Genomic DNA, 72,089 nt, shown 5'->3' on the forward strand with positions numbered 1-72,089 from the left:
AATGCTTTGGTTGAGTTTTGGAGACTTTAGGGTATGCTACTGCTACTGGAGTAGTAACTACATATCGGCTCAGGGGGTGCGGCAATCGGTCAGGTGGGGCCTCAATATTTTATTTATTTCTTCACACGGTCGCCACCCAGTCTATTATATATCGTGCTTCCTCTTGCCTATGCTCATGAACATTTAGCACTGTAGGGGGGCTCCCTTTTAAATAAGTGTTTGGTTCTCTGACACTGTTGTTGAAAACATCTCATGATGGTTGTCAAGGGGGGCCCAACTTGTAGCTTTGGACACCAAGGGGGGCCAAGTCCACCCCTGCACCCACACTCGTTACGCTCCTGACGACTGCTTCTGAAATCACATGTTGGGCTTACACTGAATTTCAATCCAAAAGGTTTCATTGGTGGAATCCTTGATCATGTTTGGAATATTGGCCTTGGCGCATGACGGACTACTCGCTATAACGTGAGTCTAGCGACTGATGGACTACTCACTATCACATGAATATAGCGCGTGATGGAACTCACTACAACATGAGTCTAGGAAGTGACAGACCACTCGCTATAGCGCGAGTCAAACAACGAGTGATGGACTGCGCGCTGTAAAACGAGTCTATCTTGTGCCAGACTACTCGCTATAACGTGAGTCGAGCAAAATGACGGACTAGTTTTATGTGCGGTGTGGGTGTTGGCAATGTTATTCAGTGATGCTGGGAGCTGGCACTGTAGTACTTGCACTGTACTACTGTAGCACTGGTACTATAGTACTGTAGTACTAATTCTGTATTAGTGTAGTACTGGTACCGTAGTGCTGGCACTGTAGTACTGGAGTACCGGTACTATTGTACTAATGTGGAGGCTGCTCGCCTCTGTCTCCATCGTCCCCTCCGTATCATTACCCCCTTGCTGTCTGGTGGGGTCCGGACTTTCGTCCCCCATCTGCTCCCTATCCTGTACCCCCGTGAGTGCTGCGGATCGTGTGTGCATGCTCCCCCCTGCGCGGATGTTGGCCGCGGAGCGCAAGTTGCCGCCGCCGTGCGCGCGAGATAAACAGCACAACAATGCGCACAGCGGTTTCACACACGCGAGCGGGGCACACGCCGACACAACGACTCGTCCCCTCCCGCACTCGCCCAATCGTACAGAGACCACGGCCTTTACGCATACAACGACCACACACCCGCGAATGCAGCGCACGCTAATACCACGTGCAAAAATACCCAACAACACGGTTTTATTACTACGCTCCAGATTTTATTAGCGCTGGTTAACCAACCGAGCCACCTGTGTGTGTGTGCGGGCCAGCAAGGCGCTTCTAACCCACACTCTGGTGGCGTACAGGCCTATTCTATGCTGCGCTCTCTGTTAAACTGCTTTCCTCTCGTCCTTACCCCGAACTAACCCTTCTCCACGGATCCTACTCTCCGCTCTGAGGTGTGGTAAGGCGCGTAATACGATACCGTCTGTAGTCCTTGGTGGCCTTGCGGCGCTCAGATCGTCCTGCAGACAATCTAGCGGCTCGCCCGATCACTCCTTCGTCGCTCCCTCCGTGTCCCAAAAAACTCCAGAAGAAAAGAGACTTCCCTACTCCCCCTGCGTTTTTTTTTAAACTATCCACATCAAAGGCTAGGCGCCCCCGTCCCAACCGCCTTGGTCTCTCGACCAATCCTGAGCCTAGGATTTTTCGCCCTTTTTTGATCCCGCCGCCTTTTGACCTTTCGACCAATCAGTAGCCCCGGGTCCATCGCTCTCCGCCAACGCTGCTTTCCCTTTGGTCCTGATCCCAGCTATCCGCCTTGCTGACCCGTGTTTGTATGCGTTTCTAACTGCGGGGCTCTCTGAGCTCGCCGTGGTCGTGCGATCTCAAATCCGCCCACGGCGCCGCAGTGTTACTTGGCCTGGGAAGGGTACTGTCAAATTCCCTGGCCCTGAGAAAACGTGGGGTAACCCCCCGAGGGGGCCCTCGGGTAAAAACTCAGGGTAGGTGACCCGACCACGAGGCCCTACGTGGGTGCGGGTGCGTGCTTATGTGGGGGGGGGTGATGGGGGAAAGTGCGGCGGTGGAAGCCGGGCGGCTCCCTGGCTCGGCCGAGCGGCCCCGTCGCTGTGGCACCACATAGCCCCCCGGGGTGCCAGTCCCCGTCCCGGGTTGACTGGAGCACCTCGCCTGGGTTGCCCCCATGAGGTATCGCCGCGGGGTCCGCGGGATTCGCCCGGCCCTTGTGGCTGGCCTCGGGGGTGGCGGCTCCGTCTCCTGGGGCTCCGGCAGTGATCTCCTCCTCCATTCCAACGGCTCCCCCCGGCCTCTGGCACCTGCGGGCTGGGGAACAAACTCAGAGGCGGTGGGGTTTAAGGGTCGCCGTCCTCGTCGCCCCCGGCCCCGCCCGGGGCCCCTCGGAGCCCGGGGCTCCGTGGGGCCCATATACTGCGCGAGGCCCCCGGGCACGGGGGGTGGGGGGACCCCGGGGTTTCGGGGTACTTGGACGGCGGGGCTCCCCCCCTCAGGGGCTGCTCGCCACGGCTTCAGTCGGCGGATGTTGACCACCATCTCCCGGCCCCTCTCTCCTCCCTGAATCAGCACCGTCCATGGTGAGATCTGCCGTCTCACAATCCAGGGTCCTCGCCAGTAGGTGGTCAGCTTCCCCACCTGTCCGGCACCGACGCGGGCAGTGTACAGCCACACCTCGGAGCCCGCAGTGTAGAAGGGGGGCTCCATACGGGGTCGGGCGCCCTGCTCTTGCCGCTGGTGCGCGGCCTCTCCGTGCAGGTAGGCTCGGCCCCTGGCCCCTCGCAGGGTCTCCAGCAAGTGCTCCACGGGGTGGCTCCCTTCCTCCCGTTGCGGCGGAGGGACACCGAACAGCAGATCTGCGGGCAGGCGAGACTCGCGACCAAACATCATTAGGAACGGGGTCTGTCCTGTAGATGTGTGAACGGCGGTGGTGTAGGCGAACAGGGCATAGCGGAGGTGTTCGTCCCAGTCCTGTTGATTCGCGGCCGCCATGCGTTTAAGCTTCCCGGCCAGAGTCTGGTTCATCCTCTCTACCATCCCGTTCGCCTGGGGGTGATACGCCGTGGTTCGGTCCTTCTGGATCCCGAACTCTCGGCACAGCGCCTGGAATAGTTCGGCCTCGAATTCACTACCCTGGTCGGTAATGACTCGTTTGGGGATCCCACACTTAAGTACGTAGTTTTCCACGAAGGCCCGGGCCACTACGAGGGCTGTTTTATCCGGGATAGCCACCGCCACGGGGTAGCGGGTGAAGTACTCCACCGCTACGAGAATATATCGGTTGCCCCGGTGGGATCGCGGAAAGGGCCCCTGCAGGTCGATTCCGACCAACTGATTCGTCCGACTGACTCGGAACGGCCTCAGGGGTACCTGGTACCTCGCCGGCTTATGCCCACACTGCTGACAGGCCCGGCAGCCCTGCACCCAGGCGGCCACATATTGCGCCAATTTAGGCCAGAGATACTGGCGACGCAGAGTATCCCGGGTGCGCCGTTCCCCATCATGGCCCCCGAGCGGGTGGTCGTGTACCAGTCGTAGTAGTTGGGGTCGCACATGGGCGGGAACGCAGATGCGCCCCGGCTGCCCAGCGTCGGCCAGTTCCCTCACCACCCCGTTTTCTACACACAACCGGGCATACAAACCGCTCCAGGACCCTGGTAGTGCATCCTTCTTCTCTCGCAGTGCCGCCTCCACCGCCGCCAGATCCGGATCCCGCTGCTGGGTTTGTCGCAGCTGCTCGTCGTCCAAGCCCGGGAAGGCGCAGCCGACATCCTCTTGGATCCGCCCGGTTGGGGTGGGATGATCCGTCTGTCCCCGGGCTCCTTCTGCAGGGGTTCCTGCGGCGCACACCGCACTCTCTCTCGGGGGTTTAGTTTCCGCGCGCTCCTTGGGTTCTGCTGCCTGGCGGCAGCGTCCCCCCGTGAAGCACGGGCAGGCGTCTCCCTCCCACGTCTCAGCGCGCACCGCAGGCCGTCTTGACAAGGCGTCCGCGTTCGCGTGTGTCCGCCCCACTCGGTACTCGATCTGCAGGTTGTACTCCTGCAGCTGCGCCAGCCATCGAGCCATCTGCCCCCGCGGTTCCTTGAATGTAAGGAGGAACTGCAGTGCATAATGATCGGTGCGCACACGACATCTCCTGCTGTACAAGTACGGTCGGAACTGTTTACACGCGAAAATCACGGCATACAGTTCCTGACGGGTTACGCAATAGTTCAGCTCGGCCCCGCTCAGGGTCCGACTGGCGTACGCGATGACCCGCTCCGTCCCACCCTGCACTTGCGACAGCACCGCGCCCAGCCCACTGCTGCAGGCGTCAGTGTCCAAAATAAAATCGGTGGTGAAATCTGGGAAAGCCAAGGTGGGGGTGTGGGTGAGGTGGTCTTTGAGTGTGGTGAAAGCCGTCTGGCAGGCCTCCGACCACTGATAGGGGTTCTTAGGGGAGGTGAGTTGGGTGAGGGGGCGTGCAATCTCACTGAATCCCTTTACAAATCGACGGTAATAAGTGGCGAGTCCCAAGAATGACCTGATCTCCGTCAGGTTCCTCGGTCGCGGCCAATCCACTACGGCACGCACCTTCTCGGGATCGGTGCTCACCCCTGCCTCGCTGACTCGGTGTCCGAGGTACCCCACCTCGCGCTGCGCAATGTAACACTTACGCGGCTTGAGCTTGAGATGGGCTGCACGCAGTCGCTGGAATACTTCCCGCAGCCTGGACCAGTGTTCGGACAGCGACCTACTGAACACTATTACGTCGTCCAGGTAAATCAGGCACTGTTCCCACTGCAAGCCCCGCATCACCAACTCCATCAACCGCTGGAACGTCGCGGGCGCGTTAGCGAGTCCGAACGGCAACACTCGAAACTCAAACAGGCCCATCGGGGTGGTGAATGCTGTTTTTGGCCGATCCTCCTCCGTCATCTCCACCTGCCAGTAACCGGACGCCAGATCGAGGGTGGAAAAATACCGCGCTCCTGCGAGACTGTCGAAGGTGTCGTCGATGCGTGGGATGGGAAAAGCGTCGCCGAGGGTGACTGCGTTCAATTTTCGGTAATCAACGCAGAACCGAGTCGATCCGTCCTTTTTCGTTACCAGTACCACCGGGGCAGACCAAGGGCTGGCGGAGGGCTGGATTATGTTATCGCATAGCATATCCGTGACTGCCTCTTTGATCTGGGTCCGTTCAGGCACGACCACTCGGTATGCGGGGAGTTTGATGGGTCGGGCTGCATCTGTGTCAATTTGGTGCTTGACCAGGTCGGTACGGCCCACGTCCGAATCGTGCTCACTGAACACGTCGGCGTACTCCCGCAATAACCCGCGCAGCTGATCGGCCTCCCCCTTTGGTAGGGCTGCCCAAGGCACATGTAACGCATCCTGCAGTGGAACAATCTCGGCTCGGGGGGTCGGGCCAACCCGCCAGGCCAGATCCTGGCTGTCCTCGGGGCGGCCAGGGTCTTCCGCCCAGAGTGCGAACACCGAGTCGTTCGAGTGGCGAGCGTGCAGGGGGTGTACGGTGGCTACCGGTGTGCGTCGTCGTATCATTGCCGGGGTACTGTGTGGGTTAAACACACGTATAAACAGCCGGCCCCCATCTGTGTTTACCAGTGTGGCTGACCCTACCACCCCGTATCGCGATGCCAACTCCGGGTGAGGAGTCAGCATTACCTCGCCCGATGGTCGGTGGGTTGGGTCGGTGGAGAGGGTTGCCACTGGCACCAGCATCTCGGCGAGAGGCCCGATGGTGACGGCCGACACCAGCGTAGCGGCCACGGGTGTGAAGCGTGGGCGATTCGGCTCCTGTCGTAGGAACGGAATCCGCTCCCCGCTGCACTCCACCGTAGCGCATCGTTGCCGGGGCTGTACGTTAAGTCCCAACTTTTCCAGGAGGTCCGTTCCTGCAATGCACTCGTGGCACAACACACTCGAAACGTAGAATTCCTGTGTGCACACCTGGTTTCCTAGACGGACCTCGAGGGAGACCTTCCCCAGCAACCCCATCCCGGCTCCGCTTGCCGTGTGCAGCGCGCGATCCGGGGCCTGCAGGCAGCCCACGTCCACCCCGAGCATGCTGCAGTGCGCGGCGCTCATGAGAGAGGCCACGGCGCCCGTGTCCAGCAGGATCCGGGTGCGCTGCCCATTCACCTGGCCTTCCACCAGCGACGTGGCTCCCGTTATCCCTGCCACCAGCTCCCGCAGCCAATCGCCCGAGGTCCCCGCGCCCTTGGGTGTTGTCGTTGTAACCTGTTTATGGATCACTCGCTCGCCATTATTACCGTGTTTTTGCATCGGGACCGCTTCGAATGCACCCCCAGATGGTCCACTCTCTAGGGGGCGTTGGGGTTTAACCCCGGCGCGTTTCTAGCGCGGGCGATCTGCGGACAGTCTCTCACGAGATGCCCTCGCCGGTCACACAGGTAACACGCACGGGGGGCCGTCCCGTAGGAGCCCCCCCGTCCGTTCCCTATCCCCCCTCCGGCACGCCGCTGCCCCGACTCTGCCTCTAGTCGAGCCACTCTCCCAGTTAATCCTCCTACCTCGGCCTGGACCGTCTCTACCATTGTCTCCAGCGCAGTCATGTGTGCCTGTACTTGGGTTACCTTGTTGTCTACTTGGGTTACCCTGTCACCTACTTGGGTTACCCTGTCGCCTACCTGGGTTACCTTGTTGTCTATCTGGGTTACCTGGCCGGAGACATCCTTTATACCCGTTTGTATACCGGCAAACCCATCCCGGGGTTGTCTCGCGGGACACTGGAGGCTCTCTTTCCCGGCCCCTTACCGTCCTCGCGAGCTCCTGTTCCTCCTCCTCGTCTTCCGAGAGCAGGCTCGCAATGGCGCGCTCTCGTCCCAGCCCCCGGAGCTGCGCGCGTTCGCTGTGAATTCTTTCACACTTACGTGCGCGCTCGACAAGGGCGTTAAAGGGAAGACGTGGGCAGCTCATGTCTGGCTGCCACCACGCCGTGCGAGACAGGTACCGCTGGATTTTCTCGGCGGCCAGTTCCTCAATAACATCAGTTGCGTACCCCGGGCGTGCGATCTTTGTTAACTCGCGCACATCCTCGGCGTAATCACGAAGATCTTCGCCAGGTTGGCGACGGCGCGCCTCTAAGGCCGATTTTGCTTCCTCCTCGTCACGCGTGCCAAAACGCTGATCGAGTCGGTGCATCAGCTCCTCTAGCTGTGTCTGTGCGCTCGCGGGTAATGCTTCTACAAAATCGGCTGCCCGCCCATCAAGATTCATATTAAGTTGACGTACTGCCTGCGCGTCCGTCCATCCATTAATTTCCTTGGCCCCTAAGAGATTGCGGGCAAATGCCTTCCACGAAGGGGCCCCCCGGCCGGTAAATATTAGTCTTATTTTAGCGTGAGGTAACGCGGGGGTCCATCCCACTTCTGACACCAATTTGTGGAGGCTGCTCGCCTCTGTCTCCATCGTCCCCTCCGTATCATTACCCCCTTGCTGTCTGGTGGGGTCCGGACTTTCGTCCCCCATCTGCTCCCTATCCTGTACCCCCGTGAGTGCTGTGGATCGTGTGTGCATGCTCCCCCCTGCGCGGATGTTGGCCGCGGAGCGCAAGTTGCCGCCGCCGTGCGCGCGAGATAAACAGCACAACAATGCGCACAGCGGTTTCACACACGCGAGCGGGGCACACGCTGACACAATGACTCGTCCCCTCCCGCACTCTCCCACTCGTACAGAGACCACGGCCTTTACGCATACAACGACCACACACCCGCGAATGCAGCGCACGCTAATACCACGTGCAAAAAACCCAACAACACGGTTTTATTACTACGCTCGAGATTTTATTAGCGCTGTTTAACCAACCGAGCCACCTGTGTGTGTGTGCGGGCCAGCAAGGCGCTTCTAACCCACACTCTGGTGGCGTACAGCCCTATTCTATGCTGCGCTCTCTGTTAAACTGCTTTCCTCTCGTCCTTACCCCGAACTAACCCTTCTCCACGGATCCTACTCTCCGCTCTGAGGTGTGGTAAGGCGCGTAATACGATACCGTCTGTAGTCCTTGGTGACCTTGCGGCGCTCAGATCGTCCTGCAGACAATCTAGCGGCTCGCCCGATCACTCCTTCGTCGCTCCCTCCGTGTCCCAAAAAACTCCAGAAAAAAAGAGACTTCCCTACTCCCCCTGCGTTTTTTTAAACTATCCACATCAAAGGCTAGGCGCCCCCGTCCCAACCGCCTTGGTCTCTCGACCAATCCTGAGCCTAGGATTTTTCGCCCTTTTTTGATCCCGCCGCCTTTTGACCTTTCGACCAATCAGTAGGCCCGGGTCCATCGCTCTCCGCCAACGCTGCTTTCCCTTTGGTCCTGATCCCAGCTATCCGCCTTGCTGACCCGTGTTTGTGTTTGTATGCGTTTCTAACTGCGGGGCTCTCTGAGCTCGCTGTGGTCGTGCGATCTCAAATCCGCCCACGGCGCTGTAGTGTTACTTGGCCTGGGAAGGGTCCTGTCAAATTCCCTGGCCCTGAGAAACCGTGGGGTAACCCCCCGAGGGGGCCCTCGGGTAAAAACTCAGGGTAGGTGACCCAACCACGAGGCCCTACGTGGGTGCGGGTGCGTGCTTATGTGGGGGGGGTGATGGGGGAAAGTGCGGTGGTGGAAGCCGGGCGGCTCCCTGGCTCGGCAGAGCGGCCCCGTCGCTGTGGCACCACACTAATACTGTAGTAGTTTCGTGCTGGTACTGTAGTACTGGTTCTGTATACTGGTTCTGTAGTACTGTGGTAGTGGTCCTGTCGCAGTGATGTGCGTCATGATAGGCGCCGTGCCTTCCTCTTCCTCCTCCTCACCCTGTGTTGCGGCATCTTTTGTGTGCGTAGCGTCATCTCCCTTATCTCTTTGACTTGCCATATATCTCTCTCTAGCACGCTTTATATTCAAATAAAATTGTTCCACATAAAATAGTTACGTATATACTATGTCAAGATAACACGTTCACAAAGAACATGTAAAACAGTGCACTGTACTGAAAACTAATAGGTTTTACCCTTTCGAGCATTTAAACAGGTGTTAAGATTTAACACGTAGACTTTCGCCTATGAGGTGTTAAAATGTTCAAACACCAAATAGATACCTTTTGGAATCAAGACTGCATTAGCCATGCACAGTACTTGCAAACATGCTCTGATAATATACGAATTGTCTTTGAAACAACACCAGAGACAGCCTTCTTAACTGTCAAATAAAAAACAATATTAAAGTTACGGAACGGCACCGCCACCTTCACCGTTATTCCTTCTGGGAAAATGACTCACCCCGCTTAACGATAGTAACTGGTTCCACGAAACCGGTCGTTAAGTGATTTGGCCATTAAACAAATATAGCAAAATACAAGTTCATTCTTAATTCGTTTCGATAGCATCAAAAGTTACTCCTTTTCACCTAAAATATTTTACTTTATAATATTTAAACAATGGATATTAATATAAAGATACTAACATTTTAAACACATAATGTAAAAATAAACATGGTTAACTAATTATTAATATTTACTGTACCTACAACAGCACGTCGTTAAATTTCTGACAATTGTAAATGGTGTGGGTTTATTCTCCAACACACAACCAGTTTTCTGAAAATGAAAATAATTGACACGTTTTTTATTCACGTGACAAACCTTACTAATTGGCTGTGTCAGGTGGAGGTGGATTTACGACACATTTACGCACTCTTACCCAAAAACAACTTTATTATGAACCACGTAATTTGTCTTTTTTTTACTTTGTCAGCTCTGTGTAATTGCTGCATACCTTATTAATAGTGATAGTGTTTCGATGGTGGCTGAAGATGATTGTGTCCTATGTTGGAAGGGTGTTTTATTTTAACTACGTTCAAATCTGTTAAATATTTTGTGTGCATGTACAAAATTGTTTTTTATTCAGCCGAAATGTATGAAAACCGTGGTCTCTAAGTGTCATTACAGTCGGATGCTCCCCAACCTTGGACGAGAACTCAACAAATGATTACCTAAAGATTTCTTCAGATCTCAAGACGATGCATCGCACTCCTGACCAACAGCCTCTCCCCATTCATTTGGAGAGATTTAATCACAGGGACCAAGTCTTGGGCTCTGAGGCCCTCTCGTTAAAAAGCGATTACTGGGAGGTGGAAGTGAAGAGGTCTTGTGCGTACCGTATCGGTGTCATGTGGGGGCCGTTGGCCCCCGGGGTCTCTCCCTCACGCATCCCCTATTCCGTTTGCGTTGCCGCACCGCCCTATTACCCACTAGGGTTTCGCCGGCATTCAAACGCGACGCCCCTACTGTTACAGCTTCGCGCAGCGCTCCCACGCTGCGAGCATACGTGCGCACAGCATCATCAATCAAACGCCATACTCCCCCTCTTTACACCGCTACGTACGTGTGTGGGGGATGCGCCTCAACCGCGGTGGCCGAATGCCCCTCGCCGCAACCATACCATCTTAAGGCCGGTCGCAGCGCCGCGGTGCAACGTAGCGTCGGGGGAGGTCGTCCAATTCCCTGGTCGCCGGAAACCGTGAAAGTCAATCCCGATAAGGGCTTCTCGGATAAAACCAGTCGATCAGGTGATCTCCCCTTCCAGCTCTATGGGTGGGGGAAAGTGCGTGCGGGTGTGTTCATGTGAGGTGAGGTGAGGGGGACGTGGGGTCGGCTCCGTCGCTTGGTGGTGGCGAGGTCGCAGATGGAGCGCCTGCTGAACGGCTTCGTGGCGGCGGCATCACAGTCACATACCAGAGCATCCCGAGGAAAGGGGATGGGAACCAATGTCAGCTGGGACATGGCTCTGGTTCTTGGTGTTTAATTAAATCAAAAGACAGATACTATTCGCTGCATGATAGTTTACTCTCCCCATTAGTGGTGTGTGATTCACCGCAGAGAGTTGGGATTCTGATAGAGTACAAGAATAGGATGTTATCGTTCTATGCTGCTGAAACGATGGTGCTTTTATGCAGTTTTTATGCCAAATTTTATGAACGTCTGAAGCCCTGTCTATAGGCGATGGATCGCTAACGATTCAGCAACTCAAATTTTTTTATCGGAATCTTTAATTTGACTGGAGGAATCCAATGAGCTATGGAGCTCGTTTTTTTTACTAATGTTCAGTAGGGTACAACAATAATAGTTTCATTAAGTGGATTTGCCTAGCATTCTTTCTAAATTTCATGAAAAATCACTTACATTTTCTATTTTGTAGGTTTGTGTCATGGTTGTTGTGGCACATTAGGAATGGATCACTCTTTTAATTATATCCTTGTGCAGCAATGGAGTAAAGTGTGGTTCTGTGAAAGTCCTGATGTGCTGTGCAGTGCATCAATGCATGTGTGTACAGCAGCATGTGATGATTGAGTTGGGCCTGTAGGTGGCTGGCAGGGTTAATGAATAACCACACGTGTAAAACCAGCCACATGGTTAAAGGCGACTCGGAAGAATTGCTGCGTGTAACACGTCCTGTTGCATTTTACAGGTAAAGGACCCAAAGGTTGTTTTTGATCGTTATATAAATGTTCTAGACTTGTTCTAGACTTGTTTTAGACTTTAAGCTTGGCTTTGAATTGTTCGTTTGTGATATATGCAATTAGAGGCGTTTTAGCACTGTGTATTGTAAAGGGATGACGCACTGTAATTAGTTACTGTCATTGTAATTCTCTAACTCTAATACTGCTTAGTCTATAACCATGCCCATGTATCCAGAGTATGACTACTTGCAATGCTATTGAGCATAGAACACATGTAAAGTAGTAAGCTGTACAATGGTGATATACAGTATGTATACTGTACACATACAGTACATATAATGGGTGTAAGATACCGATATAAGTGGATGGTATAGATATACAGCTTAGGATTAAAGTAATATTCGAATAGTGATGTGCAAATGTGATTGTCAAAGACAAAGATGGTTTATCAGTAGTAGAATTGGGTTTAAGAGAAATGGTTAATGAATAACCGCACGTGTAAACCAGCCACATAGTTAATGTCGACTCGGAAGAATTGCTGCGTGTAACGCGTGCTGTTGCATTTTACAGAGTGACGGTGCTGTTCTTCACAAGATTAATATTAACCACAATAAATGTGCTTACCCTCGATTTGGAGCACCTGCCCACGTCCTTCATTTCGAGTGTGCAACATTGTATTCAAGACAAGAAATAGCAGAAGAGTGAAGTCTTTTTATAACATAATTTCTTTGAGATACCATTTAGCTGGATTAAAACATGTTTCAGCTGGTTCGTAAAGGTAGGTATTTAAAAATAAGTAGAAAAAGGAATTTGGATTTTAAAACGAAATTAGCCTATCTACAAGATCTCACCATTATAATAAATATTGACCTCTTTAAGAGAAAAAAGTTTAAAAGAAAAAAAGTATATTCCAAATCCAGACGTTGTTTATGTATCTACAAATTCAGAGTTTCACTAAATAATAGGTAGAATATTGTGGACAAACAGCACAGTATAATAGGTTTCTCAGTCTGCTTGTCCTGGTGAGGGTCGCAGCGGCAGCATGTTGATTTGGGCGATCCAGACCTCCCTTTAATTGGCGACAGACTCTAGCTCCTTCTGGGGAATTCCCAGGCGTTCCCATGCCAGCTGAGCGACATAGTCCCGCTAGCGTGTCCTGGGCCGGCCCCAGGATTTTCGCCCAGTGGGATGTGCCCGGTAGAGATCCAGGGGAAGTCTACCCGGGGACATATTTTCCAGGTGCCCGAACCACCTCAACTCGCTCCTCTCGATTCGGAGGAGCAGCGGGTTGACTCTGAGCCTCCCCCGGATTACCGAACTCCTCATCAAATCACGGAGAGTGAGCCCGGTAACCCTGCGGATAAACCTCATATGATGGAGTAAAATAAATTTACAGGTACTGCTCTACTATCGAATGGGTTATGTTCCAGAGGTCTGTTCGTAAGTCGATTTGTTCGTAAGTCCAACTTTAAGCCTGTCGATTCCAAACATGTTGAACGGCATGTACACTAAACACGGGGTATGGCTTTAAAATGTGATTAATCCTCTATTGATGTAGATGCTGCTGGATCTGCATGTTCTGCAGATGTAAATGCCACCACCGCTATCTATTATGCAGCAGTTAAACTTATGACTCTCGATCCAAACAGGCAACTGGACTTATGGAAAGGTTTGTTCGTATCTCTGAAAGTTCGTAAGTGGTACTACCATGGCTGCGGAGAATTGTCATTGTGAAGTGGGCCACTGAGTCCCACCGAGCAGGGCTGAGTTGCAGGCTCTGCGCAACCTCCAAGGAGGGCCACTGCGAGGTTGGCCGCCTGACAACTCGAGATCAGGGCAGAAAGGCAGAGCGAAGCGCTGGTCAAGGGTCACCAGCATCGTGAGGAGGGCTACCCTGGTGTCGCTCCCTTGGTGACTTGAGCATTGGTGGGTGTCCTAGACAATAGTTGGAGGTTGGAGAGCAATGTTAAGATATGCAAGGGCCCTGAACAACTCCCTCGCACCTAGGGCAACACTCTCTCATCTTCACACTAACATTTTCTCACCCCCATATACACACTCGGACTATCTTAGACTGCAGTGGTTCTCAACTAACGCATGGCGGGGGGGGGGGGGGGGTACATGGCAATATCCCAGGGGATACGTGAGGTCATTTATAAATGTGTTTAAATTGTATCATACATGAGTCATAAAACTTCAACTATACACTATTATACATACTACACTACACTTCTATACAATACACAATACACACGACTATGCACTACACTATACACTACACCTCTATACACTACGCTTCTAAACACCACTTCTAAACACTACACCTCTAAACACCACTATACACTACACTACACTATACACTACTATACACGACTATCCACTACACCGTGGTTCTCAACCGGGGTACGCGGACACCTGGGGAGTACGTGGCAATATCCCAGGGGAGGTACATGATCAGGTGATTTATAAATGTGGGAATTTTTCTTTATCCTATATGAGATTCATTGGTGGATAATCGCATTGTATGAATTTGTCTATAACTATCTACAGCATTTGTATCCATATGGTATAACATAGAACGATCGAAAATACTTTTATAAACTAGTTGATGGTATATAATGTGGTTTACAAGAGCAACCAGCAAGCACGAACAATTGCGTCATTCTATGCGGAGCATTCGTTTAATTTTTGTATTCGCTTGCAGTTATTAGCAGCTAGTTAGGATACACCTCACAAAATGGACAATTCGTTAACATATTGATGTTCATTACAGACACTCCTTGATATACGCGATAGATGCGTTCATAGAAAAACATATATCAAAATCGCGAATGTCAAAAGCAATTTTCCCATAAGAAATTATGGTAAAGGAGGGGTTTCGGAGATGTCACTCGCAGACATAATCGCTTATATTATCCTGGCATATATCGGTAGACCTATTGCCAGCAACGCTCCACTTTTATATCTCCCTCTTGGTCCTTAATTCTTCACCAACTGTTCTCATGCTACAGTCCCCTCTCATTCATTATCCCTTCACCACCTGTGCCCCTTCCTCTCCGGATGTTAGACATCTGGCCACCTGTGTTCTTAATTATCCCTACACAACCTGTTCTCTTTCTAATTTCTCTCAGCACCTATTCTTTAGTAGCTCTGTGTAACGTGTCTTTCTCCATTAGTCCCCTAAACATTGTACCTACTCTGGCATTGCGTTGTGGACAAAGGGAAGAGCACGCCAGTGTACACACACGGTGAGATGCAGTACAGTGTCACACACTAGTTATCCGAGGATTGCTTTTATTCATAACATTCATTTCTCAGGAAAGGGTGGTAACTCTGTTGAAACAAAATTCAACCAGAAGGAGGAGGGGGGTGGAGGGTATAAAAGCAGCCAACAAAATGTTTAGAACTGCCGATTTTAGACCGAACCCCCCCCCCTCACTATTCGGTCACTCGTCACACACGAAGAGCCGGGTCACACGAGAAACCCTTCGCAAAGTGTCAACTTCGAACTTTGCCCCAAGCCACTCTTGTCACCTGGGTCCGTGGGGTTCCGCGCAAGCACCGAACTTCGCACTACTTTTTTTGTAGGGGCAAAAAGTGTCGTGGCTGCACAGCGGGGTTAATGAATGGTCAATAATATAGCTTTTTTGTTTGGGGTAAGATCGCATGAATATACATGTCGTTAAACCCGCCACCACAGCCAATTAGTAAAGTTTGTCACGTAAACAGAACATACCAATTAGTTTCTAGTACAGCATACAATTCGAGTACGACGTTTCGCCAGTAATTACAACTAGATTTGAAGCTTTTGTGACTGCAGGAATCCATACTCTCTGATTCTTTCGGTAAAGCCACGTATTTTATTTTCTGCCTACGTGGCTTTACCGGAAGAACCAAAGAGTTTGGATTCCTACAGTCACAAAAGCTTCAAATCAAGAGTGAACCGCCTTTACAGGGAGGGTTTTCACACAACTGTTAGAGCGTTTAACAGACTACGAGACAAGAAGGCTCACATGATCGAGTCTCTCACCTTTCTGAAGAGATGCCGCGACAACAAGGTAATACCGAGAAACTCATATAACCTCTTGTTCGTAGCAGCTTTCTCACCATTTTCGCCTGATGAAAGACGCTCGTGTTGCGTTGCAAACGTCGTGATTTATTTTATTCTATTTTTTACCTACGTGGCTTTACCGAAAGAACCATAAAGTACGGATTCCTGCAGTCACAAAAGCTTCAAATCAAGATTGAACCGCCTCTATGGGGAGTTTCTCGGCCTCGCTGTGCGCTGCGTTGCACCGGTAGTCGAGTAGATAACCTTGCGTTCAATAAACCCTCGGAGCCAGAATGAACGTCCGACTCCAATCGTCATTTATTGATTTTAACAAGAGAAAACTGGTGAGAAAACAGATACAGCATCTGTTATAACCCGGAAACACCAACACAATGAACACCACAGCATCAGAACATTGTCTTAGATAACAATAGATCCTGGACGGACCAGGCCCCTACATTACCACTGAACAACTACACAAGAGCACGAGCGGGTGCGTTGCATGAAGGCACATCGTGTATTCATCCCACTGCACCCCAAATGTACAGCATTACACATAACACTAAACTGTGGATGAGATACTTCATCATCTTTGCTCTCAAGATCGCAACATAGCCACCTGGGCACAAGTCTGACTTGACCTACTAAATCACAAGTAACATCCACAATAAGGAAAGTTGCAGGCTTCGTTGCTAACTAGGCCTCGTATTTACCACAACAACTTAACGGCACCATAAAGGCATTTACATCACTATAACGGTCATTCCAACATTACAACAGCATTGCCAATATTATAAGAATATAAACAAACTTACAGACAATGCTTCTCAAAGTCCCACGATGGACAACTGCGTCTGGCTTCACTGAGACGCGATGTGTGCCGCCATCTTGACTTATCTGTGTAATGGCCAACGCCCACGAGGTTCTGTGGAAATCTAAAATCGTAACTTCCTGGTCACGTGACCAAAATTAGCATCAAACACAGGAAATTCCTGTGTACATACGCCCCCCGCCCATCTGCCGTGCGGCAAAACTCCTGCCGTGAGACAGAACAGGGAGGGTTTTCACACATCTGTTAGAGCGTTTAACAGACTATTAGACAAGAAGGCTCACATGATGGAGTCTCTCACCTTTCTGAAGAGATGCTGCGAAAACAAGGTAATACTGACAAACTTATATAACCCCTTGTTCGTAGCAGCTTTCTCGCCATTTTTGCCTGATGGTGGATGCTTGTGTTGCGTTTGAAACGCCATTATTTATTGAGAGGAGTGAGAGTGCTGGAGTCTTGAGAGTATTGAGGAGTGCTGGAATATTGAGTGCTGGAGTATTGAGACTCCTGGACTATTGGGAGTATTGACAGTGCTGGAGTATTGAGAGTATTGGGATTGCTGGAGTATTGAGAGCATGTGTCGCGGCCACTGGTCCCCGAAGTCCCTCCCTGCTCCGTGCCTATGGCAGGGGCTCCGCCGTGCGCCGACCCCTCGCTGCTCCGCGAGCAGCTGCTGCCGTCGCTGGGCTCATCGCCCGACGGCTCCCCTCCCTGGTCCATCCCTCCGCGAGCTCGTGTGAGAGGCATAGCTCGTCGCACGCTCTCGTTCACCTGCAAACGCTGCGTTGTCTCTCCACGGATCACGCGCTATTAAACGGGGGTCAGGGGTCGGAGGGCGAACGACGCTGCCCTCACACTGCGCGAGTCCCTGCGGCGACAGACGGAGCGGGGACCTGCGGACGCACCGACCCCTTCCCCCACACTACGAGCGCACACACCTGCACACACGCGACACCCACTCGTGCGCCGCTCTACGCAGCGCTCACTCACGTGGCGAACCCCTGTGTACACACACGCACCCACACGTTCACACTGCTCGACAAGATCACGCGAGGCCACGCTTCGCTATTAATGATTTATTATTTGCTGCATGCGAATTGATGTTAAATCAGTTTGAGTCGACGAGGCTGGCCTATTCTACCACCCCTGAATCTATTCTCTATTTATCGGCTATGATCCTACTTTTATCTCTTTACTCACCGTTAAGTGTCCACGGCGGTCCGCTGATCCTTGTGCTAACAGCGTACCTCGGTGCGTCGCACGGACGTCCAGGTCGCTGGCTGGAGCTGCGTCTGGTCGCCTGGCACTGGAGTAAGAGAGCCCGATCTCTCCTTTGCCCCCATTTTTATCCTCCCTACATCAAAGGGATGCGGCTCCGCGCCGGATGGCGGCCCTCAGCTTTTCCTTAACAATGGGCTCGCGTCCTCTAGCACGCGCCCCGCGGTTCCGGGCGCCTGTGATATGCTAATCAATGTGCGGCGTTGCGCGGCGTAAATTCTAATTAATCCCTTTCCCTCCCTAACAATGGTGCCTGCGCGCTCAAGCGTAATTATCCCAACCATCGGTGACTATGCGCAAGAGCCCCTGCGGTCCCGCTACTCATGCTGTCCCGTCCCTCCCCTGCTTGCCCCGTCGACACGTGGGTGGTGTGTGTGGGGGATGCGCTTCAACCGCGGTGGCCGAATGCCCCTCGCCGCGGCCATACCATCTTAAGGCAGGTCGCAGCGCCGCGGTGCAACGTAGCGTCGGGGGAGGCCGTCCAATTCCCTGATCGCCGGAAACCGTGAGAGTTAATCCCGATAAGGGTTTCTCGGATAAAAACCGGTCGATCAGGTGACCTTCCCTTCCAGCTCTATGGGGGGGGGGGGGGGGGGGGAATGCGTGCGGGTGTGTTCATGTGAGGTGAGGTGAGGGGGACGAGGGGTTGGCTCCGTTGCTTGGTGGTGGCGAGGTCGGGGATGGGGCGCCTGCCGAACGGCTTCGTGGCGGCGGGATCACACATGCACACACTTCTTACATACATACACTGCACACCCACACTCCGCATGCATACACACGCTTCATACACACAAACACGCTCCGCACACACATGCTCCGTACAACCAAACACACCGCACACTCACGCAACAAACACACTTAGAGAAGTTTAGTCGACTGCATTTTATTTTCCTGAAGCTTCTAAACGTATAAATTCAACAACAAAAGCCATGGTAAACTCTGCAAACCAACCAAAGAAACCCATTTACCACACTGAACAGAAGAAAGTATAGCCGCATGTATAAATCCATTCCCAGACATTGGAGTATATTTCACCTCAACGCACAATACTATAGCGGAGTATTATTAGACAGTTTTTTACATAGGCCATTGTGGACATGAAGGCAGTGGGATGCATTCCAGTTCCAGGGCTTGAACCCAGGATCCCAGCAGTGCTGGCTCAGTGTCCCTGACACGGCCCATTACAAAACCTCCTGAGACACCAAGACCCAGGTCTTGAACTCAGGCTCTCGCATTGATGGCTTCAGTGTCTCTGGACACGGTCACTATGAACCTCCTGAGACACCTAGACGCGGGTGTTGAACTTAGGCACTCGAAATTCATGGCTTCAGTGTCTACGGACACGGCCACTATGAACCTCCTGAGACACCCAGACCCAGGTCTTGAACTCAGCAGCTCGGTATTGATGACTTCAGTGTAATACGGCCACTATGAATATGACACTTATCATTGTAAACACATACTGAGGCAGAGATTGCGTTACCGAACGTAAAGTTTTGACTTGACCATCACGATACAGCTCGTGACGCTGTGTGAACTACAAAATGTGCAGTGAGAAATTGCGAAAGTGTTCTTTGTATAGAAAGTCAAGACCATAATCCTGCACAGCTCAAAACAAGGCATAACCCTATGTTAAACTAAGACCCCATAGAGCATAGATAGCGGTTCCTTTTCTATGAACATCTGGACAATTTTCCAGAATTGGTTCAGAAAGCTTGACTCTGCTGCTGCTGCTGAGACACCAAATGAGAAACCCCTGTCCAGAGCTTAGCTTCTGCTGAACCAATGCTGCTGAAATCACCCACTTCCAGAAGACCGTGCGGCTGGTGGGTAAGTAGTATGAGAAATACTTTTTTTTACACGGAGAGAGGGGGATTATTATGCTTGAATTGTCGATCGGTTTGCTTTTAAAGCCTTTGGTGATTTTTCCCAACTTCAAACCCAGGGTCTCTCAACACCTATGGTCCTGAGTGTCTCCAATGCGGCCATTATTAGGGGCGCCACGGTGGCTTAGAGATGTTAACTACCTCGCCTGGTATACAGGAGATTGTGGGTTAGATCCCGACCCTGATGCCTTCTGTACATTTGGAGTTTGCGTGTCTCTCTCTCTCTGTGGTCGTGTGGATTTTTTTTCTCCGGGTCCTCCGTGTTTTTTCCTCCACATTTAAAATCAATATCAAACATTTAGAGTAGTTGGCTGCCACTGTAAATGTCCACGCGATGATAAGCCCACTTCGTTGTGATAGCCAGGTCAGGGCTTTGAAAAAGAGCTACACAGCTCAATGGGGCCTTACACCTGGTAAAATAAAAAAAATAGTTTTATAGTTTATGAGCTTCATCACAGATAATTACAGGGGCCAGACATCCCGGCCACTTGAATTGACTCTACCACTCATGGTATAATCTCTGACATTTGCTTAGCATCTCCAGATGCATCAACCTTCCGGTCTTGCCCAGAAATATTTTTGTATTCAACTCACCCCTTCCACCCACCCCGTAAGCCGATGATTTCTTCTAACAGTTGTTAACCCATGGAAGTCTGACCTCTGTTTTTGCAGGAAGGTCATGCGAAGTTTCAGTTTTTTCCCCCAAATCAGGAAACAAAGTTGCTGTTGCTGCTGCTACTGTTGACAGCAAGTCGTCGATTGACGTCGGTTCACTTCAACGTCGCCAACAAAACTTTAGGGGGAGACGTAACTCCAGGCAAATGGGTTGTTTTGAGAAACTGATGGAAAAGAGCACGGCGGGTTGGGGGGTGTGGAGGCAGAGCGCAGCGTCATGGAGGGGCAGTGCAGGGTACAGTAGGGGTGGTGTGGGGTACAGTCGCAGCAGTATGGGGTACAGTAGGGGTGGTGTGGGGTACAGTTGGAGTGGTGCAGGGTACAGTATGGCGGTGCTGGGTACAGTAGGGGCTGTGCAAGGTACAGTAGGGCAGTGCGGGGTACAGTAGGGGCGGTGCAGTGATGCCCGAAGACACAAGAGGTGACGGGCCATGAGTGACAGGGGATGAAGGCTGATATGCTAATAGTAAGGAATAACATTGGAGTTAAGATGATACTGATGTTAATGTATAAGAAAAGTCGTTATAGGATGGGGATAGTAATTTATAGGATTGTGGTTATAGTATAGGGATGGTAATGTATAGGATTGAGGTTAACAGGATGCTGATATTAATGTATAAGCATAGCGGTTATAAGGTGGGCATGATCATTATTAGGATTACGGTTATAGTATGGGGATGGTGATGTACAGGATTTTGGTTTTGGATTGGGAATGGTAACGTACATGATAGCATTCTTTGGTTTTTTCGGTAAAGTCACGTATAAAGATAAAATAATAAATTAAATAATAGCATACGACGTTTCGATTGCAACACAAGCAATCATCATCAGGTATAATGAAATAGCGACATAGAATCTAACCATAAAACTATAGACAGACATATAAGCAGACAGATATCACCAAGATACATAGAGAGAGCAACCCAGGTACAGAGGCGTGATCGTCTCTGTGGGGTGGCCTTAAATAGACAGAGGGGGGCGGAGGCAGAGAGAGGGAGGGGGTAGAGAAAAAATTTACATGTCAATGAGTACGAAGGGACGCGTAGTAAAGTAAGCAGGCTTAGAGGAAGACAGAACACACTAAATTAAATAACCTAGCAAAGTATCGAAATGTTATGTAAAACGACACAGAGAGTCGGTCAACACACAATTAACGCATAGCCTGGTCGATTACGTATTTCAAAGATTGCTAAGATAGAATTTAAGTGTGAAAATTCCAAAGAAATGTAATGCAGGCGTAAACGGCCTCGCGGATATGACGTCACGGGGGCGAGGAGTTAGGTCACGTGAGAGAGAGGGGTGAGGTCTTAAGGGAGAGATACCGGAAGAGACGGGAGAGTGTTGGGGATAGAGACAGAGTGAGGCCACGCAGGGCGGAGGTTGGAGAGTGGCGAGATCGCCACACACACAGTAAGACTCGGCACCGTCGGCCAGCGGTGACCGAGCACGGAGGAATGGGGAGCAGCGGTGGAGCTGCAGTGAGAGCAGCCGGAGGACTGCACAGGGGACCTGCAGCGGAGCTGCATGAGCGCGAAAGGCTACGGGAGCGAAGGCAGCTGTGGAGCTGCCAAGCGGGGAGGCTCTGAGCGAGGGCCGTGTGGGACAAGTGTAAAGAACCACAAATAAAGGACAACGGAGACAGACCCAGTGAACGAGTCCTTTATTACAGAAAGACAAATCATAAAAACAAGAGGAACGGAGACACACAGACAGCGCAGAACCTAAGAACGATAAAAACGAGTGTAGACAGAAAAAATTACACTAAATATACAGGCAGAGAGAGAGAACAAAAACCCAGAGAGAGAGAAAAAGGTAAACTTGGAAATTCCCCGTAGAAGTGGTTCAATCTTAATTTTGGAGCTTTCGTGACTGCAGGAATTTTTCTTTGTTTTTTTCGGTAAAGTCACGTATTTTTTATCTTTATACGTGACTTTACCGAAAAAACCAAAGAATAATTCCTGCAGTCACGAAAGCTCCAAAATTATTACATGATAGCAGTTAACAGGAAGCTCATGGTGGTTGCCAGGTAACCGACTGGGCTACAGCTTTCCTGCGTCGACGTTCGTCTTCAGCAGCTGATTGGCGGCTTTCACGCAGAGTGTCAGGTCCACAGCTGGAAGGACATCGATCAGCAACATCGTCATCATCAGCAACATCGTCGCCATCAGTAACATGATCATCAACATCGTCAGCAACATCGTCGTCGTCATCAGAAACATCAGCAACATCATCAGCAACATCATCATCATCAGTAACATCGTCATCATCAGCAACATCGGTGCTATCAGTAACATCAGCAACATCATCATCATCGTCATGATCATCACCATCAGCAACATTGTTACTCACCTCGTCACGCTTACCTTGTCACACTCACCACACTCACCCACACAGCCAGGCCGAGGCCTTGAAACCCAACAGCTCCCACTCCTCACCTCATCAAGGTCACTTCGTCACCCTCACCTCGTCACCCTCACCACACTCACCTTGCCCACGCAGCCAGGCCGAGGCCTTGAAACCCAACAGCTCCCACTCCTCACCTCATCAAGGTCACTTCGTCACCCTCACCTTGTCACCCTCACCACACTGACCTTGCCCACGCAGCCAGGCCGAGGCCTTGAGTGCCAGCAGCTCCCACTCGTCGTGGTGGTCTGGGGCCAGCGCGTGTAGCCACACCAGGGCCACCACCGTGGCCCACACCTCGTCGCTCACGCCCTGCACCTCGTCACACACACAAACTCCTCGTCACACACACAAAGACACCTCGACACGCACACCTCGTCACACAGACACACACACCTCGTCATAGGGAGTTAACATCTCCTGGCCACCGCAGCACACAAGCCAGTGGGGCGAGTGAAGCGATCCTCTCACCAGAAGTACTCGCTACAAGCAGACACTGCAAGCCAGTGAGACAGTGAAGGGAGTCTCAATAGAAACACTCACTACTAGCCAGTGAGACAGTGAAGGGTGTCGTCTTTCACTCGAAACACTCACTAGTAGCCAGTGAGACAGTGAAGGAAGTCTCACTCGAAACACTCACTACTAGCCAGTGATCGTGAAGGGAGTCTCCCACTAGAAACACTCACCACTAGCAAGTGACAGTGAAGGGCATCTCTCACTAGAAACACTCACTACTAGCCAGTGACAGTGAAGGGGGTCTCACTAGAAACACTCACTACTAGTCAGTGACAGTGAAGGGAGTCTCACTAGAAACACTCACTACTAGTCAGTGATAGTGAAGGGAGTCTCACTAGAAACACTCACTACTAGTCATTGATAGTGAAGAGTCTCACTAGAAATACTCACTACTAGCCAGTGACAGTGAAGGGAGTCTCACTAGAAACACTCACTACTAGTCAGTGATAGTGAAGGGAGTCTCTCACTAGAAACACTCACTACTAGCCAGTGATAGTGAAGGGAGTCTCTCACTAGAAACACTCACTACTAGCCAGTGATAGTGAAGAGAGTCTCTCACTAGAAACACTCACTAGTAGCCAGTGTGACAGTGAAGGGAGTCTCTCACTAGAAACACTCACTACGAGCCAGTGATATGAAGGGAGTCTCTCACGGCAGGTGCTTCCTTGCGCAGTGCCTCCACGCTCGACTGGACGACCGAGGCCAGCTGGGCGGACAGCTCCCAGGCCCCGTGGGCCCTCTGCAGGTCGACGAGCTCCAGGAAGGGCGGTTTGGCCGGAGCCTCCGGAGCGAAGTAATCGCATTCCATGGCTGCTTGTCTGTTGTGTACGTCATATTGCGAGCTCGACCTGCCCGGCGAGTTCATCATCATCTTCTTGGGCATCGCCATCTTGGCAGAGCTTGGACGGCATCGCTCTGAGGTGAAGCGGAGAAGGGGAGACGCATTGCCATCAGCAGAGTGCACTTGGTCACGCATCGTTTCTGTGCACATCCGTGTCGTGTTACGTGTGCACGTTTGTGCGTGTGTCAGTGTTATTCAAACCGGTTATGGGCCTCCCCTAGGTCGACTCTGCCTCAAATTAGTACTTGGTGTGATGTGTAAAACATTACTACTAGAGAGACAAAGGCGGCCGGGCGTAGTGCTGACCACCCACCCGCTCATGTGCAATGCCGGCCTTCATAGGTGGTCGCTAACAGCACAACAATATGTTAAGGCTACACGGGGTATCTTTGTATTTGTTTTGTTTGTATGTTAAGGCTACACGGGGTATCTTTGTATTTGTTTTGTTTGTTTGTGTGTATCTGTGTGTGTCTGCTTGTGCTGTAATGGCAATGTGCATTCAGTGGATCGGATTGTTGTACCCACTTGCAACAGGAGCAGACATCATTGAATAAGCCATTGGCATCATGGGCCGCATGGCACCACGGTTGAAAACTGTAAAACACACAAAGATGGGGGTCCGCTCATTCAACCTTCCTCCAGCCCAGCTCTTTCCACTGCACGAGCGATACGTGCCAGTGCCGTGCCAGAGACGCTCGATGGACGACGATACAACCTCACGGCGTGCCTGGCTGTTGTCTGTGTCTCTGTGTGTGCCTATGTGTGTGTCTGTGTATGTGTCTGTAGCTGTCTGTGTGCGTCTGTGTATTTGTCTATGGGTGCAGTAGTGTAATGGTTGGTGTACTGCGCTATGAACCCGGTGACTGAGTTCGATTCCTGCTCATGGCCAAAACCAGTGACGGATATCTGAACTGGTATTGGGTGTTCACTATGTCGACCTAGCCGTATCGGCCTTCATAGGCTCTCTCTAACAGCACTTGCGCCGACAGTCTGTTAAGGCTATACAGAGGATCGTTGGCTTTGTATTTGTGTGTGTATCTGTGTAGCTGTCTGTGTGTGTGTGGTTTTTTTTCCCCTAATGATGGTAATAGGTGTGGCGCTGTAGGTGTTTTTTTATTTATGGAGTTAAATAGGGATTTGTGATTGCGGGCCTCAGTGGCCCGCCTCAGTGGCCCGCCTCAGTGGCCCGCGATCACAAATCCCTATTTAACTCCATCAAAAAAGTAACCTGCAGCACCACACCTATTACCATCATTAGGGGACAAAACGGTGATCCAATCTCCGACCCCCAGGAATAGGACTGCAGATATGCTGAGCATTTCTGTGAAGTCCTGGGAGAGGAGAAATCTCTCGACATGGGAAACATCGTGGGACAAAGTGGGGATGACCCTGCGGAGGCTGCGGTGCCCCAAATATTTGAAGAAGTCACCCCCTGTGAGTGGCTGGCTGAGGTGCCATCTGTTGAGAAGTACTAAAGGCGATCCAGAGTCTGAGACCAGGAAAGGCACCGAGCAGATTTTCTCCCAAGCGAAATGCTGAGGGAGGGTGGCATTTGTGCACAGACTGCCTTACATGACATCATAATAACAGTATGAACCACTGGACGGGTTCTGCAGGATAGGAAGGATGCCCTGGTGGTCTCTCTTTTTAAAAAAGGGGACCACACAGACGGTAACAACTACATCTCACTCAGTGTGCTGGGAAAGGTCCTGGCAAGTATTATTCAACATTGCCTTGCTAGGCACGCTGAGCAGAAGCTTGCGGAGGCCCACTGTGGTTTCAGGAAAGGGCAGTCCTGCACAGATGTGTAATAAAGGACTCTTTCACTGGGTCTGTCTCCGTTGTTCTTTATTGTGGTTCGTACAACTTTGCCCGCACGGCGTCTCGCTCAGAGTCTCCTCTGTCTCCCGCTCGGCAGCCCCACTGCTGCCGTCGCTCCCGCAGACTTGCTGCTGGCTCCCGATGCAGCCCCGCTGCTGGCTTCCCACTCAGCTTCTCCGCCCCCGACCTGCAGCCCCACGGCTGCTCTCTATGCAGCCCCACTGCTGCTCTCCGTCTCCCCCGTGCCCGGACACCGCTGGCCCACGGTGCCGAGTCCCGACCTGTGGCGATCACGCCACTTTCCACCTCCTGCCCGGCGTGGCCTCCTCCTGTCTTTATTCCCACACTCTCTCCCAGCCCTTCCGGTTCCTGCCCTTAAAAGCTCTCCCCTCTCCCTACGTGACCCAACTCCTCCCCCCTGTTACGTCATATCCGCGAGGCCGTTTACGCTCGCATTACAGATGCCATATTTTATGTCTGTCTGCCGGGCCTCCAAGCCGTGCCCACGCCACCCGCTACCGTCACCTCCCCCTCCCCCGACTGTGCCGCCAACCGTGGTGGAGGGGGGGGGGGTGGGGGGGTCGTTGCCATTATCGTTCGCGATTTTCGACTAAAACACCGACCGACTGACACACCGACTGGCTAAAACACCGACCGACTAACACACCGACTGACTATCAGACTGACTGACTGACAGACCGTCCGACCAATACTGATTAACAGACCAACCGACTAGCTATCCAACCGACTAGGCAGACCGACAGACACAGCAATTGAGAAAATGACAAAAATCAAGTCAGGCTGAAAGACAGAAACTCCAAATGACTGGCATATACCCACAGACAGACACAACAACTGACTGACGGACATAACCACAGACTGACTGACCCAAGGCTGACAGACCCTACCACAGACCCACAGACAGACCGACTGACATATCCACAGAGAGACATACAACACACCGATTGACTGACATACCATCAGACACAATGACCGACTGACATACCCACAGACTGACTGACCCACACGCTGACCGACCGTACCATCGACCCACACACCGACCACATAAAGCCTCCCACCCACCCTCCCCCGCCCCCCCCCCCCCCGCTAACCTGGACCACCACCAAATAAGCGATGGCGTGGAGTGGGGCGCTCCTGCATGGCGGCCACTAGTGGCTGGCGGGAGTCGGTGTCCACTCCGACGAAGGCCGTGTAGGGGGACACGACGCCCGACTCCACGCTCACCGCCACCACTCGCTCCCGGCGAGACTTGGCCTCCACCTCATCCTCCTCATTCTTCTTCTTCTGCTGCTCCGCGTCTCCCGGCGCCGGCGTAGAGTCGGGGGCATTGGGACCCGACACGAGGTGGCGGATCATCGCCTTGACTGCGAGCCAGTGCAGGGTGGCACTGGGAGAGGTTACGGTGGAGGGGGGTGCAGAGGCTCACTCACTCTGAGCCTGAGAACTGCTCCCTGAGTCTCACTCCCTGGGTCTGCCCGAGCTGCTGTTCCCTGGGTTTGCCAGATACGGACAGCTGCCTCCACCCCGACTCCACGTGATCAGCGGTCTCATGGCCATGCACCATGGTATGTGGGCCAGCACGCTCAACTTCCTTCAGCAGCCTTCAAGTGGCTCCCTGGGTGACCGTGAGGCCTACACCCGGGCCGGAGCCTGCGCGGGCCGCTCGGCGAGCCGTGCTGTGGCCAGCGGGGTGCTTGGAAAGCCTCGTGGGGTCCATATTCAAGGCAGCCTCCTGGATGCCTGTGGGTCCTATGTTTGGCTGTTAAATTCTTAACACCTAGGAGGCTTTCATGACCAATATTATCCATAATCGAGGTTTTTGGGTAAGATCGCGTAAATGTGTCGTTAAACCCGCCACCACCTGACACAGCCAATTAGTAACGTTATACTGGTAGGAACCTCCTGGTTACACCAGCCCACAGGGGAGGGTGGGAAGGGTGGGGAGGAGAGGGTGGGGAGAGGCTGGGTGGGGAGGGGCTGGGTGGGGAGGATGGGGCTGGGTGGGGGGTGGTAGGGGTGGGGCTGGGTGGGGAGGAGCTGATCACCCCGTGGTGCCCTTATAAAACTCAACGTTTAACCTACTCACGCCGGCTTGTGCCCGCCCTCACAGTCGGGCATATTTGCAGAATACACCACCCCGCCGTTGACCCTGGCCATTAACCGAGCAACCCAACGTTCCTACCAGCTCCCTCCGCAGGAATGTGCTCCATTGTAATTGATATCCATTGCAATTTGCATGACTACATTAACCCCCCCCCCCACCTCTAGCCTTCGCACCTGACTGGCTCACAAGCTGACGACATCACATTTATCCCAGGACATCTATTTAAGAATGAAACAGGAGGAGGATTTCGCCACAAAACTCGGAGGCTCTCCGCCTGATGATAATGCCGGTTGATGTTGTAATTACCGACGAAACGTCACACGGGTACTCCAATTGTAAACGCTGTTGTGGGTTTACTCTCCAACCCACAACCGGTGTAGTGCTGTACTAGTAACGAATTGGCACGTTTTGTTTACGTCACAAACCTCACTGATTGGCTGTGTCTGGTGGTGGTGGGTTTTAGGACGCATTTATACCTATTATTATGGACTATAAAATGCTGCTGGCTCGTTTGTTGCTGCTCTGGCAGCCACCTGCTTTGAACATCTTTATCGGTGGGTCGGTGGGTGAATGAGTGGGTGAACGAGCGGGTGGGTGAACGAGTGGGGAATGAACGGGTGGGTGAACGAGCGGGTGGGTGAATGAGCGAGTGAATGATTGGTTGGGTGAACGAGCGGGTGGGTGAATGAGTGGGTGGGTGAACGAGGGGGCTACATACCGGGACTCGCCAGGGTTGGCGGTCTGGCTGGTGATGGGAACCCGGTTCTCCACGGACTCCCGATGTAGGGAGTACTTCAGCACTGCCTCACCCTGCCATGGGGTAGCCGGAGCCTGCAGAGACGAGAGGCTCAGTCCGGGAGCCTGACCCAGAGACCCGGTGCCTACCTGATTCTCAATCTGACCCCGAGACCCGGTCACCCCGAGTCTCACTCCAGACTCTGACCCAGAGACCCGGTCACCCAGAGACCCGGTCACCCCGAGTCGCACTCCAGACTCTGACCCTGAGACCCGGCTCCTCCTGACGCTCAATTAGACTTGTCCCCATGTCTCGCCGTGTCGAACCAAGTCCACGTGTCCCGGCGTGTTGCGTGTGGTCTCACGGTGCCAGCGAGCTGTGCGTAGAGGATGATTCGCTGGCCCAGGAAGATGCTGCGCGGCACCTCGGGCACCACGACGGCCGACAGGCCCGGGGGGAGGCTCCAGGAGAGCGACACGGAGGTCAGCGTGGGCTGGAGAGCGCACTTCAGGGCCTTCAGCACCTGGTGTGATGGGCGCGGAGACAGAGGGAGAGGGAGGGAGGGTGAGGTAAAGGCAGAGGGTGGCAGGCAGGGAGGGAGGAAGAGAGGGAGGGAGGGAGAGGGGGAGGGAGGTTCCGATAATCGTCAATGATGGTCGCCATGAGCGGGAAATGAACCAAACCGGTCCTGGGCCTCCCCCGAGATCGAAACAGAGAGAGATAGAGACACAGAGACACAGAGAGAAACAGAGAGAGATAGAGAGATAGAGTGAGAGAGAGACAAACAGAGAGATACCAAGACAGAGAGACACAGAGACAGACAGCCAGAGAGAGACAGATACACAGAGAGACAGTGACAAAGAGACAGACACACAGACAGAGAGATACCAAGACAGAGACACAGAGACAGACAGCCCTCTGGATGTCTGTCACAGAGACAGAAGAGAGACGCCCAGAACTCGGGAATCTGCGTGGCACCGTCTCAGGTGCAGGGTCTCCGTGTTCGCGGTTTTCAGTCTGAGTGGACCTAAGGATGCACGGCGCTCACCTTGCACTGCAAGCGCTCCGTGCCGGTGATGAACTCGGCCGTCCCTCCTCCGCTGGCGGCGATCCCCTTGATCAGCTCCGTGGAGGCACCGTCACCGATTCCAAAGGAGAAGCAGCTACAGACACAAAGACACACAGACACACAGACACAGCCAGACACACAGACACACACATACATAGAGACACACACAGATACACACACAGACACACACAGACACACACCGACACACACATGGACACGCAGACACGCACATACAGACACACAGAGACGCACACACAGAATGAAGAACTAAGTCCGGGCCTAGTATAGTCACTGTGTCTTAAATAAAAAGGCTACACGTATCCAGTTGTCCGAGTCATTACACTACGACACACTACAATACACTACTACACGCTACACTACACTACTACACACTACACGCTACACTACACTACTACACGCCACACTACACTACTACAACAACAACAACCACCATTCGCCACTAAGTGGCGGTGACGTCACCACGACGCTTGTGCCAGGTCATGTGCACCTTGAGGCCACGTGAAGTGTCGAACGCCCGCTGGCAGGAGGTCACGGGGCAGACCCAGGTGCCACGGGTCGACTGACTGAGATGACCGAGATGACTGGCTGATGCACCACCTGTGCCCCCTACTGTGCCAACTTGCTGTGCTTTAGCCACCCGGCGCTCTGCTCATTGTTGTGAGCGTCGCTCCTCCACTCTCCGTTGTTGCTGGAGGGCGACTGCCTCCAACTACCCAGTAGCGTCCTTCATGAGCCTCCTCTACAGAGGCCGATCTTGACACTGCTGGTACCAGTCATCGACAAGTCCACTCAGCTCCACGTCCTCCTGTACCACATCATGGAACTTTGCCCAGATCTTTCAAGGATGTGTGAGCTACTACTGCATGCTACACTACTACACGACACACTACTACACACTACACCATAACACACTACACCGCTACACACGACCTACACCACTAACCACTACAATACACTACACGACTATACACTACACTACTGCACGACTAGACGCTACACTACACTACTGCACTATTATACTCAATTGAAAACAAAGATTGAGTAGTTGAATGAGCAGCTGAGTGAGTAGCTGAGTGAGTGAACTAGTGAGTAGTGAGTGAGTCTAACCGATGCTTGCTTGCGTTCTTCTTCACCAGGCTGATAACGTCACGGGTGTTGGAGACTTCTCCATCAGTCAGCACCATCAACTATGACATCACAGCACCATTCACTCTGACATCACAACACCGTCAACTATGACATCACAACATCACAACACTATCAACTGAGATGACCGAGATGACTGGCTGATGCACCACCTGTGCCCCCTACTGTGCCAACTTGCTGTGCTTTAGCCACCCGGCGCTCTGCTCATTGTTGTGAGCGTCGCTCCTCCACTCTCCGTTGTTGCTGGAGGGCGACTGCCTCCAACTACCCAGTAGCGTCCTTCATGAGCCTCCTCTACAGAGGCCGATCTTGACACTGCTGGTACCAGTCATCGACAAGTCCACTCAGCTCCACGTCCTCCTGTACCACATCATGGAACTTTGCCCAGATCTTTCAAGGATGTGTGAGCTACTACTGCATGCTACACTACTACACGACACACTACTACACACTACACCATAACACACTACACCGCTACACACGACCTACACCACTAACCACTACAATACACTACACGACTATACACTACACTACTGCACGACTAGACGCTACACTACACTACTGCACTATTATACTCAATTGAAAACAAAGATTGAGTAGTTGAATGAGCAGCTGAGTGAGTAGCTGAGTGAGTGAACTAGTGAGTAGTGAGTGAGTCTAACCGATGCTTGCTTGCGTTCTTCTTCACCAGGCTGATAACGTCACGGGTGTTGGAGACTTCTCCATCAGTCAGCACCATCAACTATGACATCACAGCACCATTCACTCTGACATCACAACACCGTCAACTATGACATCACAACATCACAACACTATCAACTATGACATCACATCACAATACCATCAACTATAACATCATAACATCACATCAACTACGTCGGCTGTGTGTGTGCGTGTACACGTACTTCGTGCGTGCGTGTGCAATTGTTACACATGACGCTTGTGGACGAATTCCACGTGTGTGTGTGTACACGTGTGTGTGTGTGGTGACGTCACCGCCACTTAGTGGCTAATGGCGGTTTTTGTTGTTGTTGTGTGTGGAGAGCGGTCGTGTAGTGGTTAGCGCTCCGCTGCGCTACGAAGTTGGCGACCCGGGTTCGATTCCCGCTCACGGCCAACACCAGTGACGATTATCTGAACCGGTCCCTGGGCCTCCCCTAGGTCGACTCAGCCTCAAATGAGTACCTGGTGCGGTGTGTAAACATCGCCACTGGGGAGACAAAGGCGGCTGGGCGTGGTGTTGGCCACCCACCCCCCCGTGTGCCGTGCCGGCCTTCATAGGTGCTGCTCGCTAACAGCACTTTCCCCTACAGTCTTACAGGCTATACGGGGGATGTTGTCTTTGTATTTGTGTGTGTGTACGTGTGTAATGCGGGCATAAATGGGCGGGTCGGATGTGACGATCCGAGAGGGAGGAGTCAGGGTCACGTGGGGGGAGATGTTATAGCGGGGAGACAGGAAGACATCTGGGTCAGTCGGGGGAGTGAAGAGTGGAGACCACGTTGGGTGGTCGCCGTGCCTCAGCCTGGTGGCTGAGGGGCTCATGACGGCGCCAGCCAGCGGGGTGGAAGAGAGAGTTGGGGATAGAGACAGAGAGTGGCGAGATCGCCACAGAGGCCACGCAGGGCTGAGGTTGGAGAGTGGCGAGATCGCAAAAGAGGCCACGCAGGGCTGAGGTTGGGGAGTGGCGAGATCGCCACACACGGTAAGACTCGGCACCGCCAGCCAGCGGTGACCGAGCACGGAGGAACGGGGAGCAGCGGTGGAGCTGCGGTGAGAGCAGCCGGAGGGCTGCACAAGGGGGACCTGCAGCGGAGCTGCAGGAGCGCGAAAGGCTACGGGAGCGAAGGCAGAGGTCGAGCTGCCAAACGGGGGAGACTCTGAGCGAGGGCCGTGTGGGACGAGTGTAAGAACCCAAATAAAGGACAATGGAGACAGACCCAGGATCGAGTCCTTTATTACACTGGTGTCAGAAGTGAAACGGCATGTCAAAACAGCTCAGAAGAAAGAATATTCCTGCGCCATCATCTGCTACATCATCCGACTTACGATCGAGACAGATGGCGGCGCAGCTGGAGACCTTGAAAATCGTGCTGGCGCAACTGTGTGAGCTCACCACGCCGAGGACGGCGTCGGGGAGGCCTGGTGGTGATCCGCAGGCCTCCGCCTTGCCTGCGCTGCCAGCGCCATCTGCCACGCGGCACGAAGCCGCCATCTTGGGCGTGGCAGGGGAGAAACGGCGGGAAGCCGCCATCTTGTCTTCACCGTGGCGGGGAGACGCGCCATCTTCAACATCGCGGCGGAGAGGCGGCCTTGCGCTGCCATCTGGAGGTGCCGCGGGGTGAGCAGCCTGCTGTGAGCTGCTGTTTTGCGAGGAGGAGCTGCGAGGAGAGGACGACGACGCTGCAGCTGCTGGGGCGGGAGCTCTCCCGCCCTGGCTCGGGTGGGAAACAACGGAGCAGTCAAGTCATCGTTCGAGTTCTGCGAGGCGTCTCAAGTTACCACCCTGCCGTCCTCTGCTTGCTGCAGCCCCGGGCGAGTCGTAACGATACGCACCCGGCCTTAACACACACCTCACCCATCTTTCGTGTGCCGGGGGGCGATTTTTGTCATGTCTCGAGTGTGCGGAGCGCGGTTCAGGCTATGCGTGTGTGTGTTGAGGATGAACGGAGAGTCTGCTGTGCTTGCTGAGTGTCAAATAGTGTGTGTGCGCTGCGGCGCGGAGTTGTTATCTTGATGGCGAAGTTAATTATTAACTTGGGAGCGTCGGGTATCCTGCGCTGTACCATCTCGTGGGTTACCGTGTGCGACGGGCTTAATTGAAAAATATTTTTTTTGGTGTATTGTGCTGCGAGGTGCTGTGAGCGATGTGGTTGTTGCAAGAGAGAGAATGTTTGTGTTGTTGCTGCAAAGTTAAGCCAGGATTAATGGTGTGTTGGTTGCCTGCAGATCTGCTTGCTATTGTGCTTAAATGTACGCGTGTGATCGCGATATGCTGACTGCATGTGCTGTTACACCGTTCTGTACGGTTATGGGGTGCGATGCATTGGTTCACTATTGGGGTTGGGATTGTTATTAATTGTGCGTACCTGTTGGAAATTGGTAACAAATTCGAGGGGGACACAAACAGTTGGTTGTATGAGTGTTTATGCACACGAGATTGCGTGTATATTATAGGTAATTGAGCTTTTTGAAAATGAGGGTGCGCGATGACGCCATTGTGGGTGGCTCAGATATTAATGGTGATGGGGCCGTAAATTGGCGCCAAGTGGCGTCGCTCATTCGGTTGATTGCATGCAGCCAGGAGTTGCTTTGCGGGTTGGTGTGTGTAACCAATGTGTTTTGGTAAAATATTGGTTACAATTTCCCCGATATGACTGCTGTGCGCAGCAAGCTGGGGCTGTGCGTCTATCGTTGGTGGGGTTGTTACGACGTGACGGGGGGATGCGTCTTGTGACCCCCAGCAAAGGGCAGCTGGGGTGCACGCACGGAGAAAACTGGCCACGTGTTCGCACGTTGGGCCGCCATTTTGCGCGCACGCGGGGTATGGCGACAATGCGCTTTGCGCAAAGGGCCGCCATTTTGAGTGCACGCGAGATATTGCGACAACGCGCTTGGCGAAGGGGGCCGCCATTTTGAGCGCGGGGGAAAACCTCGGTGGGGCAAATATTCCATCTGTTATGCCTGCCATTGTTGATTGGGTGATGCACGAGTTGTGGTCACATCGGCCTATGGCTGATGGCTGACCTGACAGCCCGGAGGCGAAACCTCCGTGGTATGTCTCAAACTAATGGGCCGTGTGCTCATATGGCTCGGGGAGTCATGGTTCAGTTGTGCGGTGGCAGACTGAACCTGGTGTGCCGGGGGCTCACGGGATTTGGGTTAAGTCGTTATTTAATTTATAAGAGAACATTGCCCCGTGGGGGGGGGTCGTTGGTGTCTGGCCTTGCCGAGGGATTGATCTTCCCTTGGCTATAAAGCGTCAGACTATAAGATGCTGGTGTGTGTCCATCGCTGATGGGATAGTAAGGGAGGAGCATGGCCGAGTTGCTGCTCATCCCCGAAATTTCACTAGCCGAGAGTATGATCAGTGGATGTTGCTGTGGTTTGACGACCACGGTGAGGGTTAGGGCGAGTTAAACATTACCGCTGGGGAGCGTGGCTCTCTCCACGCGAGGGTGTGCGACTAGGGGTTTTGTTGAGAGTGACCGTGGGTATATGCTGTGTACGTGTGATGTCTGTGCTGGTCCTCAAGGGAGGACTGCTGGTTGGCAAGGGCAGAATTTTTTTTGTTGTTGTCACGTGTAAATAATATTGTTGTTAAAATGTAAATACTGGGGCATCCATCGCGGTTATTTTGGGTAATTATTGGGGTTTTCTTAAGCGGGCCGGAATTACATCATCTCCACTACCCTGGGGCCGGGTGGCTGTCGTGTACGACATGCGGATGTGCGTTGTTGTGCTGTGCCTCAGGGATTGGATTCTCCTTCTCGTCACAGATCTTCGGCGCATGCCACACTGGGTGTTACCTGGTGTGATAACTGGATGAGGACTTAAAGGAGCAATTGAGTGCCCGTTCGTCATTCTGCTCTACCACTTGCTCTTTGATGTTGGACTTGAGCCGAGCGGATGGAACAACAACATGGACACGCTCTAAGACACCACATTTCTGGGTTGTGCGCGTGTGCCATTCTTGCGTGTCGGTTGCCGTTGTTGTGCTTTGTGCCATTGTTATTCTTGTTGTTCTGTTCCGGTTCCTGATCCCTTCCCTTTCGTTACTTTTGTTGTTGTTATAATCTCCGTTGTGTCTGGGGGACTCCTGATTGTGATGCCTTCGCCCGCATTATTTTGTTATGTTTCAGCCGAGGACGGCTGGAATTTTCTCTACGGGGGAGGGTGGTGTAATGCGGGCGTAAATGGGCGGGTAGGATGTGACGATCCGAGAGGGAGGAGTCAGGGTCACGTGGGGGGAGATGTTATAGCGGGGAGACAGGAAGACATCTTGGTCAGTCGGGGGAGTGAAGAATGGAGACCACTTTGGGTGGTCGCCGTGCCTCAGCCTGGTGGCTGAGGGGCTCATGACGGCGCCAGCCAGCGGGGTGGAAGAGAGAGTTGGAGATAGAGACAGAGAGTGGCGAGATCGCCACAGAGGCCACGCAGGGCTGAGGTTGGGGAGTGGCGAGATCGCAACACACGGTAAGACTCGGCACCGCCAGCCAGCGGTGACCGAGCACGGAGGAACGGGGAGCAGCGGTGGAGCTGCGGTGAGAGCAGCCGGAGGGCTGCACAAGGGGGATCTGCAGCGGAGCTGCAGGAGCGCGAAAGGCTACGGGAGCGAAGGCAGAGGTCGAGCTGCCAAGCGGGGGAGACTCTGAGCGAGGGCCGTGTGGGGCGAGTGTAAGAACCCAAATAAAGGACAACGGAGACAGGCCCAGGATCGAGTCCTTTATTACACGTGTGTGTATGCCTGGGTATTTTGTACCATCGAACACTCCACCCCCACAACTCCCAATCAGTGATGGGGCAGTTGTGGAGAGAGTGGAGAGTTTCCCATACCTGGGTAGTGTGCTCATGACCGACTCCGGTTTAACAGCAGAGGTCTCACTCCGAATCAGTCGAGCGGCATTATCTTTTCATCGGTTGCGTAACACTGTGTGGAAGCTACCTGGTCTGTCGGTCCGCACGAAGCTTCGGGTCTTCTCGGCCACAGTCATTCCCTCCCTTCTTTACGCTTGCGAAACGTGGACCCCCCTAATGGAACATCTTCGCCGGTGAGAAATATTTAGACTGGCCTGCCTACAATCAATCCTAGGTTTAGACAGGCTGGATTGTGTGAGGAGCTCACAAATCCTCGAAAGATCTGGACAAAGTCCCATCGGTGAGCTCCTCTGGCAGGGCAAGGCTGCGTTGGCTGGGCCGTGTCGCCCGCATGCCCAATCACGACATGCCCAAACAGCTTTTGTCGGCCGGATAGAGGGGGCTAAACGGGCGCGGCATGGGCTAGAAAAGAGACCGAGTGATGTGGTACATGAGGATGTGGAGCTGAGTGGACTTGCCGATGACTGGTACCAGCGGTGTCAAGATCGGCATCAGTGGAGGAGGCTCATGAAGGGTGCTACTAGGCAGTTTAAGGTAGTCGCCCTCCAACAACAATGGAGGGCAGAAGAGTGTGATGTGGGCGGAGGAGGTGGTGTATCAGCCAGCCATCTCAGTCAGTCAACCCGTGGCACCTGGGTCTGCCCTGTGCCAGCGGGCATTCGACACTTCACATGGCCTCAAGGTGCACATAGCCTGGCACAAGCGTCGTGGTGATGTCACCGCCACTTAGTGGCGAATGGCGGTTGTTGTGTATATTGACGTGCCCCTCTGTGCGTATCTGTGTGTCTACCCGGGGGACGTTTGTAATTTTGGGTTAGCCGTTAAAGACACTAAACTGGACTAGCCCAAGTGCACTGCCGAATGGCGAGAGGAGGTGTGGGTGGAGGAGGTAACGGTTGGACCGCGCCACTCACCTGCCGGGAGTGTTCCGGCCGGAACGCCGAGCGGTAGATGGCCACCAGCGGCTCCAGGATTTTGGTGCCCCCCAAGTTGGCGCTCATCCCCTTGACGAGCTTCAGCGCCTCGTCCATGCTCGCCTGCGAGTACTCGCGGCTCTCCCTGGGCGGGGGGGAGTACAGCAAGTGGGACCGAGACGTCAACTCTCATCACCGGGGTGGTTACACCGTGGCATGCACAGCCCCCACTCCACTCGCTCATCCACACCCCCTCTCCCTTCCCCTTCGCACCCTCCCATTCCTCCCCTCTCCCTCCCTCCCCACTCACTCCCCACTCCACCCTCCCTCCCCGCCCCCACCCTCCCTCCCTCCCCACTCCACCCTCCCTCCCCACTCCACCCTCCCTCCCCACTCCACCCTCCCTCCCCACTCCACCCTCCCTCCCCACTCCACCCTCCCTCCCCACTCCACCCTCCCTCCCCACTCCACCCTCCCTCCCCACTCCACCCTCCCTCCCCACTCCACCCTCCTTCCCCATTCCACCCTCCCTCCCCACTCCACCCTCCCTCCCCACTCCACCCTCCCTCCCCACTCCACCCTCCCTCCCCACTCCACCCTCCCTCCCCACTCCACCCTCTCTCCCCACTCCACCCTCCCTCCCCACTCCACCCTCCCTCCCAACTCCACCCTCCCTCCCCACTCCACCCTCCTTCCCCACTCCACCCTCCCCGCCCCCACCCTCCCTCCCCGCCTCCACCCTCTCTCCCTGCCTCCACCTTCCCTCCACACCTCCACCCTCCCTCTCCGCATCCTCCCTCCCCACTAGGCCCTCCCTCCCCACTCCACCCTCCCTCCCTGCCTCCTTCCTCCCTCCACCCTCCCTCCCCACTCCACCCTCCCCCCCCACTCCACCCTCCTCGCCCACTCCGCCTCCACCCTCCCTCCCCGCCTCCACCGTCCCACTCCGCCTCCACCCTCCCTCCCCGCCTCCACAATCCCTCCCTCGCTCCCTGGGGAGGAATGGTCATCTGTGAATAAGAGCTTCATAGCTCATTGGATTCATCCTCCACTCTAAATACAGAGTCTGAGTAACAGGGGGGGCTGAGTGCTAGGGGGCTGGTCAAGGGGCTTGGGGTGGAGGCTCACGGGAAGAAGCTGTTGTAGCTGCTTCCAAATGTGTAGACGTTGAAGAAGCAGCCGAGAGGCAGACTCTTCAGCAGCAGCATCAGCGTCTCCTGCAGGGGGGGAGCATGGAATTAACATGGCGTAGGCATGGGGGAAGCATGGAATTAATATGGGGGCAGCATTGGGGAAATATGACATTAATGTGGGGGCAGCATTGGGGAAGCATGACATGAATATAGGGGCAGCATTGGGGAAGCATGGGGGAAGCATGGAATTAACATGGGGAAAGGATGAAATTTACATGGGGGAAGCATGAGAAAAGCATAGAAGAAAGGAGGCCACAGTTTAACACGGTGCAAGCAAAGGACTCAGACTCACCACACAGACCCACAGACTTACCACACAAACCCACAGACTCACCACCAGACCCAAAGACTCACCGCACAGAGGCCCACATAGACCCATACACACACAGAGACGCACACACACAGAAACCCACACTCACCACTCAGAGACCCATAGACTCACCACGCAGACCCACAGACTCACCACACAAACCCACAGACTCACCAAGCAGACCCAAAGACTCACCACACACAGCCCTACAGACTAACAACACAGATACTCACATTTAGACCAATACATATGTAGTGACATAAGAAGGGAGGGGCTGCTGGGGGCTCTGGGACCCTGGGCGGGCCAGGCGCTTGGGCCCCTTGGCGCCAGGCGCTGGGTTCCCAGGCGGATCAGACGCTTAAGCCTCTTGGCGCCAGGCGTTGGGTTCCCAGGCGCTTAAGCCCCTTGGCGCCGCCAAAGGGGGGGGCTGTGTGTGCTTTGTGGGATATCTGGGGGTGCACACGGCCCCACCCCTCGTTGGGGACTAGGCAAAAAGGGGAGCTCCCTGGACGATCAGGGCCAGTCGTAGCTCAAGACCCAAGACCCAAGACCAGCCATCTGAGGACCCTGGAAAGCTGTGAGAGCGAGTGGTGGTACTCTGGAACTCCCGGCTCTACGTCCTTGTGAGGGTGGGATCAGAGCGTAGCCAGAGTAGTGTATCTAGGCTATGTACCTAGGCTGTGTACCTAGGCTGTAACAGAGTAGTTGGACTGTTGGACTGTTGGAGTGTTGGATCGTAATAAAGAAGTTACCTCTACAAGTGTCTCCGGAACCCGTTACACATACACAGAGACCCACAAACTTGCCAAACAGAGACCCACAGACTCAGCACACAGAGACCCACACACACAGACACAGAGACTCACCGCACAGAGAACCACATAGACCTACACACACACTGATACCCACACACACACCGAGACCCACACAACAACAACAACAACCTCCATTCGACACTAAGTGGCGGTGACGGCGCTTGTGCCAGGCGATGTGCACGTTGAGGCCTCGTGAAGTGTTGATCGCCCGCTCCCAGGAGGTCAGGGGGCAGACCCAGGTACCACGGAATGACTGACTGAGACGACTGCCTGATGCACCACCTGTGCCCCCTACTGTGCCAACTTGCTGTGCTATAGCCACCCGGCGCTCCGCTCATTGTTGTGAGCATCGCTTCCGTTGTTGTTGGAGAGCGACTCCCTCCAACTGCCCAGTAGCGTCCTCCATGAGCCTCCTCCACAGAGGCCGATCTCGACACCGCTGGTACCAGTCATTGGCAAGTCTACTCAGCTCCACATTCTCTTGTACCACATCACTCCATCCCTTCTCTAGCCCGTGCCACGCCCGTATAGCCCCATCTATCCTGTTGAACAAAAGCCGCTTAGGCATGCGGTGGCTGGACATGCTGGCTATATGACTCAGCCAACGAAGCTTTGCCTGCTGGAGGTTCGTAGGCAGCCCAGCCTAAATGTTTCTTACTGGCGAAGATGTTCCATTAGGGAGGTCGACGTTTCGCAAGCGTAGAGAAGGGAGGGCATGACAGTGGCTGAGAAGACCCGAAGCTTCGTGTGGAGCAACAGACCAGGTAGCTTACACACAGCATTATGCAATTGATGAAAAGATATCGCTCGACTGATTCGGAGTGAGACCTCTGCTGCGAAACTTGAGCACACTGCCCAGGACTGGGAAACTCTCCACTCTCTCCACAACTGCCGCACCACCAACTGGGAGTTGTGGGGGTGGAGTGTCTGATGGTACAAAATACCCAGACAGGTGCTTAGTTTTGGTGGGGTTGATGGTAAGGCCCTACCGCTTAGTGGCACGCTCCAGGTTCAGCAGCAGCGCCTCCAACTCCTCTTCTGAGGGAGCAGCAATTACCAGAACATTGGCATACGTAACATGGTTGACCAATAGGAAGCCATCCCTTGACAGCACCTGGGCATCGATCAGCCTCCCATTGTATTTGTACCAGATGGATATTTCTCCGGTACAGCCATCGAAGGCTTCACGAACTACGTGGTCGAAATAAATGTAAAAAATGTGGGACCCGAGAGGACATCCCTTTCGCACCCCAAGGTGAACAGGGAATGGCTCTGACTCCAGCCATGTAGTTTTACCTGGGCCCGCTCTCCATCATGAAGGTCCTTAATGATTGTGTGCAGAGAATCAGGGACTCCAAAAGCATGAAGAACAACCCAGAGCTCAGGGCTACTGACGGAATCATAGGCCTTGACCAGGTCAATAAGGCAGAGATGTATCTTGTGGGAATTCCATACACCTTTGCTGTAGCAGACAAATAAAAAATATGGCATATGTGCAGGACCGACCCTTCCTGAAACTACATAGGGGCTCTGCAAGCCCCTCCTCAGCGGGCCTTTCCCGTCACACTGAGGAGTGAGATACCTGTGTAGTTGTTACAGTCTGTGCGGTCCCCCTTCTTAAAGAGGGGGACCACGAGGGCATCCTTCCAATCCTGCCAAACCCATCCAGTGGTCCAGAATGTTGTTATAATGTCATTTAGAGTCATCATCATAGGCCTGTGTGTCTCGAAAGACAATTATTTTGCACCTTATGAGGTCAGCTGTAGGTTTTGTAGTGCCTAGAATTACTTAGTAGGCCAATCCTTGAGTGACAATCCTTGCAACAGCGATTGCAAGTGATTGCGGTGGCAGCTCCAGAGGAATTTATTGCTTTTTCTTTTCGCCGCTCCCTCTTGGTCTGCCAAGCAGTGTGTATTTTCTCCTCGCCTCTCCAGCTAAGTCGGTCGCCGGCAGTTTTCTCCCAGTCATTTGGGTTGATGTCGCAGCTCTTCATGTCCCATTTACAGACATTTTTGAAGCGCAGGACTGGGCGACCAGTGGCCCGTGTGCCTGATGCCAGCTCTCCATACAAGACATCCTTGGGTATTCTGCCAACCTGCATGCGGCGCACGTGTCCAAGCCATCTCAGGCGCCTATGACTGAATAGAAAGTACATGCTGGGAATGTTGACCAAGTTGAGGACTGAGGTGTTGGGAATGTGATCTTGCCATTTGATACCGAGGATGTGCTTGACACATCGGAGGTGGAATGTGTTTAGTCGATGTTCTTGTTGGACGTATATTGCCCAGGACTCAGACCCATAGAGGAGGGTGCTTAGGACACAGGCACGGTACACCTGCACTTTGGTGTTGGGCATTAGGGATTTGTTCTCCCACACTATTTTGGTCAATCTGAACATAGCTGTAGACGCCTTCCCAATGCGTTTGTCATTCTCTGTTATAAGGGACAAATTTCAGGTGATGGTGGACCCCAAGTAGGTGAAGTCCTGAACGGCTTCCAGGGTGTAGCTGCCAATGTTTATGGAAGGGGTGTCCCTGACATCCTGGCCCATGACATTGGTATTTTCCAGACTGATTGTCAGGCCAAAGTTGTTGCAGGCATTGGCAAGGTGTTCGATGAGTGTCCGCAGACCTTGTTATATGTGTGCAGTCAGCGTGGCATCATCAGCGAATAGGAGATCTGAGATGGCCAAGGTTGAAGAGTTTGCCATCAGATCTTGTATGGAGAAAAACTCTGCTGTCCCAAAGGCATGTGTGAGCATAAGTGAGAAAAAGATGCCAAACAGTGTTGGGGCCAGCACGCACCCCTGCTTTACACTGCTGAGTATGGGAAATTCCTCGGAGGTGGTGCCGCTGTGCTGTATTGTTCCTTTCATGTTGTCATGGAAAGAGGAGATGACTGCCAGCAGCTTCGGTGGGCAGCCGATCACTTTGAGGAGTTTGAAGAGGCCTCCCCTACTGATGAGGTCAAAGGCTTTTGTAAGATCAATGAATGACAAGTACAGGGGCATTCTCTCTTTTCGAGATTTCTCCTGCAGCTGACGCAAGGAGAAGAGCATGTCAATTGTGGACCTTCCTGCTCTGAAGTCACACTGAGCCTCAGGATACGTCCCCTAGTATCTGTAACCTGCTGAGGACCACACGGGCCAAGGATTTCCCCATGATGCTCAGCAGGAAGATGCCGCGGTAGTTATTGCAGTCCCCACGGTCACCCTTGTTTTTATATAGGGTGATGATGTTGAAGTATCTCATGTCTTGAGGCATAGCTCCTTCTTCCCAGCACTGGCAGATAAGTTCATGGAGTTTTGTGAGGACGGCGGGTTTTGCATATTTCAGGACCTCAGGTGTGATACCGTCCTGTCCGGGGGACTTGCCACTAGCTAGAGAGTTGATGGCATTGTCAAGTTCCTTCAAGGTTGGAACATTTTCCAGTTCATGTATTGTTGGTAGGGGCTTTATAGCAGCAAGGGCAGCATCTGACACACCGTTGTCTTGTGTGTAGAGCTCTGCGTAGTGTTCTGCCCACCTGTCCATTTGCTCTTGTTAATCAGTGATGATGGCCCCTGAGCTGGATTTAAGGGGGGCAGTCCTCCGGATGTTTGGACCAAAGGCTGTCTTGATGCCTTCATACATGGCATGGATATTGCCAGTGTCAGAGGCGCATGGGATCCTACTGCTGAGGTTCACCCAGTAGTTGTTGGCGCAGGGTCTGGCGGTCGTTTTAGCTGCACTGCGGGCAGCTTTCAGAGTCTTTAATGATCCTGTACTTGGGACTTGCTTGTACTTCAGGAGTGCTATGCGCTTGGCTTGGAAGATGGGTTCCAATATAGCCAGTCTGTGTTCTGCCTTGTCTGCTTGCCAAAGGTATTGATGGCTGCATTGAAGATGGCGTCTTTGATGCATGGCCACTTTGTCTCCACGCTTCCATCTGGTGTGTCGTGTAGGGACTGCTTAAGGCTGTGTTGGAATTATTGAGTGAGCTCTGGGAGGGAGGTCTTGGCAGAGTTGATGCGTAGGTAGTGCTTTTGTTTGATGCGGTGTATCTTTTTGGGGCGTAGTCTGACCTTGCTGGATACCAGCGAGTGATTGGTTTCACAGACTGCACTGTGGTAAGATGCGCCTGCCAGAATAGTCTGTGCACAAATGCCACCCTCTCAGCATTTTGCTTTGGAGATCATCTATGCCTGGTGCCTATCCTGGTCTCAAACTATGGATCGCCTTCAGTATTCGTACTTCTTCAACAGATGGCACCTCAGGCAGTCACTCACAGGGGGTAACATCTTCCAATATTTTAGGCATGGCAGCCTCAGCAGGGTCATCTCCACTTTGCCCCATGATGTTTTTCCAGGCTGATTTCCCCTACCCGAAGACCTCACGAAAATGCTCAGCAAATCTGCAAACCTGTTCCTGGGGGTTGGAGATTGGATCACCATCCTTTTCCCTAATGATGGCAATAGGTGTAATGCTGCAAGTTACTCTTTTGCTGGAATTAAAGAGTGATTTGTGATCGCCAGTCACTGAGGCAGATTCCATCTCCTCAGCAACTCGTGACCACCACCCATCCTTGCAGCACCTCACGGCTCTCAGAACCTCTGAGCGAAGGCTGCGGTGAGCCTCATTATTCTCCAATGTTGGATGTTGTAGACAACGGGAGTGGGCCTGTCTTTTTTTCTCAGCCAGCCTGAAAACCTCCTCTGTCAGCCAGTGTCTCTGGGGAGGACTGGACCGTGTACCCAATGCAGCCATTGCAGCTCCATGAGCCACAGTCCTAAACCTCGCCCATTTCCCCTCGGCATGAGGAGTGGGCGACGATGCCAATTGCAGCTGCAAGCATTGACGAAATTCTCGCTTGCAACTTTCATCAGCTAGCTGAGACCAGGCCACTGTGGGTTTGAATGGAGTCTTGGGTATATACCCACCACCAGAGTGAAAGAATGGCAGGCGCATCTTACAGTTGACAAGCCGATGGTCAGTGGGCAGATCAGCTCCACGGTAGGTTCTGGTGTCATGGACATAGGCCAGCATCCGCTGTTCCATCACTATATAGTCCAGCAGACCTTCTTGCTTCGATCCGACATGCATCCATGATGTTGTGTAGATGCACCGATGCCGGAACAGCGTATTGGTAATTACAAGCCCATGGGCTGCACAAAAGTCTAGCAGCCTCCTACCGTTGTTATTGAGCTGATCTGGCCCATGCCTTCCAATAACTCCAGACCAGGTGCCAGCATCATGACCAAATCAGGCATTTAAGTCACCTAACAGGATGAATCTATCCCGAGGGGTCACTTTAGCTAGCACCTGTGACAGGTCATAGAAGGCATCTGACTCATCGGCCTTGCCTGCATCCCTCCACGGATGTTCATCTTCGGTAGGGGCATAAGTAACCAGGAACACCACTCCTTGCCTCTGGTTGATGGGAAGACGAGCCCAAAGTAGCCTGGGGCTTACAGCTTCCCACACCTCACTGGAATGCTCACCTACACACACACAGAGACCCACAGACTCACCACACAGAGACCCACATCACACAGAGAGACCCACAGACTCACCACACAGAGACCCACATCACACACAGAGACTCAAATACACACACAGAGACTTACACACAGACACACAAAGACCCACACACACATATAGAGCCCCACAGAATTACCACACAGAGACCCACATCACACAGAGAGACCCACAGACTCACCACACAGAGACCCACATCACACAGAGAGACCCACATCACACACAGAGAGACCCACATCACACACACAGAGACCCACACACACACAAAGACCCACAGTGGTGTGCCCACCTTGGCGCTGTCGATGCGAGTCTCCCTCCCTCCGCTGCCATCATTGACCATGGGGCATTCCATGCTGCCGGAGCAGTCCACCACAAAGATGAACTCCCCTTTCTGAGTCAACGCCTCCGCCCCCTTGGCGGACTTGGTCTCTCCCGCATCCGGGAAGAAGTTCAGCATGGCCACTGTGTCACTCATCAGAGCGGAGGCTTGGAGGAGGAGGAGGTGAGGGGGGAGGGGGGAAGGAAGAGTTTGAAGAGTTTGAGGAGGAGGGGAGGGAAGAGGGGGAGGGAAGGGGGGGCAGGGGGAGGAGGAAGGGGTAGAGAGGAGGAGGATCAGAGTTTGGCCGCATTGTCGTGGATGTTGACTTCCTCGCCTGGTACGCACAAGGTCGTGGGTTGTTGCGAGGGCTTAGAGAGAGTGACGATAGTGGGAGGGCTGGTGAGGTGACCTAGAGATGAGTAACTGGCTCATTGACAGATGGATGAGTGACTAAGTAAGTGAGTGACTGTATAGTCTATGGGTAAGTGAGTTACTAGGTTGGTGAGTGACTAGGTGGGCAAATTATTGAGTGACTGGGTAAATTACTAGGTAGGCGAGTGACCGGGCAAGTTACTGGGTGAATGAGTGAGTGACTAAGTGAATGAGTGACTAGGTAAGTGAGTGAGATCGTGAGTGACTCATAGGGTGAGTGACTAGGTGGGTGAGTGACCGGGTTAATGAGTGACTGGTTGGATGAGTTACTGGGTAGATGAGTGTGTGTCACTCCAGACGAAGCTTCAGGTCTTCTCGGCCACAGTCATGCCCTCCCTTCTCTACGATTGCAAAACGCGGACCCCTCGAATGGAACATCTGAGCCGGTTAGAAACATTCAGGCTGGCATGCCTACGATCCATCCTGGGTTTAACCAGGCTGGATTGTGTGAGGAGCTCACAAATCCTCGAAAGATCTGGACACATTCCCATCAGCGAGCTCCTCCAGCAGGCAAGGCTGCATTGTATGGGTCATGTAGCCTGCATGCTCAGCTACAGCATGCCCAAGCAGCTTCTGTTTGGCCGCATAAAAGGGACTAAACGGGCATGACATGGGCTGAAGAAGCGATGGACTGATGCGGTACGAGAGGATGTGGAGCTGAGTGGACCTGCCCATGACTGGCCCAAGTGGTTTCAAGATCGGCCTCTATGGAGGAGGCTCGTGAAGGATGCTATACTGGGCAGTTGGAGGCAGTCGCCCTCCAGCAAGAACGGAGGGCAGAGGAGCGACTTTCACAACAACGAGCGGAGCGCCGGGCAGCTAAAACGCATCAAGTTGGCACAGTGGGGGGTACAGCTGGTGGTGGTGCATCTACCGGTCATCTCAGTCGGCCAACCCATGGCACCTGCTGGATCTATGCTGAGACCTCCTGTCAGCAGCGAGCCTTGGACACTTCACGTGGCCTCAAAATGAACCTGGCCTGGCACAGGCGCCATGGTAATGTCACCGCCACTTCGTGGCGAATGGCAGTTGTTGTTATTGTGTGTCTGTGTATGTCTGTGTGTGTGCATCCATGTGTCTCCGTACCCTTAGCCGTGCTGCCCGCCTCCAGCAGTGCGAAGGGGTGGTGCTTCTGGATTGGGTGGACAAAAAGCTCCACGTCACGGTCCATCTTGAACCCTTCCCCCAGAGACACCTGGGCACACGGTAGGGGTGATGGTGGAGCAGGAGTGGGGAGGGGACAGGAGGGAGGGTGAGGGAGGGAGGGAGGGTGGGAGGGAGTGGAGGGAGGGAGTGGAGGGGTGGTAGAGGAGGGAGAAAGGCCATCACCGCTCATGGCCACAATATAGTTCAATTATAGATTTGAAGCTTTCGTGACTGCAAGTATTCATATTCTTAGGTTTTTTCGGTAAAGTCACGTAGGTAAAAAATTTAAATTATTAAAAGTAAAATAAAAATAAAATAAAAATCACGACGTTTCGGAGGCAACACAAGCTTCCGTCTTCAGGTGGAACCGTCACAGCACGATAGCTGTATCAAGTAAATGAGAGATTCCAATGGATACTACCCCGTATATATACTGGTTGAGGTGTGGGGGATGGGCCAGGAACGGCCCACTTTTTATTGGACCTACATAATGATGGGAGTTACTCCAAAATTAAAAACGATCCTACTAATAGCCTAGCGCCAAAAACCAACAAAATCATCACGAGTTCGACTTCCCTAATCGAACCAACCAAACGTCCCTCTCTAAAACCATCGGCGGCAAGACCTCCCAGACTCTATGGTCTTCCCAAGATCCATAAAGAAGGCACCCCGCTACGACCCAGCGTGTCGACGATCAACTCTCCTACTTACAAACTAGCCCGGTTTCTATCAGATACTCTGCTTCCCTTCACAGGCAAGACCTCTTCGGCAGTACTCAACTCAACCCAATTAGTCTCTATGGTCAAGGACATGGTACTATTTCCTGATGACATCCTCGTCAGTTTTGATGTAGTATCTCTGTTTACCAAAGTCCCAATACCGGACACCCTAACAATAATTGAGGACTTGCTCCAACATGGATTGAATTTCGATGTACCTGCGCTGGTTAGGCATTGCCTCACCAACACTTATTTTACCTGGAATGGCACCTTCTACAAACAGAATGAGGGTACCCCTATGGGCTCCCCCTTGTCACCAGTGATAGCCAACATGTTCATGGAAAAGTTTGAATCAGACGCCATCCAGACATCCACCCTGCGTCCTTCCCTGTGGAAAAGGTATGTGGATGACACTTTCGTCATTGGACCACATCAATTCCAGACACCCATCCATCAGATTCACCATGGAAGTGGAGAAAGATGGTAAACTACCATTCTTAGATATTCTGTTTGAGAGGAGACCTGACGGATCCTTGGGACATTCTGTCTACAGGAAAGCCACCCACACAGATTCCTACTTGAAACCGGATTCCCACCACCACCCATCTCAAAAGAATTCTCTCATCAAAACGCTATACCACAGAGCTCATGGCATTTCTGACCAACACCACCTGGCCCGTGAATTAAGACATGTACATCGGGCCCTCAGGATGAACGGATACTCTGACCGCACCATCCGCCAAGCTGTTTCTCCCACCATACAGAAACTTCTTCTTTAGTGCTGCCTAACGGCGTGTGTGACTTCACGATGATATTGGTCCCGGTCTAGCGTGTAGAGTTTGTGCTGTTGTTAATTGTAGCCATGTTTTGATGTTACCGAGCCATGTCGTTATTGGCTATCCTGGTCGTTTTTTCCAATTCGATTTTTCCTTCCAGGATTTGCTTTAATAGCTGGTATTTGTGGTCGTTTCGGGCAATGTGGCCTAAGTAGTAACACTTCCTGCTAATGATGGTCTTCAGCAGTTGCCTGTCAGTGCCCATATCTTGCAGAACTTGTGTATTGGTGGTTTTGGCTGTCCATGGGATTTTCAGCATTCTTCGATAAGCCACATTTCGAAAGCTTCGAGCCTTTTTGTTGCTCTTGTTGTCAGTGTCCACGTCTCTACTCCGTACAGCAGAAACAGCCACATGAAACTCCGATCAAAACTATCACGTTGCCATACATAGCAGGCGTGACCAAAAAGATCTCCAAAATTCTAAACAAACATAAGATCCAAGTCCGATTCAGTACAGTGCATAAAATCCGTGATCTGATTCCATCTGTGAAGGATGTCGCTCCTGACTTACAGTATCCTGGAGTCTACAAACTGAGTTGCAGTTGTGGTGATTGCTACATTGGAGAAACGAAACGTCATGTCTCTGATCGTGTCCGCGAGCACAATTCAGATCTGAAAGACGGCAGAACTGATTCTTCGGCCGTTGCCGATCATTGCTACAACTCTGTGGGCTCTCATGAAATTGTCTATTCCGAGACCAAGGTACTCTACAAACCTCCTGGCTACCATCAAAGGTTTGTACACGAAGCCATACAAATATACAAACACAGACATAATTTCAACCATGATGATGGGTACAAACTGAGTAATCATTGGAAAGATGTGATTAACCATGCAAAAAAGATTTAACTACACATTTGGACCATCTTATTTGACAGACAACTATTCGTGAGTTACTGTACAGGTTACTGATAGACAGCCAGTTTTGTTTTACCATGTTTAGCTTCTTTTTCACACACTGGTTTCCTGCTATAAGTTTTACCCACCAAACAACATAGCAGGAGGCTGTTTCTTCCTGACCTGCTATTGTGCTTTTACCATCTACATGGCAGAGGCTCGGTCTCATTAGCAGCAGTTGCACTTTGAACAATTCTGGCACCCCCCCCCCTCTCAGGCTCAGCCCTTTGTTATGTAGACTAGCCATAGTGTCAAGCCACACCTTACCATAATAAAGGCTCAGTCCTTTGTTATGTAGACTAGCCGTAGTCTCAAGCCGCACCTTACCATAATAATAAAAAGTGGGCCGTTCCTGGCCCATCCCCCCCCCACCTCAACCAGTATATATACGGGGTAGTATACCTTGGAATCTCTCATTTACTTGATACAGCTATCGTGCTGTGACGTTTCCACCTGAAGACGGAAGCTTGTGTTGCCTCCGAAACGTCGTGATTTTTATTTTATTTTTATTTTACTTTTATTAATTTTAATTTTAATTTTTTACCTACGTGACTTTACCGAAAAAACCTAAGAATATAGTTCAACCAAAAAAACGCAACCCCGGCGCAATCCGCGCGCAACCCCGGCGCAATCCAGAACTGTCTGATGCAACCCGGCAGAACCCGGCACAATCCAGAGCTACGTGGCGCAACCCACAGACCCAGAGACTAATATAGAACCATAGAGACCCACAGAGACCCAGAGATTTATATAGAACCAGAGACCCAGAGATACTCATACAGAACCATAGAGACCCAGAGACTCATATATAACCATAAAGACCCAGAGTCTCATATAGAACTACAGAGACCCACAGAGACCCAGATATTCATATAGAAGCAGAGACTCATATAAAACCATGGTGACCCACAAAACACCCATACTCATAGAGATCTATACTAAAACTAAACTATTTTCAGAAGTGACCTGGCAATCACAAATGATAGCCCAACCAAGTGGCTTATCATCATCATCACGTGGAAATGTATAGCAGTAGCCAAATACTCTTAAACGCATAGAGACTTTGATTCTAAATGTGGAGGGGAAAAATTGGAGCATCCGCAAACTCCAAATGTACAACAGGTTTCAGAATCAGGAACGAACCCACGACATCCTGCATACCAGGCGGGGAAGATAACATCACGCCACGGTGAGAGGCAGAGAGAGACACGCTCCAGAATCGGAACCCACGACCTCCTGTTTACCAGGTGAGGTAGTTAAAATCTCACCATGTGGAGAAAGAGTGACGCAAACTCATCAGGGTCAAGATTGGAACCTCCAAATTCCTGCGTAACAGGCAAGGTAGTTAACATCTCGTCAGGGTCGGGATCAAAACCCATGACCTCACGCGTACCAAGAGAGGTAGTTCACATCTTGTCAGGGTCGGGTTCGGAACCCACGACCTCCTGCGTAGCAGGCGAGGTAGTTAACATCTCGTCAGGGTCGGGATCGGAACCCACAACCTCTTGCGTACTGTTGTATCCTAACCCTTCTTCCAAACTTGATATTTTTATATATTATCATCATTGATATATAATGAATGAAAACACCCCAAAAAGCAGCAAACTGCAAAACACCAGGTGTTGTTAAGTAATGAACTGGAGGAGGGCTAGGATGACAGAATTTGCAACCTTGCTTCAAGGAAGGAGGGGGCCTGATGAACGGGCATATGTCACCCGTGCAGGCGGCAGAGACAGTGGGAGAGTCAGCCAGACATAATTAAGGCAAAAAGCCAACCATCCTGCATGGTTTTAAGGAATTAAATTATTAAATCCAGGGTGAGTGGTCAAATGAAGTGGGTCAGCAATGCTGTGTGCACAGGGGAGGGAGCTGATTAACAACCCTGCACGGCTGAACGTGAGGGGGCCTTTGACCTGAAATTAAGAAGGTTGGATGACCACAGTGAGACGAATAAGAGCGTTGTATATCTCAAGAATGCAGACTCAGCTGAACGGCGAGGCTGCGGAGGTCACCAAAAGTTCGTGTTCGCCTAGTTAAGTCGAAAAGCTCAATTATTCTGTATTGCTATTAAAGTAACGTTAAAGTCAGAATTTAACAACAGGGTAGGCTAAAGTTATTGATATTCACACCCACTCCAATTAAACCAGGCCACAAGTTACGCCTACTGAACCATCACCATCATTAAGTCAATATGAAATGTTATTTCCATACCTTAATATACAACTCGACCCAAAGCATATGACAATCAGAACCTTCCTAAGTCAAAATTGAATCGCACCCAGACAGGAGCGAATAGTCGATATAAGGTTGAAGAGGGAAGGAAATTAAGAGCACGGCGAACTGCAAACGTAAGCAAAAGCCGGGAACGACACCAACCCAGCGACACCAGCCAGCAACAGCGAGTCGGGCTTCGACAGGCCATAAAAGTAGGAATAATAACTCTCGGGGTCAGGGGACATCAGAAAAAGCAAGCAGACAAAAACCAGAACTGACTCCAAGGTTCAACCGCCCTCACCTACAAGGAGTGACGGAAATTAATGAGGCCTTGAGTTAACGGCGTCAGCTGGACAGCAACAACAACCGGCGAGCAGAGACAGAGTGAGGCAAAAACCTGCGAGGCTATGAAATGCAACTTCATGTCAGTGAAGCCTGACCAACAAGTTAAGTTAATGACATCACAATACATAATATCGTACATAACATCAATGTTAACGCTATTCACCGTCAACTATATTCCGCTTATATAACCATGCAGACACCAAGGAATACGAATTCCTAGGATCAAGAAACTTAACCCTTAACCTAAGATATCGGAAATAAATTAATAATAATAAGCCTATGCATGAAAGACAAAAGTAAAACTTATGAAAAGCCAGGATAGCGGGATAAATCACCACCAGGTCGAAATAAAATACATAATAAAAGAGCGATGTTAAACCCAGGGTCGGAGAGAAAGGGAGATCCCGGCCGTCTTTGTATCCCCGCAGCGCGGGATGGGAGTGTGTATGTGCTCGGGGAGGCACCTCCACTTGGGTCAAGCACCACGATGGGAAACGACACACCTTAGGCTACATACAGAATCATAACTGGGAAATGGTAAGGGACAAATGTTAATTTAAAACTTTTTAACCATGTCTGTGTGCGTCTGTGAGGGTCGGAGGGAGTGTGCCCCTCCCTCCAGGTCGTGCACCCAGACAGAGAGACGACTTCGAGGCAATTTGTAACATCTGATTGTTTGCTCATGGATTTTATGGAGGGAGTATGACAACGGAAAATACCATGGGTGATGCACACAAGGACACACGGACGTACGGACACACACATGAACACACCTACACACGGACAAATCCTGACACAGTAAATCAAAAGAAAACCCCGCCTTGTGGGCAGGACCCAAAGGGATTTTTCGGCATAAAAGAAAGGACCCTGAGCATTGGAAGCCAGTTCGACCAGGAGTCAACTCATCACGAGTTCGACCAGCGGGTCGGCTCCGGAGCGAGCTCGACCGAGCGGGTCGGCTCGACTCATCTTCAGCTCGACCGAGCGGGTCGACTCAAGGGCGAGCTGCGACTAACGGGTCGGCTCGACTCTTCAGCTTCTGGGACTCAGCCGAGTTCAGACGGCTCTCGGGGCTCGACTCAAGCGGCTCCCCATCTCCTCTGCAGGCGGGCAAGACCCGCTTGACAGCTCAACTCGGCCGCGACAGCCAACCTCTGCCGAGTCGGCGGTTTCCCTGCTGCCGCGAGAATCGCGGTTTGGCGACGACGCTGCGAGCGAGCTGTGGGCGCCACCTACCGACCGGGTTCCGAATTACGACAGCGTGTCAACGGACATCCGAACCAAATTCACCACGGCGACAGAGGAGCGACTAATACGTATGACGCGCACCGCCCCCTCACCACACGACCACCCGGCGTCTGTTTGACATAAAGAACCGACTCCGAACACTGACTATTGAAGACAACTCTTACCACTCAAACCCACTCGAACCCATAAGCCATCCGTGGCTGTGAAGAAAAACTCGAGACCGAGTGATGGCCCTCCGTCATTTATAAGAGTATTATCTTTAATATTTAGTGGACTGTACTCTTAATCGCTTAAATTCCCAGCAGATCTTCGGAAAAGGAGCGCCGTTGCAGGCCTTTACTCCGAGCATTCTGTTGTCAGATAACCTGCCGATGTATCTGTTGAGATTGGTGCCTTTAAGAATAATAACTGTTTTTGATTGTGTTTTATCGCCGTATAATCTTTCAAGTATAATCATTCATTAACGTTAAGGTTTTCTTAGCATAGTATTTGCATGTTTTAACGACTCTCTCTCACTAACAACCATCGCGTTACGCGGGATCCATGTGCCGTTGTCAAGTGAAATCAGACAATCATTGATGATACTGTATTGATGCCGTGTTGACGTTCCGGGATTGAGAGTTCGCATACTATATCATAGTTGAGGTTGAATTAATAATAAATTGATTAATACAGAAGTGGTTGTGTGATTCTTTCCTGAAGTCTATGCATAAGATCTGCTTCTGCGTTGAGATCTGAACTTGGTGACCTTAATAAACACACTAACACATACTCAGTAAATGTTAAAGCGATAACGGGGCGAACCGGGGACCTAAATAAGCGAGAATGAGACGAACCTAGACAACGAGGCCGAGTTAATCTAAGTTAATCTTGTATACTTACACCACACCTGCATAACTGCATACGATTAATTGCCTTATTCCGATCGATAACCCACCCTCGTCACCGAGGCGGGGTCTGGTTATCATAACGACTTGCATTATCATAATTACACCCACTCGCATAATTACTACAATTACCTCTCGAATTGGCATAATTAAATGTGCATAATTACATAAATTAACATATTTCCGGATAATTACACATTTGGCCAAATTTCAATTGATTATTATTATTTTCACTGAATATTCATAACCCACATATACAACATAATAATTTCACCCACGCACGCATACAACATATCAAAATTTTCACACCCAACATATACAACAGTACCAGGCGAGAAAGTTAACATCTCCTAGCCGGCACGTAGCCACCCTTGCCTGAGCCACGGAGTTGCCAGGGCTCGAGAAGGAGACCGGCCCAAGGTCGCAGGCCGAGGTGACGGCAGCTATGCCTCCCGGAGCCTCGGCGCGGAGACGGAAGGCCATTGAGTAGGGCAGCGGCTGGGAGCAGCTCACAAACGGCACGAAGGGCAGCGGGGAGTCTGCTGGTGATAAGCCTTGTGGTGGGAAGGAGGAGAAGGGAAGGGAGGGAGCAGAGGGAGGGAGCAGAGGGAGGGAGGGAAGGAGGCGTGTGTTCGTGTTCATCAATGTAAGGTTCACAATGGCCGTGTCGGAGACTGAGCCAGTGAGGCTTGATGAGGCCGATCTGAGAGCCGCAGATTCCGCTGCAGTTTTGAGCAACGGGTTACGTGATGGTGGTTGGTGGTGGACGATGACGGTTGGGGCCTTCTTGGTGGGGGCGCCACGGTGGCTAGATGTTAACTCCCTCGCCTGGTATACAGGAGGTCGTGGGTTCGATACCAACCCTGACGCCTGCTGTATATTTGGAGTTTGCGGTGTCTCTCTCCCCGTGGTCACATGGATTTAACTCCCTCGGCAAGTATACAGGAGGTCGTGGGGTCGATCCCAACCCTGACGCCTGCGGCTATATATTTGGAGTTTCCGTGTCTTTCTCTCATCATTATCAAGGTGGCTAGGAGATTTTAACTCCCTCGCCTGGTATACAGGAGGTCGTGGGTTCGATCCCGACCCTGACGCCTGCTGCTGTATATTTGGAGTTTGCGGTGTCTCGCTCCCCGTGGTCACATGGATTTTTCTCCGGGTCCTCCGTGTCGGAGACTGAGCCAGCGAGTTCAAATTGGTCACATTGTTCTCACCGCAATATCGCTGCATTACAACCACTGTGTTGTAGTCATCTCGTCACCTCACCTGGCGGCGTGTAGCGAGGGTTGAGCACCGTGGGCAGGCAGAATCTCACCGCTCCGTCCGGCTCGACCGCCAACTCGCTCACAAACTCCACCCGCAGCTCAGCCCCCTCGCCCGCCCCCAGGTTGCCCAGCATGCACTGGAACACGTCGCCCCGGTCCTCGGAGAGCAGGAAGGCCGTGTGGCTGGAGCTCAGCGCATCGTCGTATTCCTCCTTGGCCTGGGGACACGATGCACCCCGTGGGAGACACGGTGGCACTCAATCATCCACTCACACATCCACCCATTCACTTATTCAACCACTTACCCACCCACTCAATAGCCCACTCACCCACGCACTCACTAACTCATTGACTAGCACACACACCAACCCACTCACACACTCACCCACTCAATCACTCAACCACTCACTAACCCATTGACAAGCACACTCACCTACTCACTCACTAACTCATTGACTAGCACACACACCGACCCACTCACTCACAAACTCACCCACTCTCTCACCCACTCACCCATTTACCCACATATCCTCACACCAAAGACAAACATCCCCTGTATAGCCTGAACAGACTGTTAGGGCAAGTGGTGTTAGCGAGTCCGGCACGGCACACGAGGGGGTGGGTGGCCAACACCACGCCTGGCCTCCTTTGTCTCCCCAGTGGCAATATTTACACCACCGCACCGGCTACTCATTTAAAGCTGAGTCTACCTAGGGGAGGCCCAGGACCCGTTCAGATAATAACTATCACTGGTGTTGGTGGCCGTGAGTGGGAATTGAACTCGGACCGCCAGGGTTCGTAGCGCAGCATGCCAATCGTTGCACTACCACTGCCCAGTCATGTCCACTCCGTCTATAGCCACGCCCACTTTAATTGTTTATGTGACAGATGCTATATTGGACCGACGGGGCATAACACCAGCGTAAGACTAAAAGAACACCAAATAAATATTAAATTATCTCAAACACAACTGTCGGCAGTGGCAGAACATGCTTGCCAACAAGGACACTCAATTGCTTTTGATAACGTTGAAGTGTCGTGTAAAACTAATTATTACTGGCAAAAACTTATAAGAGAATCCATTGAAATTGAGAGAAATAGAAATAACTTTAATCGCTCTGACAGCTACAGGCCTAGTGCGGCCTGGAAGCGTATTATTAAATAATACATATTACAATTCCTTATAGGGGAAACAAATATAAATTAACTGATTACTAATGTAGCATATAATTATAATAACACACATTACAACTAATTACTAATCTATAACTCATTACTAATCGTAAAAATTTACTGATTACCAATCTATTATATAATTACAATACCCCCCCTCCGCCTCAAATCATTGCACCTGATGAGTTCAATGATGACGTCACCCTGCTGCTGCTCTATTTAAGACCGGGAGCGAGAGGGGAGCCTCATCATTCTGGCGAATTGCCCGATGATGCTGGATGTAATTTCCAGCGAAACGTCGTACTCAATAACACACCGGTGGGCTAAAGTAGTGAACTATTTATCCTTTCTCAACGTGACACTTTTTTTGCTGATTGGCCGTGTCGGGTGGTGGAGGGTTACGACACATTTATAAATAATGCTATCTAACCCAAAAACGTTTATTATGAATAATATTGGGCGCGAAAGCCTACGTGTTAAACTGACTCATACATTCACCCACCCTTCCACCCACCCACCCACTCACCCACCCACTCATCCACTCACACACCCACTCACACACTCACTCACACACCCACCCACCCACTCTCACCTACCCACCCACGCATACACCCAGCCACTCAAACACTCACCCACTCACTCCTTCACCAACCCCCTCACCCCCTTACTCACCCACCCATCCACCCACTCACCCACTCACTCATACACCCACTCACTCACCCATGCACTCACCCACTCCCTCATCCACTCAAACACCCACTCACCCATTCACCTACCCACTCACCCACTCATCCACCCATCCAGTCACCCACCCACCCATTCACCCATTCACTCACTCACTCCCCCACTAACCCACCCACCTTCTCCTTCTCCTTGATGACGGCATCGATGTGGCGCCCGTTGAGGCTGGCACTAAACGCGTGCACCGCCGAGTCGTCGTCCAGCGGGAAGAGGAAGGAGGCCTTCACCGGGAAGGCCTCGGCGTTGAGGTAGCTGAGCGTGGCACGCACGGAGGCCACAAAGCCCTGCACGCTCACCTCCACCGACACGGCCTTCAGCGGCACCGCTGTTGAGGAGAGGTCAGGTGAGGTCACGTTAGGTCAGGTGAGTTGGTGAGGTGAGGTGGGGTGAAGTGAGGTGAGGTGAGGTGAGGTCAGGTGAGGTGAGGCGAATCTCGCATTATCATGAACGTGTTGTTTTGTTTTCAAAATGACACCCGCTTAGTCACTTGCCCCAGCCACTACGACATAGCCCCGCCCCACTGAGCCGCTAACCCCGCCCACTACAACCATAGCCACGCCCACTCAGCCACTAGCCCCGCCCACCACAACTATAGCTACGCCCACTCAGCCACTATCCACGCCCACATCGACATAGTCATGCCCATTCAGCCACGAGCCCCACCCACTATGCCACAGCCATGCCCCCCTTAGCCGCTAGCCTCACCCACCTCTCCAGACAGATATACATAATCTTTGGTTCTTTCGGTAAAGTCACGTAAATAGAAAAATTATGATAAAAATTAAGTGTTTTTTTTAATCACTATATTTGTATTATTGTTTTTCTATCTACATGACTTTACCGAAAGAACCATAGGATATTAATTCCTGTAGTCACGTAAGTTTTAAGTAAAAAAATACCGACATACACACAACAAAGACAAAGTTACCCAGTAAAGCTTCAGCAGACTACTGGGGCAAGAGCTGGTAGCGAGCAGCACCTATAAAGGCCAGCACGGCACATGAAGCATTGGGTGGCCAGCACAACGTTCGGCCACCTTTGTCTCCCTTGTGGCACCAGATAGTCATTTGAGGCTGAGTCAACCTAGGAGAGGCCCAGGACCGGTTCAGATAGTGCCACACGTACAAACGCACACACAACACCTGCAATTCGCCACTAAGTGACGGTGACGTCACAACGGCACCTGTGCCAATCTAGGTGCACTTTGAGGCCACGTTAAGTGTCCAAGGGTCGCTGCTGGCAGGAGGTCACGGTACAGACCCAGAAGGTGCCATGGGTTGACCGACTGAGATGACTGGCAGATGCACCAGCAATGTCCACTACTGTGCCAACTCGCTGCATCTTATCTACCTCGCGCTCCGCTCATTGTTGTGAGCGTCACTCCTGTCTGTTGTTGGAGGGCGACTGCCTCCAACTGACCAGTAGCAGCGTCCTTCATGAGCCTCCTCTATAGAGTACACACACACATACACGTGTACACCACACACACTCATCCTGAGTACACACACACACACTCACCTTTCTCTTGATACTTATGCACGAAGATGAGTCCACAATTCATGATTGCAGATGGCGATTCCTGTGTGTGAGAGGGGGGGTGGACAGCAATTAGGCAACTCAGTGGTACACTGAAGAAATAAGTAATATAAAAAAAAAAACTTGTTTTTTTAAACACGCTTTAATGAAATGTACTAGTACAGTGATACCTCGGTTCACGAACTTAATTCGTGAACTGACTCTGGTCGCGAACCGAATTGGTCGTGAACCGAGGCACATTTTCCCATAGGGTTCAATGTAAATCCGGTTAATCCATTCTGACCTTTTTTTTTGGTTTTTGAAGCACAAAATTATGAAACAAATTACAATACACATTAGTACTGTACAGTATAGTAATGTATAAAGAGAGAACACTAACCTTGCTTGAGATGACTTCAGTAAGCACTCAAATGGGTGAACTGTACAATACAGCATGTACAGTATTGTACAGTACAGTAGTACAGTACAGTACTGTGTGCTAAAAAGCACACCAAAAAGTCACTGAAAGTGTCTTCACATTACTCACAGTACTTCTTTCTGCGTCTCTTCTTCTCACCACGATCTTCCTACAGGAAGTCACGACCATGTGACAGCCTGGAAATAGCATTAAAATGGCCGCGGCTCCTGTTCGTGAACCGAAGCGGAGTTCGTGAACCGGAGCATATTTTTATGAACTTTTCTGTTCGTGAACCGAGTTGTTCGTGAACAGAAGCGTTCGTGAACCGAGGTATCACTAATGGAAGAACTCCACGACTCCAGGAAGTGGCCCTGAACCTTTCCATAACGTAAGGGACCGTGGCCAATTACAGCCAACGTCAGTTGATCGTGAACAATTAGACCCAAGCCGAAACATAACGTATAAAAAAGAATGTATAAAAATATATATTTTTAGTTTTTATGATAGAAAATAGTATTGTCATCAGTATGACATAAGTATACCAAGCTTGCAGTTGATACCACATTGGGAAGTGGGTTAAAATTGAGTTACAAGATTTGAGGATACAATAGCGACAACAACAACGACGACAACAACAACAACAACAGACAGAGTTAAATGAAAGCGTGTAAAAAGTAAACTGTGTTTACTCTACGAGGTGTAAGGCGACACTGAGCTCGAGACAAATGACTCACGCAACACGAGCAGAATTCCACCTCGCCCTGGTGATGGTGGGGGAGGTGGTGGTGGGGGTGGTGCTGGAGGGAGTGCTGGTGGTGGCGGCGGTGGTTGTGGTGACTATGGTGCAGGTGCCGGCGGTGGTGGTGATGGTGGCGGTCAGCGCTACGCTGCACTACGAACCCGGCAACCCGAGTGTGATTCTCACTCACGGCCAACACCACCCTGAGCAACCTGCCCGAGGTCGACTCAGCCTCAAATGAGTCCCTGTTGCAGTGGTGTAGCAGTAAACATAAAATACACCACATTATACTATGCTACTGTAATAAAGGACTCGATCACTGTCTCTGTCTCCGTTGTCCTTTATTTGGGTTCTTTACACTTGTCCCACACGGCCCTCGCTCAGAGCCTCTCCGCTTGGCAGCTCCATAGCTGCCTTCGCTCCCGTAGCCTCCTCGCCTGTGCAGCTCCACTGCAGATCCCCTGTGCAGTCCTCCGGCTGCCCTCACTGCAGCTCCACCGCTGCTCCTCGTTCCTCCGTGCTCGGTCACCGCTGGCCGACGGTGCCGAGTCTTACTTTGCGTGTGTGGCGATCTCGCCACTCTCCAACCTCCGCCCTGCATGGCCTCACTCTAACTCTATCTCCCACACTCCCCCCGTCTCTTCCGGTATCTCTCCCTCAAGACCTCACCCCTCTCTCACACGTGACCTAACTCCTCCCCCCCATGACGTCATATCCGCGAGGCCGTTTACGCCCGCATTACACTACTATACACTACACTACTTTCCACTACACTATACACACTTTACACTAAACTACTATACACTACACTATACACTACACTACCATACACTACACTACTATACACTACCATATAACAGATGTAGAGGCGAAGGCAGCCGGGCGGGCGTGGTGCTGGCCACCCACCCCCTCTGTGCGTGCCAGTGCCGGTCGCCTTCATAGGCGCTACTGGGGCTGCTCGCTACTACTAACAAACAACACTTGCCCCAGCAGTCTGTTTCAGGCTACACGGGGGACCTTTGTCTTTCGTTGAGGTGTTAGTGGTGGTGGTATGCAAAGTTTGTGCTGTGGGCATTCGCCTGATAACAAGTTTCGGGAAAAAAACGTTAACCAGAGACAGCTTTGTGAAAGAAAGTACGAACACTACCCACAGACTAGCACCACACCCATAGACTATCACCGCACCCGTAGACTAATACTACCTATAGACTCTAAAAGAAAGCTGTCTCTGGTGTGGACCAATCAGTTTCAAAGATAATGCATATATTATCAGAGTTTTTGTTTGCATTCTGACCACAATTATTGTGGTTAATGCTGACATGGTTCCTTGTAAAAGGTTTCAGTTTGGTGTGTTAACATCTTAACACGTGTTTTGTTGCCAGAAAAAAGGGGAAAACCTATTCTCATATTTTGCAACTGGCAAAGATGTGGGGTAGTCTCTTTTGTTATCCTAAATATGTGTAGTGGTGATACGCGCTGGGTGTATATGTCGTGTGCCAGCGCGTATGTACGGGTGTGTGTGTGGTGACGCGCGCTGACGGGGAGGAGCAGGCGTCAGTGCGCGGGTGGGGGTAGTGCTGCTGATTGGCTGTGTGCCGGTGACGCGCCCAGAGGGAGTGATCGGGTAGCAGCGCGGTGTGATTGGTCGGGGAGTGGAAACACGCGCTGAGCGGAACCGGATCGTAGGGATAGCGCGTGGGGATTGGGTAACTGAGGAGCGGTGCCGACGTTGAGGTCCGCATCCGCTCCGTCTCCCGGGAAGAAGGGGTATATAAGGTGATGCACAGAGGAGCAGGGGCGGAAGTGGAACCATCTAAGAATGAAGACGAAGGTGCAGAGATAGAGCCCGGAGAGGAGAGTAATGGAGAGTAGAGGAGAGTGTGTAGCCAGCGAGAGAGAACGGTCTACACGAGCTGAGTAATGTATACGTGTGTAGCCAGCGAGAGAGAACGGTCTACACGAGCTGAGTAATGTATAGTGTGTAGCCAGCGAGATAGAACGGTCTACACGAGCTGAGTAATGTGTAGTGTGTAGCCAGCGAGAGAGAACGGTCTACACGAGCTGAGTAATGTATAGTGTGTAGCCAGCGAGAGAGAACGGTCTACACGAGCCGAGTATGCATACGGTGTAGCCAGCGAGAGAGGAAGGTCTACACGAGCCGAGTATGCATACGGTGTAGCCAGAGAGAGAGATGCAAAGTCTACACGAGGCGAGTGGAGAGTGTAGCAGAGGCGCAGAGTCTACACGAGGCGAGAGAGGAGTGTAGCCGAGGCGCGGAGTCTACACGAGGCGAGTGGAGAGTGTAGCAGAGGCGCAGAGTCTACACGAGGCGAGAGAGGAGTGTAGCCGAGGCGCAAAGTCTACACGAGGCACAGAGAGCCGGCAGCACAGAATCCAGAGTCAAGAGAAGCGCATTGTGAAGAAGAGAGGCCACGCGTTGTATTGTTACAAGTCAAGATTTAATAAAAGAAGTGTGTTCCCGTCAAGGAGTTTCCTGCCGTCATTTTCCAATACTTCATCTGGCGTCAGAAGTGAAACGGGCTTCCAAGTATGGAGACGAGGAAGACCCGTAGGACCCACGGGATTGACCGCGAGGAAGACCTGGACGACTCGGGGCCGCTGGTGGCGGGGGGTGAGGAAGAGGACTTGCCCACGCTGCAGGGTCCGTCGACGGCGCCGGCCGAGCGACCGGGGACAGACGCCGGGCTTCGTGAGGCGCACTCCCGACTGGCGGAACTGCTGCTCGCCGCCGCGTCCATCTTGGCGGAGATCAGCTCGTCGGGAGGAGCGGGGACGGTGGGGGACATTTTACAAGGTCGCCCCGCAGATTCCCGCCAAAACGAATGGGGGATTCCCGCCATTGCGCCTGGGCCTACTTTTGGCGGGAACGGCGAGCGCCACGTGGTGGTGGGTTCCCAAGCGCGCGCATCGACGTCATCAGCGCGCGAGGGGGTCCGCCATCTTACGTCTGCTGCTGGAGCCGCCATCTTAGACACCGACGGACAGGCGGAGAGGAACCACGAGGCGGATGACTTCATTTTTCAGCAGCGCCTGCCCACGTTGTCAGCCTTCAAGGCGGAAGGCGGAGACTGGGGCCAATTTCAGCGAAGGTTTTTGGCGCATCAAGAGATGTCAGCGTGGTCCGATGCTACGGCGCTGCGGGCATTGCCCGCCATGCTGGACGACGATGCGCTCGCGGCCTTCAGGGCTGCACGGAAGTCGGACCGCTCCACGCTGAAGGATGCGCTGGGTTTGTTGGCCAGGGTCTACGGGCCTCCCTCTACATGCCGCCATCAGTTCTACGCAAGACGGAAAGCGGCCACGGAGACCGCGCTGGCCTATCGCACGGCGTTGCTGGCTCTTGCTGATGCTGCGTTCCCTCGGATGGACGAGGAGGGCCAAGACGCGATGGTTTTGGAGCAGCTGCTCAAGTTGGCGCAGGACCTGGGGGTCCCTATCAACACAGCTGACGAGATTGATATTTCTTCTTTGAGAGTCGCCACGAGTATTCAAGCGCACGAGGCCCTACAACGGAAGCAAGGCGTTGGTTGCAACGCTGCTGTCGTCGCAGCCCCGGGTTTGGTGGTCGCCGAACCCCAAGTCATCAGCCCACGAGAGGAGGCGTTCGCCACGGGACGACCAGGGGACTGGAGGCCGGGGGCCCGGTCGCCTCTGCGATCGGGCCGAAAGTCGGAGCAACCAAGATCTACTCCGACCCTCGTCACGTGCTATAACTGCGGCCTCCGGGGCCACGTGGCGTCCGGGTGCCGCGCTCCGCGGCAGCGCGCCATGGGAGCTCGGCTGGACGACGACCGAGAGCCCAAGTCATCTCTACAATCCCCGGCAAGTCGCGGCACCTCACACGCTCGGCCTGTTTATTCGGCACACATGGGACGCCGCGTTGCGGCGGAGGAGGGCCGGTTAAGGTTCGGGGATTCGGTTCGGCGAGGGGGGTTCGGCCGGGACCAGGGAGACATTGAATGGGCGGAATTGGGGCATAGAATTGTGGCTGCTTCGGCGGGTTCGTCCGTTGTTACGGGATCTATTGATGGGGTTGAGATTAGGGTGTTAGTGGACACGGGGGCATCGGCAACTATTATATCGGACCTCATTTATAATATTCTTCCAGTCCAATGTCGTCCGCTGCTTCCAGTGGATGTGCCATTTTACGCCGCTAATGGGGGATCGTTGGGCATTATCGGTCAGGTTAGGGCGTCCATTTGCATTGGAGATATCAAATTGTCGGGGCCCGTTTTCGTTTCGTCTTCTTTGGCAGTTCCGTGTCTTTTGGGCACTGACTTTTTGGCTAAAATGCCCATTAAAATTCTTATCGATCAACGATGCATTGAACTGCCATCGGGTCGCCGGATTTCATTTTTGACGGGCCCTACTGACATTCGGACGGCGTGCGCTACGATACAAGCGGTGGCGACGCAGACAGTGCAAGTGCCCCCGGGTTCACAGATGTTGATTCCCCTCCGGTTGCGGAAACCATGGGTGAGGGAGGCTTCGGGACAGAGTATGCTTTTGGGTCCTTCTAACAAGGCTGTCGGGGGTCTTGATTTATCGGTGGCTCACACTTTGGTGCGGGCTGACAGGGATCCGTTTGTGATGGTTTTGAACGCGGGGTCGCGACCAGCTGTCATTCCGCAGGGCACCGTGCTGGCTCACGCGGCGCAGGTCCCTGGGGATGATGGGTTGGTTGCGCAGGTGGGCTCGAGCCCCGCGCGGAACGTTGAGCCAAGGGAAGACCTTGAGTGGGTCCATTCGTTATGTGCCGCCTCGGACGATTTGTCGGCGGCGCAGTTGGGTGCGCTGCGCGAGTTGCTCATTGAATTCTCTGATGTATTCAGTAAACATAAGTATGACATTGGGTGCACGGATTTGTTGCACCATCACATTGAAACGGGCGATGCGGCGCCGGTCAGGCTAAATCCCTTCCGACTGAGTCCCGTGGAGAAGGAACATGTTCAGTCGGCTGTTAACGATATGCTAGAAGCCGATATTATTTCGCCCTCCTCTAGCCCGTGGGGAGCGCCTATTGTGCTGGTTAAGAAGCAGGACGGGTCCCTGCGATTCTGCGTTGATTTCCGTCGCCTGAATAAGATCTCTGTGGCTGACGCGTATCCGCTCCCCAGGATGGATGAGTCCCTCGATGCATTGTCTGGTGCGCGATATTTTTCGACTCTTGATTTGTTATCGGGGTTTTGGCAGTTGCCGCTCGACGAAGAGTCGAAACCTAAGACAGCATTTCGGACTCCAGGGGGGCTGTTCCAGTTTAACCGGTTACCCATGGGACTTCACTCCTCTCCAGCGACGTTTCAGCGACTTATGGAGCTGGTTTTGTCGGGCTTGCAGTGGGATACATGCTTGATTTATATGGACGATGTCATTGTTTTCAGTAAAACGTTTGAGGAACACCTCCGGCGATTGAGAGGGGTGTTCTTGCGAATGCGATCGGCTAAGTTGAAATTTAAACCGGCCAAATGTCACCTCCTTCGTAGGTCCGTTAGATACTTGGGTCACATTGTCGATTCTTCGGGGATCTCCACCGATCCCGCGAAGACGGATTGTGTCGGTTCGTGGCCGACACCTACGTCCGTTTCCGACGTGCGTAGTTTCATCGGGTTTGCTTCTTATTATCGGCGGTTCGTTGAGCACTTCGCCACTATTGCAAAACCCTTGCACGCTCTAACGGCGAAGGGAGTGAAGTTCAAATGGGGACCGGAGGAGGAGGCCGCGTTTCGCTCCCTCCGGGACGCCTTGGTGGGTGCCCCACCCTTGTGTTATCCCGATTTTGCCAGTCCCTTTTTGCTGGACACGGATGCTAGCAACACGGGCATTGGGGGGGGTGCTATCCCAAGTCGTTGGGGGTGTCGAAAGAGTTGTCGCCTACGGTAGTAGGGTGTTGTCTCCGGCGGAGCAGCGCTACTGTGTCACCCGTCGCGAGCTGCTTGCCATTGTTTTTTTTGTGCAGCAGTTTAGGCCATATCTTTATGGTCGTCACTTTACAGTCCGAACGGACCACGCGGCGCTACAGTATTCATTGAGGGTCGCCCAGCCCTCGGGCCAGTTGTCGCGTTGGTTGGAAGTCCTCCAGGACTATCAGTTTACGACTACGTACCGTAAGGGGTTGCGACACACGAATGCCGATTGCTTGTCGCGGTTGTTGCCTTGTGATGAATGCGCGTGTTTGTCGGGATCGGCGCGCTGTAAACCGACGCTTGCGGGGGAGATGGGGGCACTGGCTGCGACAGCGGGCGCACCGATCGGGGATGATTCCACTGCCTCTCAGGGTCGGGACTCGCTGCTCTCGCTGTCGCTCAGCGAATGGGGCCGCCTCCAGATGGCGGACAGCTCGCTGCTAGCATTGCGCCGCAAGGTTGGGGGTCCCGAGGGGGACCAGGAGCGTACCGGCTCCTATGTACTTGAGCGGGGCGTGTTATTGAAATGGGACAGTTTGTCCCGGCGGAACGCACTCGTGGTGCCTTCCGCTGTGAGGGGGAGGGTTGTCTTGGCGGCACACGAACGCCTCTTGCACTTGGGAGTTAACAAGACGCTTGCCCTGCTTCAGCGTGACTATTACTGGCCGGGAATGGGAAGTGATGTGGTGCATATTCTGAAGGGGTGCGTTGAGTGCGCCAGGCGTAAACCACCGGCCGTGGCAGCTAATCCACCGCTGCAATCTATTCAGGTCTCGCGTACCAACGAGCTCGTTGCACTCGATATTTTGGGGCCCTTCCCAGTCACGCCGAGAGGGAATAAATATTTGTTAGTGGGGGTCGAATACTTTACCCGATGGCCTATGGCGTGGCCTCTCGCTAACCAGTCGGCAGCGGCTGTGACGGATGCCTTCGTCCAGGGCTATGTCCTGGACAAGGGGGCTCCCGAACGCCTGCTGACCGACCAAGGTAAAAAATTTTCGAGTAAATTGTTGCAAGAGGTGTGCGATCTGTTGGGTACCAAGAAGGTGCGTACCTCCCCGTACCACCCGCAGACTGACGGGATGGTGGAGAGACTCCACAAAACCTTGACTTCCATGCTGTGCCAGCAGGTGTGCGAGGCACATGTAGATTGGGACCTGCAGGTCCCGGGAGTCCTTGCTGCGTATAGAATGGCCCCCCATGCAGCTACGGGGTTTTCCCCATTCTATTTGATGTACGGTCGGGAAGCTGACCCGCCAATAGAAACGCAACTTGGCCTGTCCGCTCCACGAACTAATTCTAATTTGGCAGAACATATTAAGTTTAATATTCACAAGCTGACAGAGGCGAGGGAGGCCGCGCGGCTTAATTCGCGGGCTCGCCAAATTGCTAATGAACGGTTGCGGGCACGGAAGGTGTCCATGCACGAATGGAAACCAGGTGACAGGGCCTGGCTGCATTGCCCTCAGGCACCCTTGGCTACGTCGCCTAAATTGTTGAGACCGTGGAGGGGACCCGTGGAGGTCGTGCGCGTTGCACGGCCCCAGTGCGTTCAGATAAAGTGGGGAAAGCGCCGGTGGTACGTTCACCCCTCCCGACTGAAACCGTTCTCGCCTCCATATGGCCTCCCCTTGTGTCGTGATGGCCGGGCGTGTGACGTGACCGGCGACCCAGAGGGGGAAATGTCTCTGCCTGATCCACACGTATTTTCGCCTGATCTGCTCCCAGGTGTCTCGGAACTGACAGCTGCCGATCACCGGCGGCCGGATCTCCGCGGCGGGGCCGGCCCTTTCAGGCCCGTTCCGCGCCGTCTGGAGCGGCCGGAACCGCCGGACGGTCGTCAGTGTCCCGCCCCATACGATGGACCAGCCAGACGGACTCGCGCCAGGTCGTGCTACTTTGCATGACCTGCCTCGTGAGGAGTCGGGGCAGTTGGAGCGCCTCGTCACTGCGTGTAGTCGCAGGGACGTGGGGCGCGTTCGTTTCGAATTTGCTCGTATCGTGTTATTGTTGACTTTTCGGGTTCATTGTCAATCTGTACATAGTTATTCTTGTTGTTGTTGTTGTTGTGTTATGTTACGGGGCACACTCGGGGGGTTACGGGGTTTTTTTTGTTGGTTGTCGTTTTATCGTCGCGGTTGGTTGTTGTTAGCAGCCGGGCCGGCTGCGAGCTATGTGGGAGGGGGTGATGTAGTGGTGATACGCGCTGGGTGTATATGTCGTGTGCCAGCGCGTATGTACGGGTGTGTGTGTGGTGACGCGCGCTGACGGGGAGGAGCAGGCGTCAGTGCGCGGGTGGGGGTAGTGCTGCTGATTGGCTGTGTGCCGGTGACGCGCCCAGAGGGAGTGATCGGGTAGCAGCGCGGTGTGATTGGTCGGGGAGTGGAAACACGCGCTGAGCGGAACCGGATCGTAGGGATAGCGCGTGGGGATTGGGTAACTGAGGAGCGGTGCCGACGTTGAGGTCCGCATCCGCTCCGTCTCCCGGGAAGAAGGGGTATATAAGGTGATGCACAGAGGAGCAGGGGCGGAAGTGGAACCATCTAAGAATGAAGACGAAGGTGCAGAGATAGAGCCCGGAGAGGAGAGTAATGGAGAGTAGAGGAGAGTGTGTAGCCAGCGAGAGAGAACGGTCTACACGAGCTGAGTAATGTATACGTGTGTAGCCAGCGAGAGAGAACGGTCTACACGAGCTGAGTAATGTATAGTGTGTAGCCAGCGAGATAGAACGGTCTACACGAGCTGAGTAATGTGTAGTGTGTAGCCAGCGAGAGAGAACGGTCTACACGAGCTGAGTAATGTATAGTGTGTAGCCAGCGAGAGAGAACGGTCTACACGAGCCGAGTATGCATACGGTGTAGCCAGCGAGAGAGGAAGGTCTACACGAGCCGAGTATGCATACGGTGTAGCCAGAGAGAGAGATGCAAAGTCTACACGAGGCGAGTGGAGAGTGTAGCAGAGGCGCAGAGTCTACACGAGGCGAGAGAGGAGTGTAGCCGAGGCGCGGAGTCTACACGAGGCGAGTGGAGAGTGTAGCAGAGGCGCAGAGTCTACACGAGGCGAGAGAGGAGTGTAGCCGAGGCGCGGAGTCTACACGAGGCACAGAGAGCCGGCAGCACAGAATCCAGAGTCAAGAGAAGCGCATTGTGAAGAAGAGAGGCCACGCGTTGTATTGTTACAAGTCAAGATTTAATAAAAGAAGTGTGTTCCCGTCAAGGAGTTTCCTGCCGTCATTTTCCAATACTTCATATGTATTAGCAGCCTATGAAAGAGTGAGGCCGCTGATGGTGGTGTTGATGGTGGTGATGTTGGTGTTGATGGTGGTGATGGTGATTATTTTGGTGATGATGGTGGTCACGGTTATGATGACGATACGTATGGTGATGCTAAAAAAAACACATGCACACAAAACAGACACACCCGTTTACAACAAGCCATCGAGTCTGAATTAGCCGCACAAACACTCCCCAATGACACTGCACCCACAGAATAAAGACCGCACCCATAAACGAACAGTAACCATATACCATTGCCCAGCGTGGCATCCTCGTATTTCACTCCGTCTCAACTCCCCCTTCCCCTTCCGGTTCTCTCCCTAAATTATCTCCCCCACGTGACCCTAACTCCACCCACTCCCCACGTGACCCAGACTCCACCCCCCCTCAATGTTTGCTCGCATTACAGAATAAAGACCACACCCATAAACGAACAGTAACCATAGACCAACACCGCACCCATAGACTACCACCACCCCCATAAACTAACACAGCCGATAGACTAACACTGTCCAATGACACTGCACCCATAGACTATCACTGCACCCATAGACTAACACTACCCATAGACTAACACTACCCATAAACTAACACCGTACCCATAGACTATCACTGCCTAATGACACTGCACCCATAGACTAACACCACCTATAGACTAACACCGCACCCGCAGACTAACACCGCACCCGCAGAATAACACAGAGAGGGAGTGAACAGATGGAGTTGGGTCCCCGCACTCTGCTGCAGGACTCAGCAACTCAGAACCGGATCCACGGCTTGGAGGCGCAGTCTACACCATCGCTGTGAGCAACTGGTTCCAGAGACGTGCAAGTAGAAGAGACCGAGTTGCAGGCAACATCACTGCGCAAGACACGGGCAGAGACGAGTTGCAGGCAAGATTATTGCGCAACTCATGGGCGGAGACGAGTTGCAGGCAACATAATTGCGCAACTCGTGGGCAGAGACGGGTTGCAGGCAACATGATTGCGCAACTAATGGGCAGAGAAGAGTTGCAGGCAACAGCATTGCGCAACTCATGGGGAAAAGATATCCGAGTTGCAGGCAACATCACTGCGCAACTCACGGTTAGAGATGAGTTGCTGGTGTGATGCCGCCGCCACGAAGCCGTTCGGTAGGCGCCCCATCTGCGGCCTCGCCACCACCAAGCGACGGAGCCGGCATTCGGCCACCACGGTTGAGACGCATCCCCCACACACACCACCCCCCCCCCCCCCCCACGCGTCGACGAGGCAAGCAGGGGAAGGACGGGACAGCATGAGTAGCAGGACCGCAGGGGCTCTTGCGCATAGTCACGGAAGGTTGGGATGGTTGCGCTTGAGCGCGTAGGCACAATTGTTGGGGAGGATAAATGATTAAGCTGAAGGTATGAATAGATCGGGAGAGGGGAGGCGCGCGGGGAGCTGAAGCACGGGATCCCAGAACGAGTCCTCACCGACCAGGGTAGCGAGTTCGAGGCCAAGCTGTTCCAGGCACTGTGCCGAGAATTCGGAATCCAGAAGGACCGAACCACAGCGTACCACCCCCAAGCGAACGGTATGGTGGAGCGCATGAATCAGACCCTAGCGGGGAAACTCAAACGTATGGCGGCCGCAAATCAACGGGATTGGGACGAACACCTCCCCTACGCCCTTTTCGCCTACGCTACCACCGTACACACGTCGACGGGACAAACCCCGTTTCTAATGATGTTTGGCCGTGAGTCTCGTTTACCCGCAGATCTGCTATTCGGCGTCTCTTCCCCCCAGCCGGAGGAGGGAAGCCGCCCCGTGGAACACCTGTTGGAGACCCTGCGAGAAGCCCGAGGCCGAGCATACCCGCAAGGGGAAGCCGCGCATCGGCGGCAGGAACAGGGCACCCGACCCCGCATGGAACCCCCCTTATTCCTGACAGGCGTATAGGTGTGGCTACACACCCCTCGCGTCTGGGCCGGGCAGGTGGGGAAACTGACGACCTACTGGCGGGGACCCTGGACCGTGGTGCGACAGATCTCCCCCTGGACGGTACTAATTTATGGCGGGGAGAGGGGTCGAGAGACGGTGGTCAACGTCCGCCGCTTAAAACCGTGGAAAGCGGCCCCGGCGAGAGAGAACCCCGTCACCCGAAGGCCCCGAAATCCCGGAGTACCCGCACCCCTCGTGTTGGGGGGCCTCGCACCCTACATGGGCTCCGCCGGGCCCCCGAGACGCCCCGATCCAGTCCAGAGGCGGCGCGGACGACGGCCCCTAAACCCTTCCGCTGCTGAGTTTGTGCCCCAGCCCACAGGTGCCGGAGGACGGGGAGAGCCGCTGGAGTGGAGGAGGAGGCTGCCGCAGGAGCTACAGAGGACAGAACCACCCGCCCCGAGACCAGCCACCAGGTTCGGACAGATCCCCCGGACCCCGCAACGTTTCCTCGTGGGCGCGGCCCAAGCAAGGTGCTCCAGTCAACCTCGGGGGGCTATGTGATGCCGCCGCCACGAAGCCGTTCGGCAGGCACCCCATCCCCGACCTCACCACCACCAAGCGACGGAGCCAACCCCTCGTCCCCCTCACCTCACCTCACATGAACACACCCGCACGCACTTTTCCCCACCCATAGAGCTGGAAGGGGAGATCACCTGAGCGACCGGTTTTTATCCGAGAAGCCCTTATCGGGATTGACTTTCACGGTTTCCGGCGACCAGGGAATTGGACGTACCTCCCCCGACGCTACGTTGCACCGCGGCGCTGCGACCGACCTTAAGATGGTATGGTTGCGGCGAGGGGCATTCGGCCACCGCGGCTGATGCGCATCCC

At 52.8% G+C, this 72,089-nt stretch overlaps 1 protein-coding gene across 1 annotated transcript; it reads right to left on the minus strand.

Moving 5' to 3' along the window:
- Window positions 1-22,168: 22,168 nt before the first annotated feature.
- LOC144733716 (von Willebrand factor A domain-containing protein 5A-like) lies at window positions 22,169-59,005 on the minus strand. Its single transcript, XM_078615742.1, has 16 exons — window positions 58,942-59,005; window positions 57,543-57,748; window positions 55,511-55,727; window positions 54,620-54,798; window positions 47,039-47,147; window positions 45,491-45,723; window positions 38,496-38,584; window positions 37,368-37,512; window positions 31,518-31,597; window positions 29,668-29,782; window positions 28,915-29,142; window positions 28,602-28,714; window positions 26,871-27,166; window positions 23,749-24,116; window positions 22,769-22,892; window positions 22,169-22,290 (listed from the first exon to the last, which is right to left on the minus strand). Exons 1-16 carry the CDS (start codon window positions 58,982-58,984, stop codon window positions 22,217-22,219), a joined length of 2,619 nt encoding a protein of 872 aa, XP_078471868.1. The 5' UTR covers window positions 58,985-59,005; the 3' UTR covers window positions 22,169-22,216.
- Window positions 59,006-72,089: the final 13,084 nt, after the last annotated feature.

Source organism: Lampetra planeri, chromosome 48 (genome assembly GCF_965212315.1).
Source record: "Lampetra planeri chromosome 48, kcLamPlan1.2.h2, whole genome shotgun sequence".
NCBI lineage: Eukaryota > Metazoa > Chordata > Hyperoartia > Petromyzontiformes > Petromyzontidae > Lampetra > Lampetra planeri.

Excerpts from the sequence above, each read along its gene's own strand:
- LOC144733716 (XM_078615742.1), bottom strand. The coding sequence starts at position 58,984 with ATGAATTGTGGACTCATCTTCGTGCATAAGTATCAAGAGAAAG. Across the intron at positions 29,783-31,517 it reads AAGAACGCAAGCAAGCATCG|CTGCTTCTCCTTTGGAATCG; the intron begins GTTAGACTCACT and ends TTGTGTCTGTAG. Across the intron at positions 24,117-26,870 it reads CTTATTTGGTGGTGGTCCAG|CACAAACGTGCACACGTAAC; the intron begins GTTAGCGGGGGG and ends CACTGACACACG.